At 35.0% G+C, this 72,089-nt stretch overlaps 1 protein-coding gene across 1 annotated transcript; it reads left to right on the top strand.

Annotated features, from left to right (window-relative positions):
- Nucleotides 1-35,997: 35,997 nt before the first annotated feature.
- LOC121725330 (protein toll-like) lies at nt 35,998-57,030 on the top strand. The gene is made up of 6 exons (XM_042112223.1): nt 35,998-36,223; nt 53,586-53,769; nt 53,841-54,879; nt 55,052-55,367; nt 55,585-55,743; nt 56,018-57,030. Exons 2-6 carry the CDS (start codon nt 53,640-53,642, stop codon nt 56,765-56,767), a joined length of 2,394 nt encoding a protein of 797 aa, XP_041968157.1. The 5' UTR covers nt 35,998-36,223; nt 53,586-53,639; the 3' UTR covers nt 56,768-57,030.
- The last annotated feature ends 15,059 nt before the right edge of the window (nt 57,031-72,089 follow it).

Genomic DNA, 72,089 nt, shown 5'->3' with positions numbered 1-72,089 from the left:
AACAAGTGAATCCGACGCACTTTTGGGAACTCTACTGGCAGCGGCATGCAACTCATTTCAAGTGGAAAATGTGGCGGGAAATGACTAACATATTGATCATTTTATTCAAACTCACTAACAAAGCAATAATTAAGAGAACGCCTGGAGTCAGGGATCTAATTACAAAGACGCGGGCAAAGACGTTCAGAATTCTACGAAAATTATTACAGTAATTTTTCACTCGAAACTTTCATGATTATAACTTCTACAACACTGAGATATTTATAGAGAAAAATCTGTTATAATAGAACTTATTTGCGACGAAACTTTGTTACAATGAGTTTTAATAGATTCAAATCTCGCATTGTGTGAAATCACAATGCTACGTTGCCTCTGAATAGGAATTGAAACTTGATTGTTAGAGATATGAAAAGATTTCTCCGGAGCGTGCTAAATGTAAAAATATCTACTGACTATTGGAAATAGGTTGATAAAGTTTACGGATAAAATCATCAAGCGATTTTATTGATTCGTTAACAATAAAAGACAGAACTTTATTAAGGTGTATAATTAAGTTGTACGACTTTAGAAAAAAGAGCTTACAATAATTATACTTAAGCCAAGTGAAGTTTAAAATATAGCTCTTCCCATATTTTCATCGTCATAACATTGCAACCATTTTTAAATAAGCTCTAGGAGGTTATGTTTTAATTCTAGCCCTAAACTAGTGTTTATCATTTAAGAAATTTAATAAAAAATTCTACATCATTTAATTTTGATATCACAATTAGTAATAATAAACTGCTTTTGTCATCACAATATTTCACTGACTTTGTACATAAAACTACATAACAGTAGATCTTCTGTAACTTTGAGTGAGTGCACAATACAAAACAAAATAAGTGTCATCTTCATTGGCAAATAAATTATTTTGTTGTAAAAGTCGAGGCAATTTGTCTTTAGTTCGCAGAGCTCTTGGACGAATGGACTCGAATAAAATTCCGTAAAAAAAACAACTCAACTTTCCGTATTAGCATTTATTCTGTTGTACGTTTTGCACTCTCGCAAAATACGCTAAAACTTTGGACAATATTATGTGTCTGTCTGTCTGTTACCTCCTGATGTTTAAACCGCTGAACCTATATTGATGATATCCCGGAAATACTTGGTTCCTACGCTATAACTGACTTTCTGCACCACGGAATTGCGGGCGTCATTTGATGAGATATCTATATTTTTTTTAATAATAATAATATCTATGGACGCTTCACACCACGTCAGCCTGGACCCGTGCTAAGTACCCGAAGGACTTGTGTTACAGGTACCAGACAACGGAAATATATTTAATACTTTTATACTATACATATAATATTTAAGATTTTTATTATATGATACACATATTTAATACACATCCATGACCCAGGAACTTTGAAAACTTTTTGTTCCGTCGGCGGGATTCGAACCCGCGACCCCCGGCTTGAGCTACCAACCCGCTCACCACTGAGCCACAGAGGTCGTCGAATCTATTGATTTAAATACTTTTGAAAATGTGTATGGACAATAATTATTATATTCTTATAGCCACAAAAGTAATTAATTTTCCATAGTTACTATTAAAATTGTACTCTTTGTTCCTATTTTTGAGCTCGCAACTTGCAATGATGTATCAGCATTTCCACTAGTTGCACATAATAAATATTTCAGTATAACCAGAGACTAGACATACGTATAACGTTATGTTGGTACTGGCATTACTAGCCTTGATGACAAAATAAAATCATTCCGTATTCATTCGCTCTATACTTAGAAATAAAAAAATACCAATCACGTTTCAAATATTGTGATATCGATTATCCATAATGTAATTGTAGTGTAATTATCAATTTCCAACTAAATTTCTTGGTGAAAATGTGCAAAAAATTGCTTATGTCTCGCTTGCTTCCTGTTCATAATAATATTATTTTAACTTTTTAGTGCAGTGCTAAGCTTTTATGGAAAAGTGTGAAAATCCTCAGACGATTTTTAAAATGAACATTATATTTTTAACACAGAGTCCTTTAGCGCAGTGTATTACTTCCTAAAAAAATTAAAAACCCCAAAACTAACGAGGACATGCAAAAAATGCATACCCACAAATTAGGTGTAGACGCGAATGGGGAATTGGGTTTGTTCTGTCGTAAATTAAGCTTTAGTTAGTTGTGTTAGGGTTTGATTTCGTTTGTGATGTATTACATTGTTTACGACGAAGCGCCTAAAAAGTTCTCGTCGCTTCGTTAAACTTGAAACTCTGGATTACACGTCGAGACACTGATTTAGATTGCTTACTGAGCACGTGCATTTCGGCTCGGAGGTGAAATTAATTTAATTACGTGCTTATCCTCACGTTCCCGAACTTTTGCCAATCTAACTTATCCCGTATTGATTATGGGTTTCCCCCGCATGATGTGTAACATGATAATTATTTATTTCATCAAAGGAAAAAGTTTTACAAGTAACTAGGTACGAAAATGACTTTGCTTACTGGAAAAATAATCTATGCTTTTTGAAAAAAAATAAGTCTATAGATATATTATATTATGTACGGTAAAGTCATTTGGCTGATTAATAGATCAACGCACAGATCAAACTTCGAACTAGAAACGAAATTATATCGCGTGTTCCTCTTAAATATATTGTAGATCTAGACTAAAAAAAATGATTTTCCGAATTACATAATGGTTATTAAAACGGATAACAATTTGTATGATTCGAATACTATTAAAGGTAATCGAACATTTATCAGCACGCTCGCGCCGAATGCGCCACATTTTAGAATTCGTTGTATAAAATGATGTGAATCCACGCACATCCGTCCGCACGGCGCGTACGGCTGACAAAGCCAAAAGCGTGAAGCCGCAGCCGCAGAAGAAAACTATCCTCATTACAATAGTTTGACGTAACTGTACATTTTCGTACTGCATTGTAATGATTCAGTGTTGCACCTTTTAACTTTTTATTTTACGGTCAACGTAATGTGCTATAAAGCGACTTTGTAAAGTTAATTACAAAGTTCACTAGGATATGTGATCACAGGGAATAAAACTAAATCCATCAACGACAATGTTGCCTTAAATACGACTTGCTGTAGCGAATAAGTTTCCCTGTGGTTTACGGCTGAGTTTTTTTAATTTTTATAGCGACAACTCTAGAGTTAAAGACGTAAGTGGATGAAACGGATATCTAAAAGTTTAACCTTGTAACTTACCTGTTTCATCATATCGCTAACTTTGTAAATACACACAAAATCCACATGTTTTATTGCAAATCTTTTTTCGGTCTTGAAGCCTCATTTATGCAAGAAACAAAGTACATTTTAAAATTGCTATTTAGCGACTTCATCCACTCATGTCTTCAGTTGTCAAACGTCGTCATCATCATATTATCACATCACACTATTATATTATACTTATTAAAGACGAAAATTTGTGTGTATTTTGTAGGTTGATAAATTGTTCGAGAAATCTAGAGTAAAGACAAGAACAAAATATACAGTGTCCACTGTCCACGTGCGGTCTGTAAGGACCCTTAATTTCCCGGCGTGCGAATTATCGTCCGCGCGTGGATTTAGTCCGCGTGCGGGTGACAACATGCCCCTGGTCGCAAGCGTGTAGCCCGCATGACAGGAAAAACATCAATCTGTGAAATGATAGGATGCGGACAACTTTATGCAGACCTGATCCGTGCGCGGGCGATAACGATGACAGGAATAGGGCCCACAACTTGATTAGGTATATCGACGACTCTGTCGTTAATATCTTGTTATTACTATAAACGAGTAACAAAACATAATAATGATTTGGTGTTAACAGACTACGATGAAACCAACTTCAACAACATATCCAATTTCGACAAGGTATTCTTAAATAAAATAGATATAATGAAGGTTAATTCTTATATTAATTATTTGTTTAGTCAGGTATAACTGATAATATAAATATGTTGTTATTTTCCTACACTGAAAACAATTAACCAAGCGAAAATTTATCTTCATATGGCCCAAAGTAACTATTCATTACACATTTTTGCATCCGTTTATAATGAAGCTCTTGAAATTCGAATAATGGCATATCATTTCAGGCCGAAGCACCATTATACTACAGGCAATCCAGAAATAAAATATAGGTCAGACGGGTAGGATTTTAAATAATGGCAAAGGGTAAACAAATTGTGATTTTACTTCAGCATGAAAATACTTTCAGTGCGAACACATTTACAATGTAAAAGGTTAGGAAAAGTACGCTTAAGTTACGAGAATACTGAATACTAGACGTTCCTTTTTTGTTTTTGCAGGACTATTATATATTGTCGGAAATCGTACATTTAAATATGATAGAAATGTTTCCTGAGACTTTTTTTTAAATCTATTTCTTATGGGGGTTTTTCCTGAGACTTGTTACACTGTATTAACAACAATAACGAAAAAATTCTGTTTTTACATTTACAAAATGAAACACTTTTATGATTGTTTTTTAGCTCTATCATGATACTGCTAGATAAAAAACAAAACAGGTAATGGAATTTAAAATAAACGCTATAAAGTGGCAATTACGACAATTGGAATTAAGCGTTTGTTAAAAGTCGCGATGGATCTTTGTTAAAACGGTACAAAAACAAGAAAAAATCCACCTCATAATGAAATAGTACTTAGGGTAAATTGAATAATAAATTGCTTTTCATCTCTTCCTATTATGTAATCATCTGAGAGCTTTAGCAGAGAAAAAGCTTTGAGCTCTTTGTACGAAGCTTATTAAGAAACCGCCGATAAATGAATAAAAGACAGTGAAAAGTATATTTCATATTAAATTATTTAAAATAATGTAAAGTCTCTGAGACTATGTCATTCCTTTACGGCAATGCATTAAAGGACAAGTTAATTTAAATTCTTTTATGCAATTCACGAGAGTTTTGACTAAAAGACAAGGTAATACTTAGGGTCAGTTCACAATATTGCACCGTGATGAGGCATTCATAAATCAATAAAGAGAAATACAAAACTGAACTTTATTTATTACACAATAATAAACTGATCTTACTACTCGCGGCGTTGGGTTTTCTGTTCCGAATGGTTCGTTTGCAATGTTTCAATGAGAATATTACGAAAAGGTACGCAGAGGGCACGTCATCCATACTAATATTATAAATGCGAAAGTATCTCTGTCTGTCTATCTCGCTTTCACGCCAAAACTACCGAACCGATTGCAATGAAATTTTGTACACAGTTATTCTAGAGTCTGAGAAAGGACATAGGCTACATTTTGATGTGGGAAAATATCTTATTTCCATGAAAATATCGATGAAAATTAATTTGCATTGCGCGTGGCCAGCGCTCATCCCGGGGGTCCTGGGTTCGAGTCCCGCAGGCGGAACAAAAAGTTTTCAATGTTCCTGGGACTTGGATGTGTATTTAAATAATATTTCAAAAATCTTAAATATATTTTATGTATAATATTATAAAAAATCCAGAAATATATCGATGCAATGAACATTTTAGTGTTCTAATACGATTCAACAGATGGCGTTTTATTTTTTACTAACATAGAACTAATCATACTTATTAGTTATTATGATTTTGTTTAGAGTTTTTAATATGTTTGAATATTATGTTTAATAATATTATCACTTGGTATAATAATAATCAATCTATCTTATCTTATAGAACTCCTACATTTTTAATATATGTGACAAGTTAACAACAGAAGGCGCTCTAAAATAAAGCAGTTCAAGTGTACCGTGTTGGCCTATATTCCATCCAGAAAATATATCAATGCAATCAACTTTTTAATTCTAATATATGAAAACAGATGGCGTTTTATTTTTTACTTAAATATATTTTATGTATAATATTATAAAAAATCCAGAAATATATCGATGCAATGAACATTTTAGTTCTAATACGATTCAACAGATGGCATTTTTTTTTACTTCATTGTAACATAGAACTAATCATACTTATTAGTTACTAGCTGTTGCCCGCGACTTCGTCCGCGTGGACTTTAGTTTATAGCGCGCGGTGTCAAAAAAATTTGTGTCAAATTTAAAAACTTTTTAAAACCCTGGTAAGTGGTACTCCTCTAAGGGCCGCGCTACACCGGAATGGCAGTGCTGAAAGTGCTCGCCTCGCCGCTGCCATTCCGGTGTAGCGCGGCCCTTAATTAATCAAAATACCCAAAAACAGCTGTGCAGTGTGCACATAATCTATACTAATATTATAAATGCGAAAGTATCTCTGTCTGTCTGTCTGTCTGTCTGTCAGTCTCGCTTTCACGCCAAACGCCAAAACTACCGAACCGATTATAATGAAATTTTGTATACAGATAGTCTAAAGCCTGAGAAAGGAGATTGGCCACTTTTTTACTGGAAAAAAGGGTTGTCAGGGGGTGAAAATGCGTAAATTTGTTCAAATTAAGTTAGTTCCAAAAATTCATAATAGATGGCGCCGTGCGTCTTCTACATCGCGCTGACGCTTGCTCAAAAGTCTTTCTATAAGAGGTGGTATTATCTTACATTTAAGTTTCTATTTTTTTCGATTCTTATATCTATTCTACGGTATTAAATAACTCAGTACTTTATTTGTGCAGTGACGTAACCTTAAACCTATCAATGATAAATAGTTTATGGGTAAAGTTATGAAAAGATATGAAAAGATAATACTGAATCAATTACTAACGCACTTTAATATAAATAATATTTTACATAATAAACAATTTGGATTTACAAAGGGACGGTCTACTACAGACGCAGGCGTTGAATTGATCAGTAGTATTTTTAATGCCTGGGAGACGTCGCAGGATGCTCTAGGAGTTTTTTGCGATCTCTCAAAGGCCTTTGATTGCGTGCAACACAAAACATTGGTCAGGAAACTCTGTCACTATGGCATAAAAGGCACAGCACTCGCCCTCCTAAAATCGTACTTGTCAAATAGAACTCAGAGGGTTGAGATAAATGGTAAAAAATCTGCTGGTGCAAAAATTTAAATGGGGGTCCCACAGGAGTCTATATTAGGACCCTTCCTGTTTCTTATTTATATAAATGACCTGCCATTCTTAATTAAAGATAAACATGGGATAGTATTATTTGCTGATGATACATCTCTTACATTCAATATCAAACGGCTTAATGCGTGTTATGACGAAGTAAATAATGCTCTCTCAAAGATTGTACATTGGTTTAGTGTTAATAATCTTTTACCTAATAGTAAAAAAACAAAATGTATTAAATTCAAATTGCCCAATGTAAGGCAAACGGAAACCAATGTGCTTTTAAATGGTGATGTTATGGAGCTAGTGGATACAGCTGTATGTTTAGGCCCCACTGAAGCTTGGAGTCTAGTGTAATAACACTAGACTCCAAGCTTCAGTGGGGCCCTCATATTGCTGGGTTGGCCGACAGACTCAGTTCAGCAGCATATGCAGTAAGTAAGATTAGACAATTTTCAGATGAAACAACAGCACGTCTAGTGTATTTTAGTTACTTTCATAGTATTATGTCCTACGGCATTTTGCTGTGGGGCAATGCTGCAGATATAAATACAATTTTTGTGCTGCAGAAGCGAGCTGTGCGGGCAATCTACAAGTTGGCCCGTAATACTTCACTTAGAGAAAAATTTAAGGAAACTGGAATCTTAACTGTTGCTTCTCAATATGTCCTATCAAATGTATTATATGTTAAAAAGAATATATATCAATTCACGAAAAAATGTGATACCCATGGGAGAAATACTCGTAATAAACATAAGCTTGAAATTCCGGTGACTAGACTTACTAAAGTCAAAAATTCTTTTAAAGGTCAATGTATACGCCTTTATAATAAGATCCCAGAAATCGTTCAAAATCTCTCAATTAATAGATTTAAAAAAGTTGTTAAAGAACGTTTGTGTACCAAAGCGTACTATAAAGTTACTGATTTCATGAATTATAGTACACCATGGGAATAAGGTCGCCCCCTGCAGAGCTGTTTCATTATAATATGTATAATAATTGTACACTCGTTGTATTTTATTTAGTCATAATGACACTGTTATTTTATAATATATTTTTTGTAATTTTCCATCTTTTTAGAAAAAGATGGCCCCGTGCGAGTTTCTAACGCCGGTTCTTCTCGCCGGGTTAGTTCCCGAACCGGTAGTAAGCATCTGTGTAGCCCCGAGGTTCAGAGAATATTTGAAAAAAATTATTCTGAATAAAAAATTTTGAGTTTGAGTTTGAGTTTGAGTTGTGTAATTGGAGGGCTAAATAAGCTTTAAAATTTGGCATTAAATATTAAGTTTAATATAAAAAAATGAAATACTTATTGTGTGCACACTGCACAACTGTATTGATTTAAGGGGTACCAGGGTTTTTTTATAAAAGCTTTTGATACCAATTTTGTTGACATCACGCTTTATAAACTGAAGTCCACGCGGACGAAGTCGCGGGCAACAGCTAGTTTTCAATAAAAAAAGAAGCATACCTATCAGATAGTACATGTAAAATTTTTTTTATTGACGCAGAGGAAACCCTTTATGGGGTCAATGTAAGTTGTATCCCGGAACATAAAACTAACATTGACTTTATATAGCCCAACCAAATAACATAGGTATCTCCCTATGAAGCCATTTCTCTCATAGTTAGCGTGAAGTTACAAAAGGGCCACATCTTATCGATACTTCATAGACAAGCGAGAGACCTTCGAGAGACTTTTCATTGTGTTCCCAGAGGATTAATACGTGAACTTCGTAGGGTTAGCTCCGTCGCCGTTTCTATTAATTACCCAAGTTGAGATCGATATTAATTAATTAGTAACTTAGCAAGCCGATTCGGTGATGCCCTCGCCTTAACTAAGTTACGGTACCATAATTTACAAGCCTTTGTGATTTTAACTGAGATTTCGAATGTCAAATTATTGAATGAAATAAAAATAATTAGCCAAATACGAGTCGGACTCGCGCACGAAGTGTTCCGTACCGTTATAGAGCAAAAATAGGCCAAAAACTGTGTTTTTAATATTATTATCAATTATTAAAGTAAACATGTAACTAAGGGCTTTGTGAAAATGTCATGTGTACCTGTTGCCATTATCGGTTCCGAGCAAAAAAGGTAAGAAAAAAATCACGTTTATAGTCGTCACGCATCGATATTTTGATAAGTATTCTCAAAATATTGTTTGCCAAGGGTTCTTTCACACGTTTAAACTACTTATATTCGTAATAATATTTTATTCATAGCATGCGTTTAAGAAGAAAGTTTTATGTCATTCTCCTTACACTTTAAGAAGAGTCCACACCGCCGTTTTTCCATACAAACGTTGTCTCCTGTTTCCCTGGATAATGCCGGTAGAGTTATGATTTTTTTCCTGAATATCTATTAGCATGTCCCTATGTTTTCTTTTTTTTCATAATTTTATTATTAAAAAAGATAAGAACGTCCAAAAACCCAAAAAATGGCCAGATTTTCCTCTGTGTTCAAACACCCAGAAAAAAAACTGGCTAAAATATACAAAAAAAGTAAAACGTAGGAACACAGCTCAAGCCTTGCTTTAAGTCTTAATGAGAAAAGTACTTAAATCGGTAAAATTTTGGAGAAGGAATCAGCGGACAACGAATCGAAGATTTTCTGTTCTTTTATTAGAACTTTTGTCGTGTTGTCTTTATCGATTCGACTTGAGATTGGTGAGACAGCAATACATTTTCAAATACCTATTTTCAATTTCTCTCGCCCCTGGTGTATCCTCTTAACAATGTACTTACAATATTATACAGTACATTAAAAAACAATACGTTATAAAATAATATTTTTCATTAAGACATCTTTGAAATTACCGTGAAATGTTACTAGCACGCAAAACAACTTGGTTTGATGCTAATATTGACTGAAGGAAATGCTAAAGGAAACTTTCCGATTAAGTCATTAACTGAAAATGACTGGCGAAGAAGGTTCAAAGAAATGCTACTTGATTTATCGTTAAGAAAATTATAACTACATCACAGGCTTTATTAAAACATTCCATTGTGAAATCGATCTTATTACAACTGAGTATGGTTCTAACTTGTTCGAAACTTCATTATTACACGTTCTTGAAAACATTACTTGGTACACTGTAAGTATTTTATGTGTAAATTTTTCAGTTTTATAATGTTTCTATTAGCATAAAAAAATCGTTATTTTTTTGGATTTTTTTTTCTGAAAAATTTACACATAAAATAATGGGTAAATTTTCCATTTTTTTAATGTTTCTATTAGCATAAAAAAAATCGTTGTTTTTTAGGATTAAAAATAATCAAGCATTTTAAGAACATGATATTAGTTATGGTTAGTATTATTAAGGGTGGGTTGCACTAACTTACTTTAGCTATAATTGTAACTTTAACTATAATTATTACAATGCAAAATGTCAAATCTTTGGTTAAAGTAAAAAAAGGACGCCATATTTAATCATAACCTTGAGCTCGACAAGGCTTTAAATGAACGTGGCGAAAAAAGGAACTACGCTCATCATAGAAAATCGCCCCCGCCCACGTTAATTTCAAGCCTTGTCGGACTAGCTGCCGTCTGTCAAATTCTGCGGTCAAAGTTAAAGTTAAAGCCTTAACTATTACCATAACTTTGATCATAACTTTAACTTCAACTCTGGTGCAACCCTCCCTAAATATTCTGACTTTGAATTATCTACGATGCCTTTTAAATTGGTATCATAATAATTAAACACCATAAAGCACAGTCCCCAGGTATGGTCTCAAAAATAATCCAGTATTCTCTAGCTAGTAGTGTTCATGCCTTGATTCGTTTTGAAACGCCAGTGCAATGTGCATTGTGCATGTATGACTTCGTTAGGACTTGAGAAGTCTTGAAATTACGTCACACTTGTCTTACCAGTAGCACAGTATGTCGTTGGAATGCGGACACAATATTATTTTGATGTCTTGAGCACTGGCCAGAACACTGGGCTTTATTTCGGAACACAGCTCTTTGAAATAGTCGCATCTTTGAGATTTAATATAATCTATATACATACATATAAATAAAATTGGAGTGTCTATTTGTAATATTGAAAGAACCGTTTTACTACATATGCATATGGATCTATATACGATACATACACCAAAACAACATTTTTTACAATTTTTGTCTGTATGTCTATCTGTCTGTTTGTTCCGGCTAATCTCTGAAACGGCTGGAGCTATTTTGCCGGGACTTTTTTTTGTAGATATCTGATGTAGTAAGGTGTAACTTAGGCTACTTTTTAACCGACTTCCAAAAAGGAGGAGGTTATATTTTACTTTTTTCATATATTTTGTTAGCGGACTATCCATCTTTGTTATTATACTATGTTGACGCGGACGAAGTCACGGGCAACAGCTAGTATTTAATTTGAAAGCTCGTCATTGTCACGCTTCGCACAAGTTTATTAAAGTACATGTCACTCGGTCAGAAAGGCCGTCGTTCAGGGTGGGTAATAATATCGCAGTCAGTATTAATACTTCTGGAAATGAAGATTCGCTATTTTGAACTCTATTAAACATTGGAATAAGAAACTTTGCGCCGCAATACCAATTTTGTAGAAGCGTACCTGCGTCGCGAGTTGGACAGTTTGACGGCTATTATAATGTAGCAAGTAGAAAAGTAGTGCTGTAATATGACATGCGTATCTACTAATAATACTTGCTAGATATCTCTCCAGCAAATAAATTTTTAGATATTGTTCTTTTTCATCTAAAATATAAAACCTTTTCAAACTACCTCATAAGATGTTCCTACCTAATGTGATTTTAGTTTCTTGAGAATGGTTTGATACTTAACTTAGCTAATAATATTATGTAAAAAAAAACATTTTATTCTACGTTCCAAAAATGGCACAATAATAATTAAAGAGCTCATTTTTACCGGTTAAAAAAGGATTCGTTTATTAAATTCAAGAATATCTGCGATGACAAGAACTGAGCACAATTCGCTCATTTCCTTATTGCATAAAGAAAACGTGCTTCGCCTTCTCAAAACGGACTTAAGTGAGCGAACAGACATACCGACCTAACGAAAACACAATGAGTTAAAAAGTTAAAAACTCACAACAACTTTATTAGCTGATTAGTTCTTTGAGAGCAGGCGAACTCAGTTTTTCCGGGAAATAGGGTAAAACTCTAATTTCGCTTCTGGCCCCGCACTAATTAGGAAAATAGGGTTGAGTGCTAGCCATGATAATGGGCTTGAGAGCTGTGTTTTATACGCGACAACTATTACGTTATAACTTATAATATATCACACACATTACAGGTGATCTTTCCCCGCAAGCGACCGGGACCGAAAAAAAAACAATTTATTTAAAAATTCATAGTCTAGTGACCCATGCCGTCGCTGTTTTTATAGTAGCGTAAAGCAAAATGAAACTTACAGCCGAGGACGTAGGTGAGTAACATTTTATTTGAGTTTTAGTCGGTCGCGCTCGCTTGCAGCATAAATCGGAAACTCACCTTAACAATATCTACTGTACCAGTTTTCAAACAAACAATAAAACATGTTTTTGATTGACATTGAGGTGGTGCAATTTCTTCTCAATTTTTGATAGGTACACTCATTTCTTGTTACTCGCGTAACCCGTAAGAAACAAGAAAGTATGAAACTGATGATGGACATGTAAATACTAATGACATGTAAGATTTGTTTATTTGTGGCATGGGCTTGGAATCTATATTATTATGACAATTTTAAATGTGCAATGTTTTTTTTTTTTTTAATGAAATAAGGGGGCAAACGAGCAAACGGGTCACCTGATGGAAAGCAACTTCCGTCGCCCATGGACACTCGCAGCATCAGAAGAGCTGCCTTTTAAGAGGGAATAGGGTAATAGGGGAGGGTAGGGAAAGGAAGGGAATAGGGGAGGGTAGGAAAGGGAATAGGGTAGGGGATTGGGCCTCAGGTAAACTCACTCACTCGGCGAAACACAGCGCAAGCGCTGTTTCACATCGGTTTTCTGTGAGAACGTGGTATTTATCCGGTCGAGCCGGCCCATTCGTGCCGAAGCATGGCTCTCCCACGTATAAAATGTAGAGCAGAGGCGACATAGCAGACACACAATCTGCTTTTTACGGGAAAAATATACGGCGCTGCTTTCTTTTAGGTACACGCAGACATCATAAATTCTACTGAAGCTGTTATAAAAACAGATCACTGTAATAAAATGCTTTGACGCTAGAGAATTACTGCGAATGAAACAAAAATACGATTGGCCTTAGATTTTCCTTGTTATGCTCAGGTAAGCTAGAGTCATAAATAAAGAGCAATAGAGTCCTGCTGTGAGTTTTATTGTGATTTATGTATTCGATTATCGAGAAACGACTAAACTCGATGTTCCGCTAACGATGTCATTAATATTTTACGAGCCCCTTCGTTAACCGGTCAAGTTCATTTGGGGGTCGAATGGCGGGGGAAAAATAAATAAATAGGGAAACCTTTCGCGAGTCGTATTTCAGGGTAAGACAAGGGGGGTTTATTCTTTTTTCAAAAGGAAATTAAAATAGAAAGAAGGAATTAACACGATCACTTGATTTAACTTTAACTGACTGGAGGACTGGCCACATAAGCCGTATGCATCCCGACCGCTGGGCAAGGATAACGACAGAGTTGGTGCCCAAAGACGGACGACGCAACCGTGGTCACCCAAGGAAAAGATGAGGCGACGACCAGAGGCATACCAACCGGATTGGCGACAAAGAGCAATGTTTCTCTGATTAGCCACGAGTAAAAAATTTTCGCTGAGGATGGGAAATTTAAAATCTAAAGTCTAATCCTAGCATTAGTAACAAAACAATATTGTAATCAGTAATAAGCACTTTACATTATTATTAACACGGAAACAGGCAAGAAAATTATTTCATAGCAATCTTTCAAATCGTTTTCCTCCTAAGTAGATAGAAAAACGTATATTTCAAGCGATATCCGGAGAAATATTGTAATTACGTACGCTAGATGGGATGGGAAATGCACTTTTCTCGATGCCAGTGGAATTTTCCATGGCGCTGGAAATAATTGTATAAAATATTCCCAGGCGTATCGGTTCCGTGCTAACGACGTGATCTTAATATCGTTTGCTGGAAAATAACAAAACCTTCTGAAGCATCAACTATTTTCGTTATCATTTTGTTAATTAATAAATAAGGTAAAAAAGGATGAAAAAGTGACGTACCACCTGAAAACATCTAGTAATTAATTTTTATTTGGATATTTTCCAACATTATCGACAAATTATTTAACGCAAAAAATTAAATTAAAAAAGAATAGAAAATACGGACGACAACTGCAGCGTGATAAGGACAGATAATCGTGTGACATAGAATAATCGCGCATACTTGCCGATCTGCAACTCAAAGTATATAGTAATCCTTTTCTATGTCATTCGTAACGTATTGTGTCGCATTCATTGTTGTAATTTATAGATATACCAGAGGTAGGTATTTATATGTCGTACAGGAACAAATTCTGAGGACCGCTTTGTATGAGCATACGCCATCTTTAATAAAACATCATTGATGTTTAACCCGGCGTCATGGGGGCAGAAAAGTGTTACACGGACGTTGGAGTGGGTCTCACATACCCGTATGTTAGATATCAAAATTAGTCCAACCTTTTATAATAATCATTTTTTTTTATATGTTTATATTAAATTCAATGTGTATTTATATGATTTAATGAAACATAAATATGTTATATAATTTTAAACCATATTTAATAGAGCTTTAAAAAAAGAACGACAAAAGTCAACAAAATATTTCACCCCTACTTAAATGTTAGTCTATTACTAATTAACAATCAGTTTTAATTTTTTAATAACACTTATTTAAAGAATACTAAAATATTTTTATAAAAAAATTAACAAATAATCACATTTAATCATTATCTTTGGTGCAATCAGCACAGAAAGGTACAACATGTTCTAAGCAAATGTGTTTGGTGCAAGTTGCAACTTTCGCAAATGAAATAATTCGTTTTACGGTCTTTTTTGGCTGAACAGTCTTGGCATCTTTTGCGAATATTCGGCTTCTTTGCCGGAGGTTCCCCTGAAGATTCACCAAGAAATTTTTCAATAGGCGTCTTGTACCAAATTGTACCGTCTTTGCCACGAACAGCCGATTCAGATACAGTACAATGCTCTTCCTACAATCGATTTCTATCTGCACGCGAAGACAGTGGAATGTCATCATCACCAGAGATATCTTGCTCTGCGTCACTAGGATTACTACGTTTACTCAAGAGATCTTCTTCTTTGCATATTTCCTGGTCTGACGAGGTAGAATCAGAGTCCGAGTTCCGACTCTTGTAAAATTGAAAGAATGCAAATGGGTTGTCGTTCTTCCTCTTCTCAATCCATTTTGAGATCCATAAAATCACCGGTGATCGCGATAACAATAGAAAAACAATAGATTTCCAAGAATCCACGATCGAAAGATTAAAGTACTTCAAGTACTTACCTACAAAAAACGCAAAGTAATTAAGTAAGTACCTACAAAAAATAAAATACATTTTACTATAAATCATCTAATTTTATTGTAAAACACAACAAAAATACAAAAAGAAATGTTAAAAACACTGATAATCATTAAAATAATGTCTGTGTAAGATGTCCCGAAATTGTAACACTGACTGCGGGGATGGGTCTCACATACCTTATGCAACTTTGGGCCCCTGTTACTACCGCTGCGGCCGTCGCAGGACTAAGGCGTTACCTGTGACTCATAGACCAACTCAACAGCTCCAGCTATTGAGAAATTTGGCAATGCTGAACGCATGGTAACTGAATTACAAGTGAAATAAAAAGTGATGGGTCTCACAGACCCAACCCCCATGACGCCGGGTTAACTATTTAAAATTAATCAGATTTCTTCTTCTTCTCCTCAGGTCGCTTCACCTTCCCTTACCCTGTGTCCATCCTTTGTTTCTGATATCTATGGTCCATCCCGAACAAAAAATAAACAATCATGTGTCTCATTTAATTGTAAGTGAAAAGTACGGTACCTAGCACAGTTTTGTGTATTTACTATTTAGTATTTGGCAGATGCCAAGTCACCTGACTTGGCAAACCTGCGACCAAATTGAAAATTCTTTCCAAAACAGCTCGTATATTTCAGTTTACCTTTTTCTGTTTGCGTGTGTTTTTAAGAGTAAAATGTCTATACGTTTTTATAGCTGCAGCGCTCTCTAGTCTCAAGGCTGTAGGAAATCCTCTTAAGCTTGGATTAAGACCCTTTTACCAGAGCTTTTGTTACTTTGTTTTTGTAATGCGTTTTATCGTGTGCATAACATACTCTTAGAATATATATACTGTACATTTTTTATTAAATTAGATATTTTTGCGGATATTGCTTAATTAATATTATAATCATGTTGTGCTTAGAAGTCGATTGTTTGGCTCTCGACTCGGAGGTCATAGTTCGATTTCGAACTAAAAATATTGTTATCAAGTTAAGTTAAACATTCAGGATAATCATGATCTTATTTATAGGCAAGGAAGAAAGCATTTCATTATTACTATGCCAGTGTCTTTCCTTCATAAGTTATTCATAATTTCAGCTATTCGTGAGGAACTCTGAGTTTGTTGTTCCTTATTTCCACTAAACGATAATTAGGGAATGTCTCTGTCACTCAAGACGGTCCCTCGAGTAAAGAATTGATAAGCACAACACTGTTTATCAATTTAACCTAATCTGAGCCGCTTAAGAGAATTACGCAGATAAAAGCTTTAGCGTAGGGAATTCGGGAAACAATGGGCACCGCGCTTTGGGCAGGTGTCTGAGTACAAAATTCATGGCGCCATAAATAAAAGGACTTTTTGAAAGTACGGAATTTAATATTAAAACGTTCGTGTTTTTTATCGCATCCGAAATGTTTCGGTTAAGCCGGTAAGATAAATAATGTGATTTCCGTGGGAATTTTTTGCAATGAATTCGATTGTTGAGCTTTTGCTCTGTAAACTGTTTGCCACCACCTAACAAATTATATTGATTTTGATATAAATAAATAAATTGTATGCCTCTAAAATATTATAATATTATAACAGCAGTTAAAAACTGAGAAGTATTACTAAGAGTAAGTTAAAGTATTACAACATTGACAACATGTAACAACATTGACAAAGTTCCTTTTCGAACAGATGGTTATTTTTTCATTGTGATTCAAAATAATTAAATAAAAAGTTATAATAAGGTACTAACATTCACAGCAGGCGTGGTTGGACTATATAATATATTATTTTTTAATTTAGTATACTTACCCCTAAATGATATATAAGTTATAATTAGTTAGTTGTTTTCCATGCCTGGTTGAACGGTAAATTAATTGTTCTTTTTAGGTCTCTCAATTTGGGTTTTAATACCTAGTAAGTAATTATAAATTCTCATGTCCGCAAACAAATTATAAGCAGTTCTAAATTTTCTCATTATAAAGGCATCCACGTTATCGGTACGCCAGCCCACGTTTCAGTTCGAACTAATAGCTCTATTATTTTAATGAGTGCCTAACGTTCATGCGACTTAAAGAACTTTATAATGATCCATACGTCTGGCAAAGTAATTTCAGTTTCAGAACTTGTAATTAAATGCTATTTATTTCACAGGTTTAGCTGGAAATAGAAGTTTTATTACTGCTATTTATTATTCTATGCAAAGCTAATGTCTCGAGGAACAAACTTTTAATGTCTTTTACAAGTATCATTAATAGAAATGCTTGTAGTTGGATGTTCTTTGTTGCGTGTGAATATTTCATGGAATTTGAATAGAATTTTGGTTGATAAAGTTTGAATAGTGGGACGATATTAATCATAAGCGACGTTATGATGATGTGTTCAAATTTATGACTCTGTTTTGACTATAATATCACAAAATAGTTGCGAAGTTTGTGAATGTGTTGATGTTGTTGTGTAGAGCTTAAGAGCACAAATTTTTGAATAACATGAGTAAGATTGTTTTTGTCCTAAACACTTGACTCATTAGATTTATTTTCATTTTTTTTAGATTTCTTCCAATTTGCAATTTTAATATACTACCACATGTTATACAATGTAAACATCGCCACCTGTTGAGTAAACGATGTCGCCGACATCAACAAAGGCAGTCAAAAAAATGTAAGAAAACCTGATGATGATGGTGTATTTAATAGTGTTTGCTTGCGACTATTAATCTTGGTATACACGGTGCGAACGACAGTACATGTAAGATAGACCTGCACAGGTTTGGGGCTAACCGGAAATGTACGGACTATGAATGCCGTAGATAAAGGTAGTTTATAGTCAGGTGGGCTAGACTGAATTCAGGTATTAACTACTTCTTAATAGTCTCTGGACGTTATAACATTAGAATGAGGCTAGATACAAATCTTGCTTCTATGTGCACACTGTACAGATGCAAAATCGTCTTTTGCCACTTCCATTCTCGCATCGCATAAAAAAAGAAAATAGTGAAAAAACACTGACGTCATATTAACATTATTATGTCCAGTGTGCGTGAAGTTACGATATAATAATACTCAACACAAAAAGTAATTTATTTACCGAGTATCTATCTGTGGCACCTGACACTTGTAATTATTATGGAAAAGGATAGTTTACTCGTTGAAGTTCTTAACTATTTTTGTTTTTGTAGACGTTTAGAGAATATAAAAAAAAAAAAAATCTGAATAAAACATTTTGAGTTTGAGTTGAGTTCGTGTTTTCAGAATATACCAAGTTAGAAGTAATATACCAAACAGGTTCCAAGAATACCGGTGAAGAATAGCGCCTTAAATATCGGGACACATTGAAACATTACTTTTAAAGTCCGCGAAAATTCACACTTTTATAACTCGCATTTATTTTCGGTGTAAGGTTCGAGGTAGGGATACTTTTGTCACTGGAGAGTAGCTATATATCAAAGAGGAAAAGTGTCCAAGGCATAACTCTTTAGAGTGTCGAGAACAGCGCTGGGACGCGCTGTCTCTTGCGTCTCGAAAATTCGATTTTACGCCACTATTTGTTTTGACTTGCTGATGAAGTGTTTGGACGTTAAAGTGAATTTTAAAGTTGGCTAGGCTTGGCTTGTTGAATAAACTAATGGAACATACGGTGACGAAATATACACGATCATGCTATATTCTGATCACATCTTGTCAGATGTAAGATAATGGATAGTGTCTATAATTTATTTTAAAAATATTAAAAATAGATAAAGCTTTTTTCTTGAACCTTATACTTTTTTTATACGGTGTCGCATATATATGTCGCAGCCGACTGGTTTAAATAGCCGTTCAATCAAACAGCTAGCCCTTTGACTGAACAACGCCATTTTCAGAACAACAATTCAATTAACGGCTATACGTCGTTTAGCCGACTTGTTGACTACAACGTTCAACACTACAGCTAGACGACGCTTAGCCAACTGGTTTAATGGCAAATTAACTAGGACGACCATTAGCTTAATATGTAATTTCTGAGAATAGAAAAACTTTTTGTATTTTATTGAAAGATAATTAAACACAAATAAAACACAATATTACTTGCACTTTTTCCACTATATTCATTAATTACTACAAATTTAACTTAAACACGACCGGTTTCGATATAAATCATCATCAGGTGTACTTAACGTCGGTAGTTTTGAATAATTAAATATAATCAAAACAAATATTAGGGTTGTCAGCATCATGGTATTTTTTACAATTTGGTAGAATTTTTCTTCCAAATACGACTATTTTCTACTGATATTAAAATTAATATTTAGTTGGATTTATCCATTTTAGAATTGATTGATTAGTGATCCATGAAAGATTATCCTCGGATTAAGTTTAAGGGGTGACCAAAAGTTTAATGCAATAAGTAAAAATAAAAAATTCTGAGGCGTGTTTTGTGGTGGTCGCCAGCTGCTGCCCCAGCACAGTAACAGTTCTAACCTAACCTACTTTTGGACTTTCTGGATTGTGTTTGTTTTTGTTTTGGCGGGGGGCTGCGCCCCCCGAGCCCCCCTTTTGTTTGATGACGGTCGCCGGCTGCTGCCGCAGCACGCTCGCTGCACTCGCTCGGCTCCCTCTGTGTTGTGGTCTAAGTTCTAACCTAACCTAACCAACTTTTGGACTTTCTGGATTGTGTTTGTTTTTGTTTTGACGGGGGGCTGTGCCCCCCGAACCCCCCTTTCCGGTGGGCTGCGTCCATCCATTTCATAATCCCGTAATTTCTCCTCGAATATTTGTTGAAATTTTGATTCACTCGTATGTGCTATGTGTATGTGCCTCTACAATTTTTGTCTCTTTAATAACACTTGTAACTTTAATTAACTACTTTCTTTCCGAAAAACAACCACAAACACCAACAAACACCTAGCGCCGCAGCGGTGCGCGCTGAACTACTTCAATTAGACGGCGGCTTTTGAATCAGCTGTAGTGTTGAACGTTTTGAGCGACTTAAATATTCAATCTAAAAGCTAGACGTGTGATTGAATGGCGTTGTTCAGTCAAAGGGCTAGCTGTTTGATTGAACGGCTATTTAAACCAGTCGGCTGCGACATATACATCAATACAATATTCTCACCATAATCAGTATTCAAATTACCATCATTTTTCGAAATATAATTTACTCATCTCAATGACAAAACACAGAAATTAAAATAACAAAGAAGTCAACAAAACCCACACGAAAGCTAAAACTCCCCAAATTAGAAGAATAATTTGACCCATTACGCCACCATTGGCTTACTTTGAATGCAAATTACGAAGACTGCACAAATCTGACAGCGCTAATAAAAAGTTGGCACGAACCTTTGCATATTCATAGCACAAACTCACTAGAAAGTTTTTGGTGAGGAATTATGATAATAATTTAACACTAACTCCATCCGTCTTTCAAAGTTAAATTAATTTATGGATGCTCAGAATTGATGTTGGTTCACGAAAAGAGTTGCTATTGTGATTTGTTATTTTAATGTTAATTGAAGCCTCTTGTTCACTGTTTGAAATTATAACAACTAAATAAATAAACGGTATTTTCGATAATTTTGAAACAACAATCTCAAATTGTTCTAAATCTAAATTAATTGGATAACATAAGGCTAAAGGCGGCTATTCAAATTGTATACATACCTACTTGTAATGTCATTATCTAGAAATTCTAAGTTGTATGAATTAGGTGGATAGAAATGAAAATACTTACGACAATACTTAGCAGCAAAGTTTGTAACTAGATTCACTTAATTCGTCCAAACGGAAATCGGAGAACTATTCAAAGAACAAAAAAAATAAACGCCCCAAGTTCACTAAATAAAGCCAAAGCAAAACAGAAAATCCATTAGTGTCAGTGCTTTTACGTGCACCCTATAATCAGAAAATAAATGAAACACAGCCGTATTTTACGTTTCAACTTTGTAAGTGGTACATGGAGAGTCTATTCATTCAATTTCTAAAACGAAACCCCATTCGGACTCGTCTAAGCCCGGAATATTCAGCGTCGCTGCCACAGATATAGAGAGGTTACTCGGTGAATGCCACTTGAATGTAAAATGTAAATGCAAAAACATCACGATAATACTGCTATTTACATCATTTAAGTATATGTCTGCACCTGAATTTGCACCTGCGCCAGCAGCTGAACCTGCACTTGTGTGTGAAACTGCAACTGCATTTTCGCTTACATCTACACCTGCGTCTACACCTGCGCCTGCGCCTTAACTACATTTACACCTGCATCTGCATCTGCGCTTGACCCCCCATCTGCACCTGCACCTGCACCTGCACCTACACCTGCACTTGCGCCTGCACCTGCGCCTACAGTCTGCATCGATTTTGTGCGACACTTAATTATACTTCGTCTCAATTCATTGCTTTAAATATAAGAAAATTGTATTCAACTAAATAACGTGCCATGTATTGATGTTGATGTAATCGCTAATACACTTTTACTTCTAAGTTAGCGTGACTTTTCTAATACTTATAAATCTATGGTCTCAGCCGTCGAAACAAAAGGCCGTGTGTGAGAAGATTTATGGTCCATTCACCGCGTAATGATATAGGCTATCCATTTAAATGCTACTCAAATTATAAATGCGAGACTCTAAAACGTGTGTTTTCTGCGCCACCTATAGATTGTATAATTAATTTAAACAATGTTTAAAAAAAATTTTAAACATTGTTTAAAAAATATAGGTTATATTATGGGTTTAAAGACATCGCGTGTATTTTGTTGCTTGTACTACTGTTCTGAGCACCTACTCAAAGTCAGCAACGTTTGAATACTAAAAAACTATATCTTATTCAGAAATTACTCTGACTTAGTCCTAATTCATGCAATTACCTTTAGGAGAAGGAAATTGACATATTTTCTTTCAACATAATATTATTTTTAAGCTTTATCTAATAGAGTTCACCTACTTTTATGATTTATACAAAGGGAGACGTTAACAGCCTATGATTGAATGGACTTAATACTAAGTAGCTTACGAGGATTCTGCTAATTACACCAAAATTGACATAACGTAATATTTCTATGTGAAAAATCTATAAAACTGACTCTTGATCATGAAGCTACTATATAAGAATTAAAATAATATAATCGGTATTATAAAATCATGTCCGAGGGCTGTTCTTGGTTATCAAAGCAACCCGTTTTTGGGTTCCTTTTGTGAGACCGGCCCTCCCGCTTCCACAGATCCGGAACTGCGGGATAAAATCAGCTGATACAGAAGCTTTTCGGTTGGAATAGATTAAATTGTATATTATGTTATATACGAGTAAGACTTTGAGATCTGATACATGACTCAAACAAAATAGAAGGTTTTGGTTATCAGTACTCAGTTATTCATCACACTAATATAAAATTATATTCAGACCAAAGTTTGTAAGTTTGTATGTTAGTTAAGTACTTCTTCACGTCTAAACGTCTAAGCGGCTGGAGCGATAGTATGGAGATAGTTGATACCCTGGATTAACACATAATTTGCTCATTTATACTGCGGGTTAATATCAACCGCGGGGCACAGCTAACTAGCTATAAAATGTTAAGTGGTACAGAACCATTACTTTAAACAGGCAGGTAGGCAATTATATCCAAAACCATTTATATCACATTCATATTATGTTCATATCATAATATTTTGACTGCAACAATGCGGGTATTACATGACATGTAATACCCGCATTTATTGTAAAATACGAATACATTGTATCCGTATTTTACGATAAAAGCCTAAGGCCATTTGGGCGGTCGGTTTTAGCCACATCTAGGGCAAATTCGGCAGCGCTAATCCTTCATTATGAAAGGATGGAAATCCTTTCATATTATAATAAAATTTACCATCATTGTATCTCATTAATCTATTTCCTCTGTGCAATTAAATAACTAATGAAAATGATTTACTCTTGGGAAAAGACAAAAGATCATGGTAAAAATATGATAAACTTATCTGTAAACGATTGTTCTAGCTCAATATAATAAAAATTAAAATAAATAAAAAACGCAAACATTCAGCAGTGGCACTCCAGTATGTATTTCCTTGACATACGGAATAAAAAATGGACAAAATCTCTCCAGGTTAGGTGTTCACGTATAAATCACATTTACCGATTCCATTCATCAAGGAAACTAGCGCATTACGAGTGCTAGGAAAGGCGGAGATCACTAAAACGGTTTAATTTTTTATTCGGAACTATGGCTTTATTTGTAACGTATTTCGTTTCAAAGCTTAGCAGTTTAGAAATGTACAAATTTTAAATTGAAATATCACGTATCAATTTCGTAACAAATATAAAGTACCTACATTATACAATAGCATTTTGATAAAATTTAGTTTTTAATTTAGCTATTTCGATTTATAAAAATTGAATTGATAAAATATTGCAGGATAATTGCTATTGATTGTTAATAATTATTATTGTTTTGTAGGTGAATGTTGTTACAATGTACTCGTAACTATTATTTGCACCAGATTACTAAAACTTTAATTCGTTCGAAAACGTTGTTTCGTACGAATTAAAGTCTACTTTCAGTAAAACACGAGCCTAAAAAGGTAAAAGGCTGGAATGCCTTTTACCTTTTTGGTAATTAGGTGTGGGATACTCGTATGTGTATGGTGGCCACAAAGGAAGATCTTCCGACCGAGCGAGGTGTTATGCTCGGTCAGGCCGAAGCCCACGTGATACATCTCAGCTGTCGTATATATACTGACGCGCTCAGAAAACTTCGATAGCGCGATGCAGAAATGTTAGGCGAATTGTGGGTACCGCCACATCACTCCCCCCCGAAGACCGGAGGTCGAATCTTGAAGTCTTGTCGCTTGAGTCACCAATGCCAGTGAGTTCCAGTGAGTCGGAACTGTTGCAGTGAGTCCCAGTGAGTCGGAACTGTAAGCTGCTGCACGGGATCCAGTGAGTCGGATAGCTGCCGTGCGGGGCCGATGCTACGTGCTGACCAGGAGAGATGTGCTCTGCTTGCTGACCGGTCGGTGTAGTGAGAAAGCCCGATGATGCCGATGCGGAGTCGCCCAGGCCGCGGTACATTGCGGCTAGTGGACGATGTACCCGATGAGGCGATGCTGGCTGGCGCGGTGCGGAGGGGCGGGGAGTGATATATATTTTTTTTAAATACTTTATTCACTTTATTACAATTGTTTTACAGTATACATTAATACGCCAAACTGAACAAGCAGTTTGTAGGCGTTCCGCTCAAACACAAAAAATTACATGCAATTGTAATACAATAATTACACAAAATATAATACTAACAAGTAACATAATTATGAACTAACTAAAAAGTGTTTGTTTGTGTGTGTGTGTGTGTGTGTGTGTGTGTGTATGTGTTTGTGCGTGTGTGTGCGTGTGTCTCTCTCTCTCTCTCTCTCTGTGTGTGTGTGTGTGTGTGTGTGTGTGTGTGTGTGTGTGTGTGTGTGTGTGTGTGTGTGTTTTCTTAGTATATCCAAGCATTTCTTTGAGTTTTTGTTTTAATTTCTTTTTACACCTTATTTTCTTTTCCTCTCTTAATAACTTAAACTTATTACATAACTTAGGCACTATATACTTCCTAGTTCTTTCCCCATAATAATTATTTACTTTTATTTGCTCTAATTTTCCTTTTTTCGACTCTCTAACACTATATTTATGCTTTATCTTTATTTTAAATTTATCACTATAATATGTTTCTATCGCAATTAAATATTTCACTTTTTCACTTACTGGTATAATTTCACATTCCTGGAATAGCTTACAATAGTCGTCTTTGTATTTATTTTTTGTTCTTTTATCTACCATTATTTTTAAAAACCTTATTTGTATATTTTTAATTTGCTCTATATACGTTTTAAACGTTAACCCATAGCAATTTAATCCATAATTAATGACAGACTCCACCAGAGCATAGTAAACCATAAGCAGAGTACGTTTATCTAATATTCTTTTTAAAAGATAAAATTTACTGAGTACTGATCTCAATCTGTTACATACTAATTCAATATGCGGCTTCCAAGTAAAGTTTTTATCTATAATCAGACCCAAATATTTTATATTATTTACCACTTCCAATTCGTTACAATGACAGTTATTTTTTTGATATAAACAGTTATATATGTGTCCCACTATGCGTACATTTGCTCCTGCTGATCGATTGTAGGGTGAGCATATATGCATAACTTTAGTTTTACTGGCGTTAAGTATTATCCCATTGTCGTGGGCCCATTTTGTTATTTCATCAAAATCACTTTGCAATTGACTTTCCATCAGTTGCAAGTTTTTACCTACTACTACCAAGCATGTATCATCAGCATACATGTATAACCTACTATATTCTACTACATTAGGCATGCTATTTACATGCATTGTATACCCAGAAGGACCATATACAGAACCAGTGGGCACCCCCAACGTTATGTCCGCATCTGCGCCCGTTGTATCATCGACAACGGTGCAGAGCGTCCTGTTCTTCAAGTAGCTCTTGAAGAACTTATTGGTGGGCCCACTGATTCGGCATTCCTCCATTGCCTTTAAAAGCTGTTTGTGGTCCAGAGTATCAAACGCCTTTTTAAAATCAATAAATAATGCTAAAATCTAATTTTTATCATTTAGCTGCTCATTAATAAAATCCGTAAACTCAATTAATAGGGTATCTGTACTCCTTCCTGGTCTAAATCCATGTTGGCAGTTGGTAATAATATTATTTTTTTCTAAATAATTACTTATTTGTTTAACTACAATTTTTTCTACAATTTTATTTACTACGGATAAAATAGCTACTGGCCTGTAATTTGTATAGTCCAAATGACTTCCTTGTTTATAAATCGGTCTTATAATTGCTCGTTTGAGCTCATCAGGATAAATACCTTGCGATACACACATGTTAACAAATTTTGCAATAATTTTACTTATATCATTGATTATACATTTTAAATCCGTTACCCGTATTTGATCACTACCGGGTGCCTTATTACAACTTAAGTTTTTAATGATTTTAGCAACCTCTATGGCATTTACCTTCCTATATCGAAATGAACTATAATTTGGCCTAACATAACTATTTCTATCCAAAAAATTTTCATTACAATTATGCTTAATTTTTTCTATTTCCTGTGTAAAAGTTTTGGAAAAATTAGTGCAAATATTAATCAAACTGTCTGTCTTCCCTAAGTACTTTTTAATTATGCTGTCAATGCTATTATTACTTTTACCTATCCATTCATTAATATAGGACCATATTTTTTTATAATCAGCCTTACATTTATTTAACTGGGCCTTTCTATGCTTGTTTCTCGCAGTGTTTATGATTTTATTTAGTTTGTTTCGAAACCTCGTATAATCCAACCTCTTGGACATGTTAGACGGTTCCATTTTCCATATTCTAAATAACTCGTTTTTTTTATCTATCTTAATTAATATTTGCTTACTTACCCACGGTTGCTTTATCCTTTTATTCTTATTTTTTTCTGTAAACAAACAATCAGCATAAACACTGCGAAAAACATAACACAACTCACTATACAATACCAATGGACAATCAATCCTTAAATAATCCTCCCACGTAATGTTTTTAAGCTTTTCTGTAACCAGTTTATTATTAAGAACTGTCCGCTTTGAGTAACTTTTACTAGATTGCATTGCACTTTGTTTACACACCAGTCTAATACCGATCATATGGTGGTCCGATAAGTTGCATTCCAAGGTAAATGTCGTCTCACAGCTGATGGGCCACGCCGCCCCGCGCCCCGCGCGTGAGCAGTATCCGCTGTTTCGTACCCACACGTGATCGATGCAGGACACCTGTCTCTGTCCTTCCACGATGGCTTCTCTTGTTATCGCTGTAGTCGGGATGACACACTGAAGGCCGTGACTACACAGGGTGGTTTTGTACATGTTTGTTGTGCCATTCTGTTTTTCCGACATGAGGTCTATGTTCATATCTCCTATTATGATGACATAATCTTGTTTTGGAATATGCTCCAGCATCTGTCCTAAGTAGTTGATAAATTCTATTTTGTTTTTATTTGGAGGTCTATAGATAGCAACTAAGTGCAGTGTATTCTTAAATATTGTTAATTTTCCATACTTTATTTCCAACTCAGAGTTTTGGGTGTAATTTTCTTCCATATAATTTTGAGAACTTTTAACATACCTATATTAAAATTCCGCCACCCCTTCTATTTTTCCTCGTAAATTCAAAAGTGTTATATCCATATATTCCGTATAGAGAAATTTCTTCCTGTTTAATATTAATTTCGGTTAAGATTATGACATCTATGTTTTGTTTTCCTTCTTCCAGTATAGCTAATAATTGACCAAATTGTTTTTTTAACGATCTTATGTTTATATGTATTATATCCAGCTTATAATCCTTTTTACTCTTAATGAATTTAGTCCAATCTTCTATAGCCTCATAGTTTTTAAATGTACAAAAATCATCATAACATTGAAACGGATCGAATATTGCATTTAATAGAAATCACCCACTGTGCTACTGAGATTAGGTTAGGTAGAATAATGCTGTATTATTTATCTCTGGCGCTTGCTTTAATTAGCATCCTTACATCATTTTCACACTTAATGTTATATATTTTTTTGACATCTTCGCTAGCTTTTACCAAAATTCTCGAGTCCTGAATCCATACATAATTATACAAATCTTTAAGTTCTTTTTTCGCCTGCCAGAATAGCTGTCGAAGATACTTTGAAAGGTCTTCATTTATATAGATTCTTTGTTTGTTACCGTCATCATACACGTCATCATTTGTTATAATATGCTGTTTACGAAGTTTTAGCCATTGATTTTTAGCTGATTTTGTGCGTAATTTTAAAATTACAGGCTGCATTCGAGGCTTGTTATCCACGTTTTTTTCTGGCCCTACCCACTTTACTTCTTCAATCTCATTTATATCTAATGAAAATTTTTTTGCAATCGTGACGATAACTTTTTTTAGATCTTCTTTTTGCTGTTTCTTCCCTAAGCCCACTATCTCAATATTTCTTTCTTTTTCTTTTTGCTCAAGCGTAATTACCCGTTCCTCCAACGCTTTATTGCACTTTTCCAAGTAAACCTGTTGTTGTTCCATGCTCTTAATCTTTCTCTCGGCTTGTTGCTTAAATTCGATCATTTCCTGGTATTTCTCGGCATAAAAACTAACAGAACTTTTAATATCTTCTAAATCCTTGTTTATTTTATGCACTATGTCCAGTTTCTTGTTCATTTCTTTTAACAATACTTCCATTGACTTCGGACCATCTAAAAGTTTATCACTCTGCAGGTCGCTGGAGGCCAAAGCATATTGTTCCAACTTTGGCGATGATACGGATTCCTCTTTTGCACAGTCCTCACAACAGTCCTTTTGTAAAAACTGTTTTATATTCTTAACGCATTTTCTATGAAACACTCCACTGAATTCACCTTTGCATTTAATAACGTCATCTTTGTTAACCGACACGAACAGCTTACACTTTCGACACTGTACCATCTTGTTCGTTAACAATAGCGCCTAGCGGTATCGTGTAATTAATAACAAAATATGTCACACGTCCTTACGCTGAGCGGTGACGCGCCGGAAGGAGGCGTGTTCTGTCGAGGGTCACCAATGTGGGATATGTGTATGGTGGCCACAAAGGAAGATCTTCCGACCGAGCGAGGTGTTATGCTCGGTCAGGCCGAAGCCCACGTGATACATCTCAGCTGTCGTATATATACTGACGCGCTCAGAAAACTTCGATAGCGCGATGCAGAAATGTTAGGCGAATTGTGGGTACCGCCACATAGGTAAAAGGCATTCCAGGTTTGAACTGTTTGAAAATAAAGGAGAATTTGGGCCATTTTTCGTCACAATCCCATTGTAGCGTGGTCAAAGTCAAAGTTTGTGAAACCCTAACAACGAATTAAGTCGAAACTTGTGTTAGCCAGTTTAATTACTAATAGAAGTGCTCTTTCGGTCCGAGTTGTTGTCACTAACATTCCGGACAATTTGGCCCAAAAGCCTGGTAAAAGGGTCCGTGGAGCCCTTTTGTTATTATTTCTGTAGCCTCCGAGGAAATCCAATATATTTCACTAACAAAATGTTTTTGATGCTAAGATAAACAAAGCGCTATAGGAGTATTGAATATTACGATATTATGATACTATATTTTCGTGATGTTATTCTTATTAGAAATATGTTTTCGTACTTCTTACACGTGTCGTCTAAGAATTAGAAAAAAATATAATATATATCAATCTTACTAGTTCTGGAAGTTTGTATTTTTCGGAACTTATTTTATTATTATTCATACAACATGTGTTTTCTTTAGATGTAATTCTATTAAATTACTGATGTAGTATTAATAAATAAAATAAAATAAAAAATACTTATGTCGTACTAATGTAAATAAGATTTAAATCTTGTATTAAATTTAAAAAAGTAATCCATTCATGTTCCATTTAATCACCATTTTATGTTAAAAATTGTTGTACATTGTTGTACATAAGCCGATTGAAAGTAACTCTGATGTTTTATGTTTTTAGGGTTGCCTACGTAAACGAAATTTCTTAAACATGTTCACTGTTTGAAAAATGGCACTCTATGTTGTATTGAAATACATTTATATATTTGTATTTTTTCTCATATTTTGACACTTTTCTTTGATCTAAAGTCATGAATTTTATCATTACATGTAAAATTTATTTTAGTAGCACATATTATTATAAAGCGTCAACAATTTAAACTATCACTTAAAGATAAATACCTTTATATACACTTACCTACATAAAGTACCTACATAAAATATACGGAACATTCGACGCGCAATCACCACTTGCGCTTAGCTGATTTTCACAAAAGAGGCTCTGCTGGTAAGCCATCATAAATCATTTTAATTCCGATTTCCATACGGTTTTCCGATCATTCCCTTCCATTGTTCGCGAATGGTTTCAGACTTTTTAAGCCGACGATTTGTTACCATTAAAAGTTGATTGTCTTTAAAACATAGTTTTTTCATCTCAAATCATTATATTTTTAATGCGATTATTAGTCGTCTGTAAAGTTTTATTTTTGTAGGAGGTGTGAGTGAGTGTCAAGCTTTGAAACTGGAGTATTTAGTATTTATCTTCTCAAATGAACATTTAATGCAGATATTGTATTAATTAATCTTAGTGATCTAGTAAATAAAATTTCCGTGTCTTTTGCTAAAGTCCTCCGAAAAGGTAGGACCGATTTTGTTAAAATATTACCTATACGTTTTAGAGAGGTCTAAGAATTTGACAAGATCTAAATAGATCATTCACATACCCGTGTAAAGTTAAAGGTTCTAAATAATTACAACGTCTGAAATGACAAATACTCATCGCTCCATCAGCTGATGATATTCCTTTGTAGAGAAGCAACGTTTCAAAGTCATATACAATTAAATAATACAGCGATAACGAATATGACCTTAAAACCAAGACCCATTGTATAGAATAAATCCGGTTTATTCTCAGTTTTCACATCTATTTTCATTAACTTGTTGAGTTTAAAAGATCTTCAGCGCGGACCGCAGATTATAAAAGTGTGCAGCTTAGACCCGGATCGCGAGTATTAATGCTACTTCTTTGTTCGCTACAATAAATGATTCTGCGAGATTAAAAATAATCTTTTTAGTTGTAAGCTGAAGAAAGTTTTAATACTCGCTTGGAGCGCATTGTTTCGGGGCAATTTTACTTAGAAATGGTGCATAATAGTTGCATTATGGGGAGGCTATGTTTCGGCACGAATCTGTCGGCTCGGTAAATACGCCGGATGCTGACTGGAGGACCAAGGTTTGTTCGACTAGTAATATTTTTCTGTCGAGAGACCTCCTCTGTTTTTTCGAAAAGTTAATAAAAATAAAGCAACAACTGCAAAAGTCATAAGCTGTACCAGCGATCTACGATCTTTTGTCTTACGAATTTTTGGCCAGGCCACGTGTCTTGTCACGTTCAACATTTTTTCCCTCCCAAAAACGTGCATAACACCGCTTAAGAACTTTTCAATTCAATAATTTATTAATCTAAACGTGATTGTACGCAGTTTTAGATTGTGATAGGATAAAATGCGGTTTACCATGTTCACCGTGTTATCTTTTCGATAAATAAACTAACATGCCGTTTAAATCCCACACATATTATAAATAGGCCTACAGAAGGATGCTTTTAGTAGAATCACTGAATCGCGTGCGCGGGGTAATAAATAATGTAGTGGTATTTATTAATAAACATTGCTCGAATGTGGTAGCAATATAATAAGAAATATAGTGCTGTTATGGAGAATTTTCATCCCCATTTTTGTAACATCACCACAGTTTCATTTCATCGATTCAGAACTTTCGCCATAACATTGTCCGTATTAAAATAAGTAGTATACAAAATACTTTTTTGTCAGTTATAAAAACTTGAGAATAGAAACAGTTGTTTGCATCATGCTTAGAATTTCTTCAGAGAACCTTAAATGTTCTCGTGTATACTGCATGACTGGTGAGACATGTTCAATACTCGATATTTGGCTGTTATATTAGATGAAAAAAAGTAATGTTATAAAAAATAATATCAATTGATCACTGAGTAAATGTAATAAATAATAATAAATATTCTTTATTGTGCACACACTAAGAAGTAAAAAAATAAAACAATGATTATTAACTTATAACTACAGTGTACCGCTTATTACTAATAAGTAATTTCTTCCAGGCAAAGGACAGTATGTCATTGATATTAGGTGAATGTGCAATATTTACTTGGATAAGGATTTAATATTTTTAATAATACATACACAAATACACAAATACATACATACATTAAAATATTATATAAAAAGGTGATTAAAAAATAGGACATAAATAAAATGTAGCTTAAAGTCAAATAATTATTTACCCGACGCATGGACACCGCGCGCGCGGTGTTTCTTTGATGGCGCACGCCTACTTGCCTAGCCGCGTAATTTACGTAGTGTCCATGATTCATTTATTTAAAGGGAAATTCGGAATAAATTAAGTACCTAATTTTATTACATAATTATAATGAGAATCGAGTACAGAGTACTCTCCTTAAGTATTGAACATGTCTCATAAGGTATATTATATTATTATGTAATATAAGGTAAGATACGTAACGTAATTAATTAATATTATATAAATTAAAACGTATTGTAATTTATATAATATTATAACATTTAATCGATTAGAAACTTATTGAGCATTTTTCTACTTAAACACTTCTACTGTTAATACTTAATTAAAAATAATAATAATTTCTTGAAAGTTTCTTTCTTCAATCGATATCTTTCACTCCAAGTGGCGAGCCTGAATAAAAATAGTAGTAGCCGAATTAAACAAGAATTCAAATAAACAATTACTCGAGTATAAAGTCTGCGGGGCTAAAATGGTCGCATTTAGCAATTCCTCTCAATCAATTCAGCAAATGAAGTGTCAAAACTGTCAAACTGACAAATGTCAAATTAGTACGAATTACTACCAGATTGACCAAGATCGACAAGGCTTTTTATAAAAGTGAGCGGGGGCGCTGCACGTAAAGGAGAACTGTCATAATATGACGTTTTTGTATGATGGCAGCGTTAGTTTCTTTTTTCGCCACGTTGATATAAAGCCTTGTCGATCTGTAGACATAAATTGCAAGCAGAGTGACCATTTTGCAGTTTTAAGAAAATGAATCGTATTACGATTCATATTATTATGATTCTACAAAGCGACCATTTTAGCAGATATCAGCTTAGTCGCTTTTATTTTTCTTTATTCGTAGCAGTAGACAGTACTCAAATTGCAGTGAAAAAGTATACGACCCAAATACGGAAAAAGTGAAAAAGTTCAAAAGGTGAAAAACTTTTAAGCATCTCTAAAAGCTTCTAAATAAAATAGCATGAATGATACATAAGACGGACCCTTACAGGAAAACATGCTTCAGTGTACGCAAAACAAAAAACGAGGAAAATTTGTCGAGAGGTTACTCACATTTCTCCGCTCTCAATGAACCCCATTTTTAAAATATTACCAAGTGTGAGTCGGATCTTCACTCGAAAGGTTCCGTATTTGGTTTGAATTAAATGTTATTAAGGCAACGCCACAACTTTTTTTTTAATTCCCCCGTACTTGATACAGGACAATCGACATTACATTTTTATTTCTTGTTACACGGTCCTGATTTTAACCAACGCAATAACTAGAAGCGTTTTTTACTTTTCGAAAACTATATTCAATAATTACTTATGTCAGGACTCAGGACAGACCTTTCACCTGATCGAAAAATTCGTAGGACAAAGGTAGATTTAACCACCAGAGTAGTTAATAGATAGAGGAATCCTTCTCTGTCCATCGTTTTTACTTTTGCTTCCCCAATTACCCTTTTTTATATAAGCGATTAAATATAACTTGTAAGTATAACTTGTAACACGACGCGTAGATGCATTTTTAATTTATATGGATTTGACAGATTCGCAAGGCGCCTCACGCTATTGAAATCCAATGATATTCTATAGAAACTCATTGTTGAAATCTGTCAAATCAATACAAATTTATGCCGCGCCGCGTCTCGCCTCGCCTCGTCGCGTTGCGGTCTGAATTGATCCTTACATTTGATGTTATCAGACACATGACCAAGCACGTCAATATAAGATTCACATCACATTTAAATATAGACGTAGAACATTACAAGGATTTTTAGGCGCATACCTACCACAACAATTAACACTCGCCGCCTTCTTGTACGGTGTCACTTAGCGACACCATTTTCATACTCACGCACTACTGTCTTTCTTCCAAGTAGATATTATTTTCCATAGCTTGTCAATCTATTTAGTCATTTGTAACTTTTCAAGTGACTGAAATAGATTGATAGCTACTCCGCGGAACCCTAAAACGTACAGTGAATATAATGTCACTCATTACTTGTACAGAACAATGCCTTTTATGTAAGTCATTCTTAACAAGTACTATTATGTACTGTTTGCTGCAGTACCTTACTATAATGCAACTACGATTTTTGTTATGAGATGATAGGTACGTATTGTCGTCAAATGTACAACCAGAGCAGCCGCAGATCCGACCAAGTAAATGACGTAGGTCCTTCAACTGCTTATAAATCAATTTATTCGATAGTACAACTGTCTGTCTGATCTGTAAAGTAACGGGCTACAAGGATCTTTTGGCTTGTCGCCAAAATCAGAAATCATCATATTGTGGTGTCTCTTGGGAGACACATCTTTAACACCTACTACATCCGATCATTTAGGTAAATCATGTAAAAGCGCTATTTAAATTGTACGATACGATATCGTCTCGTATAGCTTGCATAGCGCTTTTCAGTTGCAAAAAAGGTAGTACATAAAATATTTTTATAATTCTTTTGCTTAAGGCTCCGCTCGTGTAAATTCAGTATCTAATGGAAACACTGTACTTTTCCAGAAAAAGTAGCCTTTGTATACAGTCTAAATACAGCTATATCCATATGCCATTTTTTTAAACGGGCAAATGGCCCACCACACATTCCCACCACTGCAACTCCTGTGTCGCCAGGATCAACAGTGGTAACCAACCACGAAAACCCTTTGATATGATCTCAGGGATGCCCGAGGGACAAGCTAAATCTGTCTTGGGACCCGCAACGAAATTAATCAGAAAAAAGGTAGGCGGAGTAGGAGAAATCCAGTTTCCCTCCCCAAGCAAAGTGGGAGACAGCCAAATTTTTGTGACATTAATGTCCAAACAAAGGGGGAAGCACCACGGGAAAATAATTAAATCAATATGCCATTGTAAAAAAGTACTATAGACCTTGTTTATATTGGAAGAATTATCAAAATAAATGTTACTCAAAGACAAAATTTATGTCTAATTTGACTGTGATTTAAACTTGATATTCTAATGGGGATACCGAAACGCTTTTAATCTTACGCGCTATAAGCGATAACGTGTCGTATAATGTAAAAAGTACATAAACGCTGGTAACGTAAAGGCACATAGGTCAATCAAGTTAATGTGCATCAGACACGTACGGAACCAATTAATTATCATATCGTTCGCAGCAGGGGACGGTAACGTTGGGAATCGCATTATATTATGACCGACGAGGCAAATTAGATACGCGACTGTTGCCACGGTAAATTTATTCCACACCTTTAAAAAGGTAAAAAGGGGATAAAATTGCATGTCACAGCAACCAGAGAGGGCTTTTTTCGAATGACTAAAAATAAAAAATTCGCGTTGCCAAAGGATTTTACTAACTACATAGAAAAAAATTGATATTTTTTTTTATATTATGATTTTAATACTAAAGTAAACAAACAGGCACTTGCAATGAAACACCCGGTTTTGTTGATGGTTGAAAATAACATGTAATTTAAAATTTTATACTGTTATTATTATTGAATTCATTAACTAATATAAAATTCGTCATAAGTAAACTTTCATTACATTTTATTACAAAGACACAAACTCAACACTGTCACAAATAAATCGCTTCGGCAATTTCCGTCAGAGAACGAATACGGCCGAACATCTTTATTTTGTTCGACAAAACGACTGACGGCGTAGCAGTCGCCTCGTAGCCCCCGCCAGAGCTACGCGCGTAGCGTGCTACGAAACCTCTACGGTTTTATACGTAGCATTTCAATACAGCATACAAAAACATAGTAAATAGTTCCTTTTTAAATAGAAAAGACTAATTTCAAAGATAAATTGATAAAGTTGAAAGTACGAAGAACATTCTGTGCAGCGATTCCAATTTCGTGAGACTTAAACATGGGATTTTATTGCGGACGGAATAATTTAAGGTAAGTTTTTGCTCTTTTCTTGAGGACTTCGATCTTTTCTTGAGAATATTCTATTGGGTAAAGTATTATATGAGTTTTTTCTTGTCGATGTGCTTCTAAATCAAATAATAATTATAGAGTTGCCGATTCTAAGATTAATATAATAATTAATAGATTGTAATGTCACCTGGCTGTTATTAGGAATCTAATTCATTTTCAGCAAAATTAAGCACTGTAGTGAATTAATTTTAAATGTGTTGCTAAAACTCAAAAGCATGTAACAATTCTCCAAATTTTGCCCTTGTAATAATTTCATCGGTTCGAGAAAGATTCAAAAGGTAAAAAACGTATTAATTTATATTACCATCACGTAAATATTATGATCGGCAAAACGTGTAGTACTGTATTCTTTTCTTCACTATATTGTTTCGCCGTGTATCGATCGATTTAGAGTATTTTCATACAGCAATAAGTTATATTCACTAGATTTTACATGTATTGTCTTTAAGTATCCTTAACTTATGTCTTAATATCAATAAGATATAATCCTTAACTTATGTATTAATATCTATAAGGGACCAGAGTGTAAAAATGACCTTAATGACCATTTAAGAGAATCAATTTATATATTTTGAATCATAAAAAAAATATCATAATTAATATCATATTTCTACAATATATTTTAATTTTCGTATTGTTTTGTTCAGTAGTTTTATATGCATGATATTTATCTCTTTAATGAAGTATTGTTAACTTGCTAACTGATCATCTGTGTTAGACAGCCTTTGTAATTTTTGAGTTATCAATTTAGTTTAATTAATTTTGATTACATTTATTTTGTATCGATAGCGTGAATAATTGCTTCAGTGTGAATGGGTTGGCTGGATCAAATCAATGCTGTGGGCTCACATAAAACCGACATGAAACAACGCTTATAACATTTTGTTTTGTCAAGTGAGTGAAGTAGTGAAGTAAAGGCTTCATAGGACAAGGCTTTTAAGTAGTTGCGGGTGTAATCTAAAAATGTAATAAATAAAATTGTATGTACTAATATAATTTTAATGTACATATATTTTGATAGTGCACTTCTCAATGAGTGGAGCAATTCATATTATATTTTCATTCATAAATCAGCCCGGCAGGACAACAAATTTAAATAATAGTACCTGGATGACCGAGCTTTGCTCGGTATAGCAAACACTCTAGTTTTTATTATTCGTAGAAACACTCATTGACTTCGTGTTACTTAATAACGCCATCTGCTAGTCGTTAAAACAATTAGTTGCTCACAAAATGGTATTATTATTCGCCAATAGATGTCAGGAAGAGTCATATTTTTCAGTTTATCGATTATCGATAAAACACGAATAAAAAGACATTTTCTGAAAATGATTCCTAGCTAGATCGATTTATCGCCCCCGAAACCCCCTATATACTAAATTTCATGAAAATCGTTGGAGCCGATTCCGAGATTCCGATTGAGAGAGATATATATATATATATATATATATATATATTTAAATACAGGGTGTAAGAAAAATATGTGATAATACTTTAGGGTGTGCACGTGTTCCTTGTAAAAAGTTCACTGTGAAAGTAGCAGCGCTGAAAGACCAAATTTTTTTTTCACTTTTGTATGGGGAAACTCGTGACGCTCGGGCCCTAGCCCATACAAAAGTGAAAAAAAATTTTCGTCTTTCAGAGCTGCTACTTTCACAGCGAACTCTCTACAAGGAACACGTACACACCCTAAAGTATTATCACTTATTTTTGTTACACCCTGTATATCACACTATACAGTGTGTTATCTGATCGTCTGAGAGCGCGAAAGCTCTTGTACTAATTAATGAGCGCGACGCTGACGATGCTTCATCCAGACTTTAATCTCCTCTAATGCTCCCACGCTAATTAGCAAATGCTTTAGTTGCTTAATAAGCTGAAGATACTTTTACTGTTCACGTTTTATTTTCTTTGTTAATTTTAAAGGTGGGTTTTATTTTCTTCTTGGTCTTCCGTCTTGGTAAATGTCTCCGAGTTTTGGGCTGGTTCCCGAAATGGTATATTAATCAAACGTTTAAACAAACTGAGATGTTCTTAAAATTGTTGTGTTATATTTATTACTTGGTCACTTTGTGAGATCTAAATACATTTTCACTTGTTATTTTATAATTTCATTTCTCTTAACGTGATAATTATAATAAATTCAATAAATTATAAAAATGTACTATACGTATTTATTGTAAGAAAAACAAATTTTAATTCATGAAGCCCTAAGCGGCCGCATCCGGCCGCGATAACAATAGATAAGCTATTGTGTCTCGTTATTCCACGATCGATGGGGAAGCACATGCATTTTAAATATTCTAATTCGTTTGTCTTTAGAGTCACCAAAATATTGTCGTCACTGATCACACATATTGTATTGTAGGGTTGGTAAATTAATTCATAAATTTTATAGCATATTATAAAATCCATACTCATATCGATAGTAAACAACGGCAATCCCCGCGCGTAACCAAATCCGCACGAAAAACGCCCTTCGTATCCTGTCCGCATGTCAGTCGTGATTTTATTACGCCGGCCTGATTAATACGATAGTGGTTCATTTGGGTCGTCCTGATTGACTGATGAGGTCAATCCGATTCCAAATTCAAATCTTATTACGTGTAAAATGAACGCGAATGTCACTCGATATGTGTTTCATTCCGAAGTTAACTGTCCACGAATGTAGTTTGTATTTATAGTTTGTAAGAGAATGGTTAGTACGTAACGTACGTATAATGTTTTATTTTAATACCAAAATATGTTTCTCACAAAACACAGACTTTTTCATTTTAAATGTTACGTACTTGATATTTCCAATGACTTCTTACGGTAGTTAAGATTTGCTTGATTCGTTTGAGAGTTTGAACTTTTTTAGTGATTTAAATTGTCCTATGTCCTTTCTTAAAACTTCTTCGTAACAAATATTTTAATCGGTTTAGCGGTTGAAGTGAAGAGCAACAGATAGGCAGCATTTACCCAGACTGCGCAGAAAGGAGGGTTTTGTATGCGAAAGATACTGAACAGTAAACTTATAAGTAAAAGAAAATAATATTATAATTATGAATAATCGGCCAAGTGCGAGTCAGACTCGCACTTGGCCGAAAATTGTGTTTTTTGTATGGGGGCCCACCTTAAATATTAATTTTATTTTGTTTTTAGTATTTGTTGTTATAGCATATATACATAATCTGTGAAAATTTGAACTCGCTAGCTATTACCGTTCTTGAGTTACAGTCTGGAGTCAGACAGACAGGCAGACAGACAGACAGACAGACGGACAGACAACGAAGGCTTAGTAATAGGGTCCCGTTTTTACCCTTTGGGTACGGAACCCTAAAATACAAGAAAAAAGTTTGTTATTAGTTTATAAATTATAAGTAATGATAAAGGGCTTTTCTATCTTATATCTGTGTGTTATTGAGTGTTACGATACTCAATATGATTTTTTATTGAGTATTATAATACTCAATAGTGACATCTACAAATACGACACCTAAGTTGACCTAGAAGCTATAAGCCTAATAAGAATCGAAAAGTGGTGCCGCAAAAAGGTCATACCGTTTATTTTCGTTCTTGTCAATAGATGCCATTTCAGTATTAATAGTTAAGTTCTATTAATAAAATATGATCCATTTCATAACGACAAACATTTTGATTCTTGTCATGAGTTTTCTGTGCTAATGCAAATTTCCTTTGGAATAATAATGCATGAAAGGCTTTAAAAATTATAATGTATTCGAATACAACTTCAACAGTCGGAAACAAAACTCGCTAAAACCTAAAAATATTTTTAAATCGACCTTTTTGTGATCTGCTCTATAATATTATCTGTGCCTGTCAAATTGGTCCATCGTTTTCAAAGCCTATTCAATACAAAATATAAATATTGAACTCCAAAGGGAATTGTTTGAAAATTGACCCTTGTCAATTTGGTAATCGTTTGTAAATAATTAATACTTATATATCAATGTGCAGAGGTTATAAAAAGAAGAAGTTACATTAATAGGGATGATGACAAGGTCAAAGATTAGCGAGTTTTGTTAATAAAATAAAAAAATCACGGTAAAAAATAAGTGTTCCCAAAATTTCAGCTTGATAGCATTTCTATTTTTTTTTATGCGCCTTCAAAGTTGGATATTCAGGTCGATTTTTTTTTCATATTTGTATACAATTCGATAACTTATGCAATTAAAAGCAACTTTTGTTATGAAACCACTTTCATAAACGCAATATTTAATATACCTGTCGAACAAAGTTGTCTCCCGATGCGTACAAACTACGAAAGACTGACGTCATACTTTCGTAGCACTTTGTATGGAGCGTTTCGGGCAGGCCTTTTTTATGAGATATTTAAATTGTCATATCTTGGTGAATTTTTAAGCTATCAGAGTCATTCTTTCAACGATGTTTCTATTTTTTAAGTGTCTTTCAATTACCGATAAGAAAAAAAAAATAGTCATCATGCCTATTCTAAACAGCAAATGTTAAAATAGCCCCTATCCCAAAATAATGCGGTGGGACCTTCCAAGCTTTTGCTTTGACATAATATTGTAGTATAAAATGTATGGGCCTTATAATTATGCGTCATAGCACTTTCAATACTCATATTGGATGGGTCAAGAATTGCTATAAAATAGTTAAATCTTGAGGGAGAGTGAACTAAAAACTTTTATCCTTGACTTGTTGTCCGACAGTGCCGACAGAAGTGAAAACTTGAACTTATACCAATATAAACCTAACCTGCCCCCTGATTCACGATCGTCGGAAAGTTCTCACGAGGTATTTTGTCAATTTCTATCGGATACACAGCGATTCATATTAATACAAAATTTTAAAAATATTAATACAAATACTGCATTTATAAATAAAAAATATGTATTGTACAATAAAAACTTCCTAATACATAATTACACGACATATTACGACACTTTTTTAAATAAGACACGATTAACTATAAATTGATTTCTTTTATTCTTATAATTAAATAATTTCATCTTAAAGTATCCGCCATCACACGGTTCTCGAAGTGAAAAGTTTTCACGAGTCTTGGTAATCGCGGTAACATTCTGCAAAAACGGCATCCTCAAATTATTATCGCTGTCGGATGTCAAAATTCCATCTGCGGTGAGAAGTTGTCGAATCCGTGGCGGAAACTATTTCACTCATACAAAAGAAATGTCACTAATAGTAGTAGTATGCTGATAGCAGCATGACAGCAAAATCGAAAAGTATTCACTTGTCATTTGCTTGAAAGTGGAAAAGTTTCCGAAATCGGGGCAGAATCCGCGCGGAATCGCATTATGAATCAGGGGGCATATGACGCCCGCAACTAGGTTGCTGTGCACCATTATTATTTATCGCGCGGGAACAGTGCATTTTTCCGGGATAAGATGTATCCTAAGTCCTTTCCTAGGACTCAAAGTATCTCCATACCAAATTACAGCAAAATCAGTTCCCTGGTTTGGGCGTGAGACGTAAGAGACAGACAGACACACTTTTACATATAAAATATTAGTATGGATATAATTTAGCCAGCGATAGAAAGTGAGGGGTATATTACGCTTCAACACCGAGCCAGCGGTTGCCTCTCCCTTCATTTTGCGCTGGTCACGTTTGCTGACGTAAATTTAACATTATTTAAGTTCGCCTTGATCTCTCGCCAGTCGTGGCGGTCTTCCGTCCGGGTTATGAGAGTAAAAAGGAATAGACAGTGCTCTCGTGTACTGCGCACATACTTGGGTACAATAAAATGACTCCTGCATAACTGGCCACCATTACCGAAACCGGTGACGGTACCTAAACTGTTCATAAAACTGCTACAGAAGTTTGCAGTTAAAAATTTTCCCTATTTTTTGCTAGCATTTAACCCACCGGAAGTATTAGCTAATCCCCGTTCATTATAGCCTTGACGTCACATCCGGTGCCCCGATTGATTTACCGCCGACACGGGGGTATAACGAGATTCAATTAGAGTTGCAAATCTCGCCTTTTGTGTCGATTGGCAACATTATCTGTACTACTGTTTACAGGTATTAGTGTGAAATCACTTAGACCTTTGATGTTAAAAAAAGATAATCAAATAAGATAAGGGCAAATCAAAGATGAATATTATAGACGCTTGTTTTGATGTAACGTAAAAGGCCACAATATCTTCTATAATAATAACCAGCTGACCCGGAAGACATTGTTTTGCCATATATCTTAGATATTTTTATGCCAAAACAACGTTTATAATATTTCTAGTATCAATATAAAAAGTAGATAAAACCCATTCTTACGCCTAATGAATGTACTATCAAAGAAGTTGATTCCTATGCAAATCGGGGACCTAAGTAGTTTGGTCGCGTTACGTCAAACCCAGCTGACAGATCACAATTAACATTGAATTGACATATTCGACCAAATAACGTTGGTCTGTCAATTGCATAGGAATCAACTTCCTCGATGGTACATTGTACTCGTATTATCAGAGAAAATGATTCCTAGGCAGATTGGGGACCTACGTAGTTTGGCCAGATCACAATTAACATTGAATTGACATGATCGACCAAATAATGTTGGTCTGTCAACTGCCTAGGAGTCAATTTCCTCGATGGTACATATATTAAATTTCATTAAAATCGGTTGAGCCGTTTTTTTTTTAATGAAAGAAGGGGCAAACGATCAAACGGGTCACCTGATGGAAAGCAACTTCTGTCGCCCATGGACACTTGCAGCATCAGAAGAGCTGCAGGTGCGTTGCCGGCCTTTTAAGAGGGAAAAGGGTAATAGGAGAGGGTAGGGATGGGAAGGGAAGGGAATAGGGGAGGATAGGGAAGGGAATTGGGCCTCCGGTAAACTCACTCACTCGGCGAAACACAACGCAAGCGCTGTTTCACGCTGGTTTTCTGTGAGAACGTGGTATTTCTCCGGTCGAGCCGGCCCTTTCGTGCCGAAGCATGGCTCTCCCACGTATGGAGGAGTTCGCGCACAAACACTGTGACACGAGAATTTTATACATTAGATATTATAAAACTGAATCGTTTAATATGTATGTAAGCGCCAGTCTTGAGAACGACTGAACCGATATATTAATTAATTGAAGATGTGAGTGGAAGAATGGAACAAGTAACATTTCGTAACATACGGACAATAACTAATTTTTTCCCTTATTATTTTCATAAAACTTGTAATTTATCTACTTCATGACCTAGCTAATATATCTGGCTAATCTAATCTAATCTAATCCACAGTTTTTCTATTTCAAATATTTTTTCCCGCCCTAAAACCTCCATTTAAGCAAAAAAATAAATCTTTTTTAAAATATAATAAGTTAATTAATTACAATAAAGTCTTGTATTTTTATTAGCAATGAAAGGAGATGTTTAAATTAGAGTTGGAAATTTTAATGCTAAAAAGAAAAAGAAATAAGTAAACATTATTTGAAATAAACAACTGTTATAATGAAAATGTTAGCTAACAGTTTAAAAATTGTTGAAAAAAAAATGAAATTTCAATTTATGTGTACTGGGGCAATCATTATATTAATAGGGGTACTAACCCTAAAATTCCACCTACTAATTAACAACGATAGCATCAGAGGTGGTAGGCACGCTAACCAAAAAGCTACCATTTTTTTAACAGGTAAATAGATTCTGATCCTTATTTCAATAAGCATAATGGTTAGTCCTACTGAATCGAATTTCAATATAACATGGACGGCTAGTTAGTAATTGAATGTGAAAGTCTGTTAATATTTTATCGTTATTCTAATTACGCTTAGTTAGTAATTATTAAAATATATTAAACGCGAGGTGTACATTTGTGGCTTTGATATTATAATAATAAATTACGTGTACTAGTTCTTCGTCAAATGATATATTGCAATTGTATTTTATGATTTATATAAAGTGAGTTAAAACTTTTATTTTATCATTAAATGGTAGATGTGATTATTATATTTTGCAGTAAATGTTAGGTTATAATATTATTATAATATGTTATTTAAGATGCGACAGTTGTGTTTTGTGTGTGCATGTGTTTGTATGTGTATAATATGCGTGTATTTATTTATTTATTCTTTATGTACAATTTTTAAAACTAGCTTAATATTATACACATATTTTTATGTGTGCTTATCTCTAGAAGAGATCTCTGCCAGCAGACCTACATATTTTTTATTTTACTTTATGAGTACTACGAAAGTACTTCTAAGAAGATTTTATTTTTAGTATAAGTAGAAGTATCTCCTAATCCATCCTAACTGGTAAGTTAGGGCGGAAAAGTTAGATATGAATATTCATATTTTGATGGCATGTTTTACAAATAGAATATGTTATGTTTTGCGTAATATACTTTTCTTACAGAACTTTTAATAATTTCTAGAATGATTTCTGTTAATTTTAATATTATACAATTAATTGAATAAGTTGGTCGAATCACCATCGTTTGATAACTTCGAGATCATAAGAGCTAATTGCAAAAGTTAAATTGTTAACAGTAATATGGCGCGAGTTTTGTTCCGGTGAAATTTTGTTAACACTTTTAAATTTAATTAATGAATCCATAGTAATTTAATGCTTTTCTTATATAAATATTTATTAAATGCTTAACTGGTGGACTTATTTAGATGTCATGTATGAAACACATTTTTAGTTAATCTTATATATAAAATTCTCGTGTCACGATGTTAGACCGCGTACTCCTCCGAAACGGCTTTACTGATTTTAACCATATTTTATATGCATATTCAGTGGGTCTGAGAATCGGCTACTGGGTACTTTTTATATTGATAAGTGCATTTGTTGTATAAATAATAGTAAATTATTACAACTCGAGACTGGCGGCGACCATTGTTTGTGCGACGGGATAGCGATGGACGTTGCCATGGTGACATACTTATTTAGTCACTTCAATAAAATAATATTTGCGAAATACTTTATATGGCAAAGCAACGTTTGCCGGGACAGCTAGTAAGTAGATAAAATTTTCAAATGCAGGTATCCTGAATCTTACTGGTAACAGTCCAATAAATTATATTGATTAAGTACGTAAATCCTGAATATCATAAGATCCTATACAGGAGTAAGAAGTGTTTTTTATTCTATAAAATATTAGGTTTAGTAAATTTTTTAACCGACTTCCAAAAACGAGGAGGTTATACGTTCGGCTGTGGTGTTTTTTTTTATGTATGTTCAACGATTACTCCGCCGTTTGTGAACAGAATTTCAAAATTTTTGTTTTGTTGTATAGGGTATTACTCCAATTTGGTATCATGTTCAGAAAAGTGGTGACTCGATGATGGGATCCATGAGTAATCGAGGGCACTCCTCAAAATTCAAATGGAAGCATATAATTTTTTTGGTTTCATATGAAGTATTCCAGGCATATGTTACCAAAAAGTAAGATTTTGCACCAGAATATACCATGGTTCGAAGGTGGTGAACAGAACTCCTTACTCCTTATAGATACATGTTTGGGGGTTTCGGCGTTGTCTTAAGAACTGAAAGCATATACTACTATGCAAATTTCATTAATCATCATCATCATCACCACCATTCCACCATACATCCATGAGTAATCGAGGGAACTCCTCAAAATTTATATGGGTACATATAGTGATTTCAATTTTTTAAGAAGTATCCTAAGCATATGCTACCAAAAAGGAAGATTTTGCAATAAGATATACCATGGTTCCGAAGGTGCTAAGAGAACTCCGGATTCCTTATAAATACAAGTTTGGGGGTTTCAGAGTTGGTTTAAGAACTGAAAGCATATGCTAATATGCAAGTTACATTCATCATCATCATCATTATCACTACCACCAGTCATCACACCATGAATTATCTAATTATAATAACCCTTATTATTCCCCATTACCATGAATTATCTAATTATAATAACCCTTATTATTGGTACTTTTAATCGTCTTTAAGAACGAAACCCGAATTCGTCGAACGATTTACATAATTATAATGTTATTTCAATGTAAATGATTCGATCTTGGTGTTTAGGTTACCAAGATATCAATTTGATCATAAGATCTATGCGGTATGTTATTCTCCTTAAAATTTATAAGGACGATTATAGTTATATTATTTGAGCATAATATTATGTTATGTTGAGCTGATGAGTTTCCATGAGTGTAATGATAGAAATAAATTCACTGAATAGTACTTTAGAGCCTTTAAAGACAGGCGTATGAACATTAATTTTATCATTGCTTGATTAAGAGCGAGCTGTCGGATCCAGTCACTAAGCATAACACATTGGTCTGTACAAAAAACCAGCTTATTAAATATGACTAAAAAGAGTGAAATTATTATTTTTAACAAAAAATTAAAACCGACTTCCAGGGTAAACACAATAATAATTTATAATGAACAAAAAAGTGTTAAATAATTCTTACTCTTTAATGTGCGTTATGCATAACTCTCCTAAACCTCAACTATTTTTATGTACACAATTTTCATTACTTTGAAGTCGGTACCAGTCTTAAATATTATTAATATTTTGTCATAGAACTCAGCATTCTTAGCTGGTACCGTCTTCAAAATAATGAAGATTGTGTAGATATAAATAGTTGAGGTTTAGGAGACTTATGCATAAGGCACATTAAAGAGTGACTTTTCTATTTGAATATATTAAAATATCGAATTTACTTGCATAAAAGGATGTTCAATTTGAAGGTAAAATGGTAATATTATTACATATTTTAGGGTGGGTTTCACCAACTTACTTTAACAATAACTTTAACTTCAACTATAAAAAAATGTCAAATGAACTGTCAAATCCCTAGTAAAAGTCCATATTGGACGCCATATTTGACGATAACCTTAACCTTAACTATAACTACGCCTCTGGTGCAACCCATTTATTACTTCACGCTAAGCCGAAAACAGAAATGGAATAAAATATAAAAATACAAGCGCCTTTCACGATTATTAACAAGAACAATACAATTTTCACTTCAATAAGTTTGAGTTATTTAATTATTGTGGAAAACTTGTTAGCGGCACGGACTATCGAAAATTTTTGTCAGCGGATATAATAACTTTCGCATTTATACTTACTCGTGTATAATAAACGCGAACGTGAGTGTCTTTACGATAAACTTATTTAATCCGCTTAACCGATTTTAATGAAACTTGGCACATAAATCAGAACAAAAACCGTAAGTTACTTTCCTATACTAAGGTCACCGGGAGCATTCGCTTGTAATGTAACGTTATAAAGTCGAGCATTACATCAGTGAGAGAGGAGAACCGAGCATTACTATTCGCACCTTGTAATGATACAATGTGTAATATTATATTGATAAAACTTATAACATCAATGCTACGGGACAGTGAAGTCAGCCAGAAACCTATTAAAATATCATGAGATCGAACTTTTGAAATTTTTATTATTGTAAACCCAAGTTCTCCATAAAAATTTTGCTGTGACAGAATTTCTGTAATTTGACCACAATTGAAAATGTATAAAGTATGGATAAAATAACTAACAAAAATTTTGAAAATTTACGTTTTTTGCATAATGGAATCTTCAGGATCGATAAAATAATTTGAAATAAAAAAATGATTTTATGTATTACCAGATCATATCATATTACCCAAATGATAAATCAGGTAAGTTACAAGGTTTGCTCAAATTGAAAGGGGAAAAGGAGTTATTGTCCTTATCTTATATTTTTAAACGAGCAATTCTTGTATATATGTATATAGCTATTTGACCGAGCTTTGCTGGGTATTCGATAAAACACGAATAAAATTATATTTTCTAAAAATGATTCCTAGCTAGATCGATTTATCGCCCCCGAAACCCCCTACATACAAAATATATATGTATCGTTATATATAATGTTAGTTATTCACTACAATATTCACTTACGTCTCAATTCATAAGTTTGTTAAGGACCACGAATATACCGATGCTGTGTGCATTAGTCTATGGATATCAACTCGATGAGAAGTTTACTTCCCAAATTTAGCCACGAGTCACTTGTAGCTTGTAATATTATGTAACTTACCCTCAATATCATGTTCATCTAATTAGGATACATGTTGAGACTTCGCATTTAATAGGCTGTTAAAATTTCTCGACATCAAACTTCATAATTATCTTACATTAAAATTAGGGAAACTTGAACGAGTTGAGAAAATGTTACGTATTTTTGCAGACTTATCTTGTTTTATTCGCAAATATTTTTCACATTTAGGTATCATATCATAACTCATAAGTAAGGTTAATTTACGTATCATAAGTAAGGTAAAACATATCTATTCTTAATCTATATTTATAATCATTAAAATATATTCGTTTGGTATTGCATTAATAATATTGATATTATTATAAAATAAAATATCAAAATGTGTATTGTTTAGTCATTTAGTCAACCACAAAAATGTTCAATTCGAAATCAAAATGACTAATGCCCAGATTCTGGGGTTTTTTAACCGGAGTTTATCTTTTTACTATTGTTTTTTATTGGCTAGTGTCAAAAAAAACCCACAGCCGAACATATTATAACCTCCTCCTTTTTGGAAGTCGATTAAAAATTAACCAATCAACAACGCTAGTAAAAAGATAAACTCCTGTCAAAACACCTCAGAAACTGGGCATTAGCAGTGAAGGGCATCCTCTGAGCAAACGACCTTGACCATAAATTTGCCGCGTTGCCGAGATCGCTCCAAAATCCATTTTTTTTACTTATTCAAAATTCAAAAAATTCAAACGTCCAGTATGTAGTTAATGAAATTGTCGATTTATTGGCGTGTGTTTCAAATAACCGTAATTTGTAAATACTAGGGAGGGAATTTCAATAAATTGGTATCACTTTGAAAGCTGATATCATGAGTATAATAAACAGCTGCATTTTTATTGTAATCTTGTAGCATTCAAATTATGAGTTAATAAGACTCTAAAAACGGTAAATTACTGCATCTTCGTAGGGGGAGCGTCTTAAAATAGTAAATCGATGTTTGCTTCCCACGAGATTCTTATTCATTATTGAATGAAGCAGAGGAATAACGCTTAGTATAGATAGCACCCACAAGCTTGATGATGAAATAATCCTATCACGCTGGGATGAAACCACATTCGTTTATATAGAGTGAGGTGACGCCGCACTCTTCAATCAAGTTCTGAAGTGTCTTGCTGTTCCTGATAATTGGAACTCACTGGGAATTAGAATTCTCTGTGGTCCTTTTTTAGCTGTGAATGTGACATGTTTGAAATACCTAAATTACTTTTGTGCTAGAAGTTAAGAGGAGTCCACACCGCCCTTTTTTCCATACAAACGTTGTCCCCTGTTTCCTCCTTGTATAATGCTAGTAGAGTTATAATTTTTATCCTGAATATCTACGGCCACTAATACAATGTCCTTTTGTTTTCATTTTTTTCATAATTTGATTATTAAATAAGATATGAACGTACAAAAACCCAAAAAATGGCCAAATTTTCCGCTATGTTCAAACATCCAGAAAACAGATTTGGCTAGATTTTACAAAAAAAATAAAACATAGAAACACAGCTCAAGCTTTTCTTTAATCTTTAGTGAAAAAAGTACTTAAATCGGTTAAGTTTTGGAGAAGGAATCAGGGGACAACGAATCGTTGATTTTCTGCAGTTGTCTCTATCGCGTTCTGCGGTATAGGCTTGAGGTAAGGGAGACAGCTATAGATATTACACGTACTTTTTTTTCATTTCTCTAGCCCCTGGTGTATCCTCTTAAGTAGATTGGCTCGTGCTAATTTTTTTTTGGGATGAACTATACGTGTCCTTTCCATGATTTACGGCCGTACTCAGAGACATTTAATGATGATTTAACTTCAATTCAATGAATCGTTTGACAGATAATGTATGGGGCTTATGTTAAAATCTTCTTTTAATTACAGTTCAGTAATTGATGATCGTCTCTCAGTGCGGCAGTTAGATTGTATCCAAATAAAATAGTTAAACACCATGTAATAAGAAGATAGGTACTTTTCAACAAAGCCAAAGAAATTTTAAAAATTTTACCTACATTTCGCGATGCGACTATAACGTAATATTTTCCTGAAGTTATATTTTATAAAAACACACAGTTTAGAGCTTATGTTCTTGATCTCAATAGTTTTATCGAGCTGGGAGTTAAAATTTTATTCCCAGAGTAAAAATAATGCAAGTGACACGACCGACACTCGCAGACGACAGGCTATCGACTTTCTCCTGCGCTAAATAAAACTTATTCTTACTCAACCGTGGACTTCTCCTAGTCCTTCGACGGAGGATTAATAATATTGTGATTGCAAAAGTGTATCTGCCTCTTCACGATTAAACCGCTGAACCAATTTAGATGAAATTTGGTTCGGAGATACTTTATGTCTTGATAACTTTATCGGGGCATAACACAAGCCCTTACTTAGGATACTTTTCAGCCTGAAAAAAAAAACAGTTCCCGTGCGATAAACGAGTTTTTGGCGCAACAGAGTTGCAGGCGTCGTCTAGTCTTATTATTTTTGCCGTTAAATTTAAAGTTATAATTATTGTTACTAAAACACCTTTCTATTATTATCGTACTAAATATTCAGTTTCTTGTTAGTCAAAACAAAGGCGTTAAAGGCGAAAATCGCCCTGGAATACTCTAGCAAGCATCTTGAATATCCAGAGCTAACGCTATCGGTTTACCATTATTGTATATTGCGATTCCAGAAATTACGGTCTCACGCGCCTGTTACCGGAACTCCGTAATTCCAACCTAACAAACTAACGACCAACCGATAATAACCTGACTATTAATATTACTCAGAAGCCTCAGTTGGTATTTTAAGGAATCATTAAAAGATGAGGAAGTCTTAAGCTCAGTATTTAAAGAAAAATTCTTTATAAATTGTATTGTATTTTTTTTACTGTAATTATTATTCAATACTCTGAAATTTTAGTTATCAGCAAACAAAAACAACTGCTGCCATTCCATGTGTCTATCTGTTATCTGTTCACGCTTAAAAGGTAAACCGATTTTGACGAAATTTGGTATGGATTTGATTTGAAATATCTAAAAAAATGCACGGTTCCCGCGTGATATATTTTAGTGCAACGAACGTACAACATCCAGTAATAGCTAATGTTTGCGCATACGTTTCACAACGTATCTCTAATTCATGGCGTATTCAAATGAACATTAGGAACAGCACAATGTAGAAGATAGTTACGACGTTATCTGTTCATCTTAATGAAACAATGCTACATTAAATCAGCCCTATCTGAATGGCCCTTCGTGTCTTGTTCTGCCAACAACTATGTTCTCTCTAGTCCTAATGTATGTGTCGCAGTCATCTGGTTAAATCTGCGATTCGAATGAATGAATAGCGCATTCAATTGAATGACTCGGTCGAACGTTGACTGAACAATCATCAAACAACGTTCAACTAGTTAGCGATTTGTAACATAGCTGCTCTTTTAAGATAGCGGACATGAAATCAGTCAGGTAATTAAGAATGAATTTTATTTTTTCCCACTGCGGCGCTAGTAGTCAACAAAAAAATATGGCGTCAAACAGCTCGCACAGTTGATCGAACTGTATTGATATTTTTTGATTAAATATTACTTTATATTGCGTTATTTGTAATAAAATAATATGACAGCGTGTATTTATCTATTACTACCCCATAATTGGCTACTTAAAATCATTGTAATATCCCATTTAACGACTTCAGTGACTTTTAGTCAAGACGTTAAAATATGTTACAGTCAATATTTTGACGAGTTGTCCTTTGGTCATTCAATTAAATGTGTCATTCAATGAATGCGCTATTCATTTAATGAATAGCGAAAATAACGTTATAAATACGTTAAGTACATTTTACCGTTTTTTTAAATTTTGTAACGTCATTCTAATGAAATAATATACATAGATAATACGTAACAAATATTGCAATTATGTGACAATATTTAAATATTTTTATCTTTTGTTTCAAAAAATTAAGTTTCGCAGGTTTTTTCGCGTTTTCTCAAAAAGTGCTTTTGTGGGTTTGCGGCCTTTTTTCTTATGACGGCAGTAATGTATCGGATGGGTTTCACATAACACGACCGAATTACGTAGGTCCGCCATCTGCCTATGAATCAACTTTTCTGATAGAACTATCGAAGAAATTGATTCCTGGCAGTTCACGAACATACATCATTTGGTCGGGTTATGTCAATATAGTAATAGTCGTGATCTGACGGCTAGGTTTGACGTAACGCGACAAAATTGCACTATCTGCCTAGGAACCAACTTCTCTGAATATACATATTGTAACATAAGATTGCTAAAGTCCAAATTGCGAATGGAGGCATACAACTTCAGATTAAAATATGAAATTTGATATAAGCCAAGTATATGGATTATGGATATGTGAACTTCAACCACAAATTATTCAGATAATTTTCATTCAACATATTATTTCGACGTAGTACAATATGAACATGAAATTTTGAGACTTACCTTGAATATACTAAAATGTTTGATAGCATGTCAAAATACCTGAACCACACTTAAAAGGTACTAAATACGAGGTACGTGTCTATTATACCTTGAATAAATCATTCTCTATCTAAGTGTATAATTGTATAGCTTCTATCACCAATTCCGTCCTATTAATGCGGAACCCTCATCACCAAAACATACCTAAAGGTGGGATGTATCATGAATAATGAAAACGTTAATTGGTACATTCCCTGTCCCCGTGTGTCAATTACATGAGGTTGAACTCGATTCGAGTACGGAATTTCAGGATTGCGACCGTGAAAAAGTAAACTTGCTTGCTTTTAGGAAAGGTCTTGAAATTAGCTTTGCGAGGTCAATGATTTTTCAAAGACGTAGATTGAATTCATTACTTTTTTTAATTTATTTATAATATCTATTTCCAATATTTTGAAATTATGACCGAGAGTGTATTCTTATTTGATTACCTATTAGACAATATTATATTGCTGAACCCAGATATTAAAAAAATACAATTTTTATAGAAAGTATTCAAGACATAAAAGTGATTGCAGAAACTTAAGTAATGATATCCAAAACTAACCAAATAAAGGGACATTCTATTTATTTTAAGAACATTAATTATTGTTCGAATATTCTGTCGAACAAAGTTACGTGTATCGATCGCATAAGCTAATGGACTGTGTACCATTCGTGTTCAGTTCCATTTAAAGTTACTCAAGGTTAGATTCAGCCGTTTTAAAATATTTTCTTTGTTAGCGTAGCTTTAAAATCTTTCATGAAGGTCTTAGCATAGAAGTTCTACACATAATTCTTTAGACAAAAGACACAAGCGTACTTAAATTAGCAATGACATAATGAATACTTGAGACTAAAGGTTACATATTGTTACAGAAACCTCAACCGAAGATAAAAGTAATTCGAAGAACGGAATGCGATTCATACAAAATGGGGATCCTACGTGTGCTAATAATTGCATTAGCAGTACACGTGATAGCGGCCCGGGTGATGTGCCCGAGTCACCCTAACTGCGTTTGCGGGGGCACGTTCTCTGTGGAACTCAACTGCAACATCGACGGTGAGTGTACTCGGTGCGCTCCTAAAAGCTTCCATTGTTTTACGTATTGACATTCCAATTTCCTTTCCCAGGGAGAGTTGTGAAGATAAATTTACTGCCGAACACATACATTAACGTAAAATGCGAGAACGCGAGCACTCTGGACTACACTCGGCTGCCGAAGTGCGCCGATCGGATGACTTTCAAGTCCGTCAGCTTCAAGGACTGCCCGCTCCCGGCGTCGTCCTTCAGAGATGTCCTCGACCAGATGGGGGTGTCCAAAACGATGTCGCTGATATATCAGAATGCGAAAAAGCTGTCCGGATACTTTAGTAGACGCCACTTTAGCGGCTTACAAGATCTAACTAAATTATTGTTATCGGTGAACGGGCTAACTCACTTGCCCGATAATTTGTTTGTTGACATGAACAATTTAACGTGGCTGAACATAAGATGCAACAATATTAACCTATCTGAGGAGCTGTTCAAGCCGCTCGAGAAACTGGAAACGCTGGAAATAAGCCACAATCACATGACGAATATGTCGGCTAATTTGTTCTCGCATCTGAGCCTCCTCAGAAAGCTCTCGCTGTGGCAAAGTAACGTGACGTGGTTCTCGAAAGATTTCTTTTCGGGCGTCGATGTGTTGGAGGAATTGGATCTCAGCTCGAACGGATTGAACGAGCTGCCGACGTCAATTTTCAAACCTCTGAGAAAACTTAAGAAACTGACGCTATTCTCGAACAAGTTTTCATCGCTGCCTCAAGATCTGTTTTTGACTAATAACAAGCTCGAGACTGTTATAATACTTAACAACGACGTAAAAATGAGAGAACTTCCGCGAAGTTTATTCGGTAGTTTACCGAACTTGAAGCAGGTTTATATTCAAAGGAGTGGAATTGAAAATGTACCTTACGACGTATTCGTGAACTCCGCGCTCATAACAAATATATCGTTAGCGCATAATGATATCGGAATGCTTTCCGAGTCAACTTTTAACGACCAAATAAATTTGCTGGAGCTAGACTTGAGCCACAATAGTTTAAAGCGACTGGAGTCAAAAATATTCTCATCATTAGTGAGGTTGGAGAAATTGAATTTGTGCTTTAACTTTATTGAAGAAATTTCTGGGTGAGTGTAGTTGTTTTTAAACTTTTTCAGTTGGAATATTTAAAACTTATCAACTTTGCTGTTATTTACGACTGCTTGAAAGTCGGTAACTCGGTAGATAACATTATTTTACCTTTTGTAATACTTAAAATATCATCGATATCAAAAATTAATACTGCCTTCTTTTTTACAGGGAAACATTTTCATCTTTACTCAGCTTGATATATTTAAATATGGAACACAATAATCTGAAAACAATATCCTCATACTTATTCATCAACAATAAACAAAGAATGTCCATATCATTCGCGTACAATCGCTTGGATTTCGAAAACAAGGAATTGGAAAACAACTCGTGGACCGTAAAGAGGATTTCTCCGTTCGCTCACACTTACAGCTTGAGGTTGCTGAATTTAAGCCACAATCAATTCAAGATGGCGTACGATGATTGGTGGAGCAATGGACACGAGTCCCTGGATATCAGTTCCAATGATATTACACACCTTTGGGTAAGTAACCTATAGCATTGGGAACAATTTTTAAAATAGCGTCGAGAATAAAATTATTACACCCACGAATAACAAATACTTTTTATTATTGTACGACGTGGAAAAAATAGGCAAAAATAATATTTTTAAATTATTATATTGCTAAAAAAGTATATCTAAAATAATATTTCAACAATACATAGGTGTTCTTATTATTAATTGTATAATTTTCAACTAGGTGGATCATGAAAATGAAACAGAATCAACAAATAAAAACCGTTATAAGGAATTACTGAAGAAGCCAATAAAGGAAGTGTGGATGTTAAATAATCCACTCGTATGCAAATGCGACAATTTTAAGTTTTTAGACTTCTTGAGGGGACGTGTAAAATCTAAGGTAAGCTCTATAGACAATCTATATCAATTATCTACCGTTAAACAATAAAAAGTTGTAAGATCTTCCGAAACATTGTAAACAATCAGTTTACTTTTTTTTTCATTTTATTCCAGCATAATGTTGTTTCATATTATTTTGTACCTTCACTTTTTGCTCTTGTTACAAAATATAATATTTGAGATAAATGATTTTATAAAGGGCGAATAAAACACGCGTTACATAAATTATTGTTGTTAATTTATTGCATATGAACGTAAATTATATTTATTTCCAGGTAAAGGATAATACGTTAGCCCATTGTCCCATCTGGACAAAAGAAACGTGCTACCTACGGTTCATTATTTTCATATCGATAATTACATCAATTCTATTGTTATCGATAATAGTGGTGACCATATACTCGCTTTACCGAAATCAAATCCATTCAATGATCAAGAAGACGATGCATCGATTTTCCCACCAGGAGCGAGTGAACGATCGATGTAAAAATATCATAGTGAAGTACTCGGACAAGGACGAGGAGTTTGTGTTCAAAGAGATAATGCCGACTCTGAAAGAGCAGCCCAATTTGAACGTACAGATGCGGCCGATCCACAAACCCATATCCGCCGAGAGCGTCGTAAACAGACCCGGTGAAACCGACACAATATTGGTAATATTCTCCCCGAACTACTTAACGTCGGCTTACAGTCATGTGAACATAAAAAAAATTAGAGGCGAAATGTTGAAGGCGAAGAGCACGGTTTATGTTTTTACCGATATCGGCCCGGATAATTCGATATACGCGTTCCTCAAGGATCAAAGAGATCGCCGGACGTCCGTTTCGTGGAATGATATTAATTTCTGGAAGATTCTCCAGATACTGCTGTCCGGTAAACGATACAGGAAGAGCGATTTGAAGGGCAGAGAAAATTCGAAACCCTTGAGCGGCACGGTCAGTAAGCTGACGAACAAAAACAAGTTCACGCGATTCTCCGACTACGACTGCTACTCTTCGAACACATTTACGCATAGTCAGGTTTAGTTACGTACATTACTTTAGTGAGGTAAAGACTGACTCCTTCACATTACTCAGACTACGTACCGGAATAATCATTTTGTTATATGTAGCCGTAAGTGTAAGTATAGGTGACTGTGTAAAATTTTTACGAGCATAATGTTTTAATGTACGTAATTTCTTATTGGTGTTTACTTTCGGATATGTGATATCTATATTTATTTGGGTGAACCCGCTTTTCTCTTCGAAGAAGAATTTTACGTACCAGTTTGTAAATTTTACGTACCAGTTTGTAAATTTTACGTACCAGTTTGTAATTAGTGAGTGTAAATAATTGTAAGTTATCATTGGCATTTACGTTTCGAGGAAACTGCATGTTGTTAAGGATTGTAAACTACAGCTTAAATAAAACATAATATAATTTGACTGCGTTATTTTCAGGCACCCCTACTATTATAAAATCTTTATATTTACCATCCTGAACCACAGCGTATAAGGCATAATATTAAATATATTAGGGCCATAAAATAAAATATTGAAAGAATATTCTTCATTTGGAGTCAACAACATTTTCTATCGTTGTGAAGAGAGAGAACTTTATTTCTTTTTATAAAATAAGCGGGAAAACGAGTGAACGGGTCACCTAATGGGAAGCAACTATCGTCGCCCATGGGCACTCACAGCATTTCAAGAGCTGTATGTGTATTGCCAGCCTTAATAAACTTGCATACCCGATTCTGCCAATCATTAATGATCATTAATGATTTCATTACACCAGGAAATTCACTAGTAATTAGAAATATTTCCCCCCCTTCTAAATCTTTGTGCTAAAACCTGCTACGAGTACCGTCTCCATGCATCAATTATGGTTTTACGTTTTACCCCCGAATCCATCCTCAGAACAATTAATTATATTAGACCCACGTCACAGAACACATCGTATTTAAATTGATTGAGACGAATGAGTCTATTCATTACCAGGACGAGTATTAAACTTGTTAAATCCTAACACAATCCAAATAATAAATTACTTTTATTAGCCTATACATTTGTTTTTCTTTAGATTTATTCTTTTTCTAAAAGTTATCTTAGATGCAAATATTATACATGCAAAAGTGTGTCTGTCTCTCTATCTATTTTTTCTTTACGCTAAAGCCGCTGAACCAATTTAGATGAAATTTGATATAGAGATACTTTGAGTATCGGAAAAGGACATAATATTATAGGGATACTTTTTATTCAGGAAAATATGTACGGTTCTTGAGGGATAAAAAACTTTTTACGCAACAGAGTTGCGGGCATAAATTTGTATACGATAAAGAAGCCTTTCTAGCTTTGTATCATCTTACTGATAATTTACTTATAATATTATTGATACCCTGGAGCCACCATAAACCACATAAAGTAAGTACAAACTAGTAGTAAGAGCATGTCCACACGGCGCGTTGCAACAGCGTTGCGTCGACGCAGCGCTGCCGTTTGACGCATAGTCGGCCACTCGGGCGCTGCGTCATCACAGCGTTATTACGAAGCAGTATTAAGAGGATACACCAGGGGCGAGAGAAATTGAAAATAGGTATTTGAAAATGTATTGCTGTCTCACCAATCTCAAGTCTCCCACCGCAGAGCGCGATAGAGACAACACGACAAAAGTTCTAATAAAATAACAGAAAATCTTCGATTCGTTGTCCGCTGATTCCTTCTCCAAAACTTAACCGATTTAAGTAATTTTTTCATTAAGAATTAAAACAAGGCTTGAGCTGTGTTTCTATGTTTTATTTTTTTTGTATATTCTAGCCAGTTTTGTTTTCTGGGTGTTTGAACACAGACGAAAATCTGGCCATTTTTTTGGGTTTTTGGACGTTCTTATCTTTTTTAATAATTAAATTATGAAAAAAAAGAAAACATAGGGACATGCCATAGATATTCAGGAAAAAAATCATAACTCTACCGGCATTATCCAGGGAGGAAACAGGGGACAGCGTTTGTATGGAAAAACGGCGGTGTGGAATCCTCTTAACGTCCACACCCCCTCCTGCTTCGTCTCGGGGGCTGCGTTGCGACGACGCAGCGTGCCGTGTGAACACCTTGGTTATTTGTATGTAAAACAACGCAACGTCAGCGCTGTGTCGACGCAACGCGCCATGTGGACTGGTTTTTAGGCGATGAACCTAATAGTAATATTTTACACCCACACCGGTTTCGGTGATAGTATCCGGTGTCATTAAACCTTGATTAGAATAGAATAATATACTTTATTGCGTTTAAGATATTGTACAAACATAAATTACATTCAGCAAAGATACAAGAACGCAAAGGCGGCTTTATTGCTATTGAGCATAATTTCTTCTAAATTAATTAGTTACGCAGGAGTAATTTTATAATACCCAAGAGTGTGCACGGTACGCAAGAGTACTCTCTATTCCTTTAGTTTCATTACCCAGTGGGACGGACCTCCGACACGACTGGCGAGAGATCAGACGTAGGACTGACTTTTTACATGCCCTTCCGACGCTTGGATCATAATATAACTAGTAAAACAATTAGGTAATCAGCCTGCATTGTCCTAAACTTAGAAATAACACGTTTCCAACGCGAGAAGAGAACCCACAATCTTAAAGTCAAGAGCCGCCCTCTAAGCCACTGGACCACGGAGGCGTTAAGATTCCAAAAGCATAGGTAATAGTGTCTTGGAGTCTAACAAGAATGTTATAGCTATAAAATAGGACTCAAAAGCTGCTTTTAACGCTGAAACGACTGAACCTTGAGAACTAGACATAAATACTAAAGCATTTGTTCTAAAGGTCATTTAGTCAGTCATATAAAAGCTCTGTTTTAGGGCTCGTACACATTAATACGACACGATATCATATCGTTCTTGGACTCAAAATTAATTCACGGTGCGACAGCCCCTAGTCATGCTTCTTTATAGAATCGCCGATCAAAATATAATATTATGGAATTGAGATTACACGAGTCAAACGTCAACTTCATATTAGTATCGAACGTTTATGTCAATTCACATTTTGATCGTGTCGTAAAATAATGATATCATCGTAGAACGCATCGTGAAACCATGTCACATCATAGCACGATACGATATCATATCGAGTTTGTACACGAGCCCTTAGGTAAACTTGGAAAATATCGCAAGAAATTTTTGTAGCAAAATGTTTCGAGATATAAATTATGTAGCATAACAAAAGAAACTCGTGTCCTAAGTTTGTTATAATGACGGTGAGACCCCTTATCACAAGAGTTTTTAAAGGTCTCAACAGACCCTCTCACTGTAAAATGCCTCGAATTCTACTTTGCGACACTTTAGCGATGGCAGGACACAATTTTTATAAAAGCCTCTTGAACAGAATGATAAAGAGCCAGGAGATAATTTTCCTTTGGCTTTATAAATTAAAGTAAATTAGCTAAGAAACTTAGCAAATGACTCACTCACGATATTAAATTGATTTGCACAATGACAAGCACGCTGACTTTTTAGGAAAGTGAATACAGAGTAATACTGGAACAAGTTATTTGACGACATCTGTGGCTCAGTGGTGAGCGCGTTGGTAGCTCAAGCCGGGGGTCGCGGGTTCGAATCCCGCCGACGGGACAAAAAGTTTTCAAAGTTCCTGGGTCATGGATGTGTATTTAATAATATGTGTATCATATAATAAAAATCTTAAATATAGGTATGTATAGTATAAAAGTATTAAATATATTTCCGATGTCTGGTACCTGTAACACAAGTCCTTCAGGTACTTACCACGGGGCCAGACTGACGTGGTGTGAAGCGTCCATAGATATTATTATTATATTATTAAGTTATTGCCTAGTATCAATAATAACAATCTGTAGGAATCCGATCGAAGTGTCAGCTTACACCGCAACAAAACAGAACGACATGTTATTGCATTTTAAATATCCTTTTTCTAACTAGGATAACTCTATCTCTAAGCAGCATATTATTTTCATATTATGTTCTGCAATTAAGCATTCCTGTTGTGTGTGAATTTTCTTATATGGAGTAATACCTCGATCGTAGGAATCGCAGACACAATAGATTTTCAATTGTTATGCGGCAGTCGGGTGCCGCTTGGGTTTAATAAGTTTACCTGAAACATACAATTACAATCTTTTGAAGAACTTTTTCATAATATTATTCTAACATCGTTGAGAAGGTTGACAACTTTCGCAAGCCATTCACAACTATGACCTACTAAAGCTATCATATTCTAGACATATAAACAATGTAATGCAAATCGAGTGTCGTTGCATATGTATCGAATCCTGCGGGATGTTTGGGCGGAAATTGCACCGTGGGCGGGCGGGGGCGGGGATGTCCACGTTATTTACGTCCTCACAATCCCCACAAGCGTGCCCGCCATAAATTCCGACACTTATCCGTACACTTTAATATTTCGATAACCGGTTTGCCATATCCACGAGTTTACACTAATTCGAAGGAATGTAGCGTCAGAGAAATTTATTTATAGGCAGATGACGGTTCCACGTTATTTGGTAGGGTTAAGTCATGTCATTGTTACATTAACTGTTAACTGAGATTGGCATAACACGACCAAATTACACAGATCTGCCTTCTGTTTATGAATAAATTTTTCTGATACATAGGCAGATGGCGAAACATTATTTGGTCAAAATATGAAATATCAATGTAATTAGTGATCTGTCGGAGATTTGACTCAACAAAATTATGTAGCTGCGCTAATGCCGATAAACCAATTTTTATGATTGTTCGACAAAGTTGCTAAAGCGCTTATTCTACTTGTCCTATTTAGAAGTCCTAGCTAGGATCCTACACAGGAGACTAATTAGAAGCTTCTTATTCCACTTGTCCTAATTTAGTGACTAAATCAGTTGTCATTTTGGTCAGACGTCTTCTTAATGGCTCCAGTTCTATCAAAGCAACAAAAAATTGGTCTTCTCATAGGCTCAGCTGTTGGCTCAATGAAAATAAAAATAAATAAAAGGCGAAAAAGATGGTTCAAAGAATTTTTGCTCCACGAAAAATTATGAATTATGAACTTTCTGAACTACTTGGAACCAGCAGACTTTAGAAATTACCTACGAATGGATTCCAGATCTTATAACATAATATAAATTGACTTTGATACAGATTTAGCAGTTCCCACTACAGATAAAAGGTTCAAACATTTGGCAACACTGATTTAGTCAGTCAGAAGCCACATTTTTTTTTCGATTTAGGATCCCAGCTAGTATCCTAGCTTTCTAAATGTTATTCCACTTGACTAAATTTTTTAGGATCCTAGCTAGGACTTCCTAGCTAGGACTTCCTAGCTAGGACTTCCTAGCTAGGATAAGTGGAATAAGCGCTTTAACTGGCATCAAAACTTTGCCATTGCACTAAAACATTGTGGGAATATGCGTAGCGGCCGCAAAGGAAGATCTTCCGACCGAGCGAGGTGTTATGCTCAGTCAGGCCTGAGCCCACGTAAGACATTTCAGCCGTCGTATATATATTGACGCGCTCAGAAAACTTCGAAAGCGCGATGCAGGAATGTTAGGCGAATTGTGGGTACCGCCACAACATCTTGTAGCTACAACTGCTGCAGACGTGGGTAAACGTATTAACAAGACTATGTCTTATGTGTGCGAATTTTTGATTCAATGGTGCCAGTTAGAACTTTTTATCATATTATGCTTGGTAGACTTGTGGACACTAAGTTTGACGATATACAGTTTCTCGATTCAATCGTTCGTTAAATATATTAAGAGTGCACAATGCACATACATTAATTATTTTACATAATATTGTACACAAAACAGCGAGTTTTAAGAGCATTGAATATTATAATCTTCACATCATATTGAAATACAGAATGTATTTACTTCACTTCTCCGTAATAATTAAGGCAAAAAAATATAATTTAACAATGCGCATAATTTTATCAATACACCGTATATTATTCAACATTGTAAAAAGCGTCAAAATATATTTTATTATTTTACTCAGAATAATTACAACCATAACGTTTACAGTAATTAATCACCTTATAAATATTAATTGTGAAACAACGGTTCGTGGAATAATTAATTGAATTGTTCTCGATTACTGATTTAATAATTATTATTGCATATTTACAAATTGCATGTAATCGCAAAAAGCTTTTTGTAAATTGATAGTTCCATAATTTGTTTTGCGCTAACTAATTAATTGTATTTTTTTTTATATATGTCATTGCTAATTAATGTTTAACCAAAGTAGTACTTTCAATTCGACTTGAGTCCTACCCGTCGTACCCTTTTAATTAACAGAGTGTAAATGAAAAACAGGGCACTCCTAATACCTCTGCATTGCGGAGTATCAGCTTAAAATCGACGGCTTAACTTACTGAACTAAGCTGTTTTACTATCACAAAGAATATAAGAGAATTACGTTTAAGGATTTAAGACATTATTTTTGAAATGAGACCTGAAATTAACTAAAAGGTTGCTTACTTTTTTATCATGAGCCGGAAATGAAACGGATCCCATGACGTTTGGCAATTTCTGCCGCATATGGACACTTGTACAAGCGCTACTGTTTCCTTAAATCCTTTTTTTCAACTCAGTTTGCTTTTTTACGTTGAGAAATTATGCTTCATGCATTTCCGTCAGTCTGGGGGTTTGCCGGGACATGTAGGACTCGCCGGGTGCTACGCGCTACGGTAAGGACTACTCAGTTATCCCCAACTAGCTAGCGTGATTCTTGAGATACCGCCTCGAGATAGACAAACAGCAAAGTCATTGTAATAGGGGACCCTATTTATCGGTTTAAAGATCTTTATTTCCCCTAAGACATTTCGTAACTTATATGAGAACAATAAAATATTACAACATTTTTAAATTTCGACAGTGCGGGTAGATTAAAAAAAATTACAATAATTAAGAAGCGAATGTTCTTTTTAATTTATTGTGGTTTCTTTTTAATGTAATGTGGGTAAGGAACCGTACAGAGGGGAAAACTATCCATCTTTGTTATTATACTATACTATATTCACGAGGACGAGGTCACGGGCAACAGCAACCCAATAAAATCCAACGGTGCCTCCTCTCCACATGTCGCTGGGCCGCTGGACCAGTCTGAGACGAAAACAGCAGCTGGCCTCCGCTTGCCTGGAAATAAAATGGTAAACACAACAACAACAACTTCTTAAACAATAATTATTATCATTTTATGATAATAATTATTATTTAAGAAGAGTAAAGGTAAGCTGCATACACTTATCACTAAGGCCTAATTTCGAGAATCTAGGTAATGTTTATCCTTTTATAACATAACATCATGCCATAATTTATTGGGTTTTATGCATAAAACCAGAAGGATAACTTAAAACAAGGGTTGGCATTTGAATCACGCATTATAGGTAGAGGGGCGAGAATGGTGGCATTTTATAGGGGTTAGTTACCCCTTTCAAATGACACCTGATTTGTGTCTAGGAGATGCATAGTTTTTTTTAATACGTGTTTGAAGTTACGTGTGACGGAACATTATTTTTGGTTAACGTGTCTTTAATATTAATTTTTCACTATAGTTATGTTTTGTTTTACGCGTAATTTGTTGTAAAATGTATTTAAGTGTCATAAATATAAGAACAGTATACAATTCTTAGGTAATGAATTGTAGCAATGTATCACTCCGTGCTGGCCCAATACGACTTGGTTGGGTTAGGTTAGATGGCTAAGGCGGGAGCGTAGCGCAGCGAACAACTAAATTAGTAGACTTACGACAAAAAGACTTATTTTGTCGTAAGTCTACTAATTTAGTTGTTGTATTGAACATAACCTCAAAAACTAAAAAAAATTTTTCTTGGTAACTACTGATTTCCTAACTTTAGGGAGGGGGTAGGGGGGTTTCTCCTTGCTCCCCTCCCCTCCCCCCTCATCTCCCGCCCCCTCCCTATAATGCGTAATTCAAATGCAGCCCCTAAAACAAAAAAGGATAACTTATTGGCGCATGTAGGTCTAAAGAAATATGCCTCTATATCTAATGGTGGCCATACACCATCCTTCCTATCGTCGTCGTGTGGGAGTGGATTGGCATGACTCACGCAACACGGTCAGTTCTAACTGATCCAATCGGTAGCGTCATGCCGATTGGACGATAGGAAGGATGGTGTATGGCCAGCATAAAACATCCTTAGGTCATTACTACTATAGTTTTCTTTAAGTCTTCTTCTCTATACTATCTTACTATAGTTTTCTTTAAATCTTAAACTAAGCAGACTATTTATGCTGAAAGTAGGCCTGGAAAAAGTCTGGTAGAAATGATAGCAATCAAGCGATTAGCAACCTTGGCGAGATTTAATTTCCGATTACACGGGCACATTTTAACGGGCAGCAGGGGTGGATCAATAAGCACGTCAGGACCGCAGAATATTAAGACGGAGATCACAATTAGGACGCCTGTCACGGTGGGCCATGATCTACGGGGATATTACGTGAAGGCGATCGATGTCTATCGAGTTTACTAAGAAGCAGAATGAAGGTAATTTAGGAACATGAAGATTGAACGACATAGTTTATAACTACAAAAGCTGAAGTCTTACATAAATAAATATTTGATGAAAAGTAAGTTTTCATATTATCTTATATATAAAAATGGATTTTCAAATGTGTTAGTCGCGCTAAAACTCGGAAACCGCTGAACGGATTGGGCTGATTTTAGTCTTAAAATATTCGTAGAAGTCCAGGGAAGGTTTTAAAGTGACACGAAGTTCTCCGCGACAGATAGTGAAAACATAATTTTAATTCTAATTTTAATAGTGCCAACCCTATATAATTTAACAGCTTCAAGGTCAATTCAGACCGCAACGCGACAGGTACAATAATATGCATTTCTAAATTTGTATTGAATTGACAGATTGGAATGACGTCTCACGAAATTGAATTCTGTCATATCCATACAAATTTAGAAACGCATCTACGCGTCGCGTTGTGGTCTTAATAATTGACCCTTAGGCTGTAAAATTATTTAGGGCCGGCGCTTTATAATATAGTCACCGACTAAAATAAAAATAAAACTTTGCGAACTAGGCTATAATAGGTTTCATTTTTTACCCACTTTGGTCTAGCGACCCATGCCACCGGTGCTTTGTAGTGGCGTAGAGAAAAATGAAACCTATAGCCTAGGACCTAGGTCATGAAGTGTCATTATTTGAATTTAGTCAGTAAAGTCTAGGTGACGGTGGTGGTGGACAAATGACCCTAAGCTAATGGTAAACTTTTTAATGAAAAACATTTTACACATTTGTGTATAGGTATTATTACACAAACTTCATTAATGAATTAGAATAAAGGTTTCCGAGCATCAAGATTTTTTTCCTTGCAACATTTTCCAACAATAATAGAGTTTATTTGGCATTTATACGTAATAGCGCATCTCATGTTTAATGCATGGCCACTCGTCCAACACCCTACATATTTACAAGTGACCACATTGGTACAGTACGGAGTCCATCCAATATTAACATGAGCCTTGGTTGCTCTGATCCATCGTATGTCAGATTTTTGATACAAATTCAAACACATACTTAGTTTCATATCAATTTCGAATTCAATTTAATATCAGGTAAAATAATTTTACAGTGATATTCAATACAGTTTACCCAGTATTTAATAGCAACATATTTGGTTGGTACCTAGAAATCGTCGGATGTAACTTGGTATCCGATACGTAGAATTGCTCGGATGAAATTTCAAATTGAAGCTCTAACTTCCATACCTTTGCATAAAATGTTGGCCCGTCTGTGATATTTAATCTACGGGTATAGGTACATGCGATGCATTATGCATGCATGCATGGCAGGAGGTCCGGCCAGGGACGTACGCCAACTGTATCTAAGCATGCCTCGTACATGCATAGCATAATGATGGCGTCTGGAGACATGTTTTGGCCAGCTGGACTTGGACTATTGTCAAATATCTCTGTCTGAACACTACCCTGTTCCTAGTATTAGACGATAGTCGTAATCTTATGAAAATATAAGCTAACTAGACGTTCCCCACGGCTTCGCCCGCGTAATTTAGGAATGACACGGAAACGGTACATTTTTCCGCAAAAAAAGAAACCTATGTCCTTTCACGTGGTCTATTCTTCATGTGTGCCAAATAACATAAAAATTGCTCCAGTACGTTCAAATAAGCCCTTTCAAATAATTTCCCCCGTTTTTTTTCACACTTTCCTCTATTTCTTCGCTCCTATTAGTTTTAGCGCAATAAAATATAACCTATAGCCTTCCTCAATAAATAGGCTATCTAACACTGAAAGAATTTTTCAAATCGGACCAGTAGTTCCTGAGATAAGCGCGTTCAAATAAGCCCTTTCAAATAATTTCCCTCCGTTTTTTCCACACCTTCCTCTATTTCATCGCTCCTATTAGTATTAGCGTGATAAAATATAGCCTTCCTCGATAAATGGGCTATCTAACACTGGAAGAAGTTTTCAAATCGGACCAGTAGTTCCTGAGATTACCGCGTTCAAACAAACAAACAAACTCTTCCCAATAATTATAATATTAGTATAGAATAGATAACCTTCAAAGTACATACAATATAGTACATAAGGTGTAACAAAACTAAGGGTCAATTTATACTAGCGCAGAGTCGAAGCGAATTCCCAAAAACTGAACACAGAAAATTCAACCTTAACTCCAGAGCGTAACGCATACATTACTTGTGTGAGGCCAATCAGCGTTGGTCGGGCGCATCGACGCGAATTCGCGCAGATGCGCGTGCCTTTTTAAATTCTCAGAAGTAATAAAGTGCGATAACGCTTTGGAATAATTAATATAACAAATTCAACCTTAAAGTATAGTTTTCACAGAGCCAGTACTGGCTGCCAATAAGACTGGCAGCCAGTATTGGCTTGGTATATACCGCGTGTGTACAGTTTGGCCTAGCTTGAAAAACTGTTCACACGCGGCATATACCAAGCCAATACTGGCTGCCAGTCTTATTGGCAGCCAGTACTGGCTCTGTGAAAACTATACTTTAAGGTTGAATTTGTTATATTCAGTTTTAATAATTCGCTTCTATGCGCTTCTACTCTGCGCTAGTATAAATTGACCCTTAGTGATAATATTCTAGGGGTGTATGTGTTCCTGACATACAGTTCACTATCTAAGTAGCAGGGCTGAAAGTGTAACTTTCTTTCACTTTTGTATTCACAGTAAACTACATATCAGGAACACATACACACCCTAAAGTTTTATCTCTTAGTTTTGTTACGCGAAAGCAACTTCCGTCGCCCATGGACACTCGTAGCATCAGAAGAGCTGCAGGTGCGTTGCCGGCCCTTTAAGAGGGAATAGGGTAATAGGCGAGGATAGGGAAGGGAAAAGGGTAGGGGATTGGGCCTCCGGTAAACTCACTCACTCGGCGAAACTTAGCGCAAGCGCTGTTTCGCGCCGGGTTTTCTGTAAGCCCGTGGTATTTCTCCGGTCGAGCCAGCCCATTCGTGCCGAAGCATGACTCTTCCACGTGATGTTCTACAGTTTTCCATAAGTACTCTTACTATTCCCATTTCACAAATTACTACAAGTGAAGACATGACAAAGAGCTCTTTATAGATTTCAATAAACTAAATTGATGGAACATACTCCAATCACCTTCTATTGAGGTAAAATAAAATTCACGACAAGACATAAATCACAATAAATGAAACATTTTTCATCGTGATTCTGATTTTTATGACGTAGTAAGTCCAATCACATTTTCTTTTCCAGTTTAACTTGTCACATTCTAGGCAGATTATCATCAAACTTACCTAAATAAAGCAGCTAAAAGAATGGAGAAATATTTTTCTCGTAAATAAGATATTATGAAAACTTTTTCTTTGTCATCTGATTTTATATTCTGAAACAAAAATGTATTCTATCGAGAATAAGCTTTTGTGATATACAAAATTACTGTTGCGTGAACTTTCTGTGTAAGAATTTAAATAATGATATTTAATTTATTCACATTTAAGACACCGTACCATTGTCGATAGAAATGTCTGCGTCGTATACCAGCTACTAATTTTATTGTGACTATCGACTTTATCATGATTCATGTATACACAAAATATTTAAAAAAAACTTGATTATTTCCCTATTTTACTTTAAAAGACGATATTTAATAAGATTATTATGTTTGAGCTTCAGTCAAAGATAATTTCTGTCAACCTGCCCTTAAGTTTATTTGAACGACATATATAATATAAATATAATTTATTCAAAACAAAAAGCATCTTGGAATTCAGTGTGAATGTTCTAACTTGAATAAATCGTTGTACTTTTGTCCAATTCCCATCCTTTCAATATATAGTAACAAATCACGCTGATCAAAATCACTGCAACTGTCAGCCATTTTGTTTTTTTATTATTTTGATAACGGTTTTGATTTTTTATGACAATTGTGTAAAATATAACAAATGCAAGCTTTTTAAATTCGGTATGACGTTTGAATATGTCTGTATCAATAATATAAATAAAATAAAAAATGAGCATTATATTATAAATTCCGATGCAGATATCGAATAAAATTACGGTTACGTAACGGTCAATAGAAGCTGCTTCTATCATTAGTCTAATTTCTATTTATATTTATTGTTTTACGTTTAGCCATACAACAAACAAACAAGCATGCAATTTCACGTTCGCGACCCTAAGGGCCAACCCACACGTACCTACCACAACCACACTAACGACAAAATGCCGTCAAGCAATGGTCACGTGCGAATGGTGTCGCTGCAGCTTTTTGTAGTTACGTTGTGGCCGACAAAATGTCGACGTGGTTGCGTTGTCGCCAGTAGTTGCGATGTGGTTACGTACGAAAGTCAATGAAACGGAGGGGGGGAAGAGCGCGGGCGGTATGCGCATTACGCGCACTGTCATTGCATCGACGCAACGTGGTGGCTGCGATGTGGTCGGCCACTAGTTCGCTTGTGGTTGCGATGTGGTCGGAATCACACAAGTGGTCGACAACGACTGCAAAATGTGGTACGTGTGAATAGTCCAGTTCATTTACAATACGAAATATACGGCCGACCACGTGGTGTGGTTGGCCCTAAGTCAATTCAAACCAATACGAGATGTAACAAAATAACACCAAAGCGGTACAATATTCATATTGTAAACTAGTAATTATAATATTAAGAGATATAATAAAAGAAACCTTATAGCAAAGTGATGTAGTAATTATAATAAAACATTTTGTTACGTATTTATTTTCTTTATTCCACTTAATTCGTTACGACCTCTGTGGCTCAGTGGTGAGCGCGTTGACAGCTCAAGCCGGGGGTCGCGGGTTCGAATCCCGCCGACGGAACAAAAAGTTTTCAAAAAGTTCCTGGGTCATGGATGTGTATTAAATGTCTGTATCATATAATAAAAATCTTAAATATATGTCTATACATATATTTAAGATTTTTATTATATAAAGTATTTTTTTTTAATATCTATGGACGCTTCACACCACGTCAGGCTGGCCCCGTGGTAAGTACCTGAAGCACAAGTCCTTCAGGTACTTACCACGGGGCCAGCCTGACGTGGTGTGAAGCGTCCATAGATATTTAAAAAAAATATATACTTTTCAGTGAGAACTACACCTAAAACTTGTTACAGTAACTGTATATTGTAACTAACACATCGATCATCACATTACTATTACAAAGAGATAAATAAATATTTGTGTTTTTGTATGTTTGCAATGAATAAACTCAAAAACTACCCTGCCGATTGCAATAATTCTTACACCATTGGAAAGCCACATTTACCCTGAGTGACATAGACTACATTTTTTGCTAGAAAACATTAGAGCCTCTTACTAAAACTTAACTAACGTAATGCAAATTATGTCCACTTGTGCGAAGCCGGATCGGGCCGCCGCTAGTATAGTATATTTGCGTCGTGAAAAACATCGATTCCGACCGCGACGACGCAACGTGCGACGCATTAATGGCTGGGGGAATAATCCCAAGCGGTTTTTACGTATTTTATTACTGATATTATATTCTAGTCAGCTATGCGTGATACATACTTTGAACAGAAGGCATTATAACTGTATTTGGGCCACGGTAGTACAACCGCCGAGACGTAGGGCAACCATTACGTGTCAAGGATTATACTGGCCAGCTTCGTATATTATGTGCATTTGTTTGTAGTAAAGTATAATATTAAGTAGTGAACAGCCTTAAATATTTTAACATGAAATAAAAGTAATCTCATATTGCCCTTGCTAATAAAATGATTTGCCTATGCTACAATATATTCACTATCCAGACTATAATATTACCAATAGATGAATAGAGACTAAAATATTATGTTAAAGCCTGCGAAGCTACACCACGCCTACGCTAGTGGAGTCAGAGACTTAAATAATCCTCTTATAACTTCTTGACAGTGCCTGGCAAGTGTCTTGGCATCATTGGCATAGAAAATTTTGTTGATATAAGCTTTTCGTACATTTGTCAGCACCGTACGCGTCGAACGCACCGCATAGTACACGAGATACGGTGCGCAAGGTGCGAATGAATGTGCGACGGTTCACACACAACAAATTCTAAAATGCGGCGCGTTCGGCGCGTGCGTGCTGACAAAAATACGATCACCTTTAATTAACAAACTAAGAGCCTGTCCACACGGACGTTGCGTCAGCGTTGCGTCGGCGCAGCGCTGCCGTTTGACGCATAGGGTCAATTCAGACCGCAACGCGACGAGGCGAGGCGAGGCGCGGCACGGCATAATTTCAATTGCGTGAGACGTCTTGCGAATCTGTCAAATCCATATAAATATAGAAATGCATCTACGCGTCGCGTTGCGGTCTGAATCAACCCATAGCCGGCCACATGAGCGCTGCGTCATCGCAGCGTTATAATTAACATCAACACTCCCACCCGCTTCGTCTAGGGGGCTGCTGTCCATCATATTGTGTGCGTTGCGCGCTGCTGTCACGACGTGTGAACACCTTGGTTATTTGTATGTAAAACAACGCAACGGCAGCGCGTCGTCGACGCAACGCTGACGCAACGCGCCGTGTTTGTGATAATATTTTACTCGTCAAATATAAAGCTGTTGATCATGACACGAACTCTATTTTAAGCTTTAAATTTCACCACCAGCCTAATGATCCTATTTGGTCCCAGTGGAACTAGGAGCTAGTTACAGCATCTCAAATTAGATGAAACTATTTACTAGATGGTATCCTGATGTGGAATATACTACCAAGTAAGTACTTTATTTATCTAGTTTCGTATTACTAAAACAAGTTTTTTATATATTATTCATATTAACTAAAATATTTTAATATTGTTATGTTGGCCAAACTTTTCAAGAATTGACTTTAAACT

This window comes from Aricia agestis, chromosome 3 (genome assembly GCF_905147365.1).
Source record: "Aricia agestis chromosome 3, ilAriAges1.1, whole genome shotgun sequence".
In the NCBI taxonomy this organism is placed as follows: Eukaryota; Metazoa; Arthropoda; class Insecta; order Lepidoptera; family Lycaenidae; genus Aricia; species Aricia agestis.
This window is presented reverse-complemented; position numbering and strand designations above follow the sequence as displayed.

Bases quoted from the DNA above. Each gene is read 5' to 3' on its own strand.
- LOC121725330 (XM_042112223.1), top strand. From the start codon at position 53,640: ATGGGGATCCTACGTGTGCTAATAATTGCATTAGCAGTACACGTGATA. The intron at 55,368-55,584 runs GTAAGTAACCTA...ATTTTCAACTAG, and splicing joins ATGATATTACACACCTTTGG to GTGGATCATGAAAATGAAAC. The intron at 55,744-56,017 runs GTAAGCTCTATA...ATTTATTTCCAG, and splicing joins GGGGACGTGTAAAATCTAAG to GTAAAGGATAATACGTTAGC.